At 37.8% G+C, this 60,948-nt stretch overlaps 1 long non-coding RNA gene across 1 annotated transcript; it reads left to right on the forward strand.

Moving 5' to 3' along the window:
• The first annotated feature begins 51,029 nt into the window (after positions 1-51,029).
• Positions 51,030-60,319, forward strand: LOC124963983 (uncharacterized). Its single transcript, XR_007104861.1, has 3 exons — positions 51,030-51,095; positions 56,321-56,513; positions 59,594-60,319. It is a non-coding gene; the product is annotated as an uncharacterized LOC124963983 (long non-coding RNA).
• The last annotated feature ends 629 nt before the right edge of the window (positions 60,320-60,948 follow it).

Below are 60,948 nucleotides of genomic sequence, written 5' to 3' on the forward strand. Positions count from 1 at the left end.
GACATTTTGCAATATGGTCTAACAACTGGTGAGTTTGGGAAGTGATGATGTAATGGAATTAGGTAGAACTGCTGAAATTCTTATTTTGGCCTGTGGAATTCTGCCAACATTTTGTTTTCTGTGACTCTGCAGAAATAATGTGAAACAAAATTGGACTTTTCCACCAATTGGAGAAGTTGATATTTATGTTTATCTAGTTGTTATTGCACACAGAATTTTTTCTCATGGTTTGGGATGAGAAGGAAGTCAGAAGAGATTTGGACTCTTCATGGAATTCTTGAAAAAGTTTTCAAATTGTAGGAAAATACAGTGGTAAGGAATCATGTAGAGGGATATTGCCAGAAAGTAAAGGATCTGGGGGAACCAAAGTGGTTATTAGTAACAGAGAGATCAGAGCCCACATGCCAATGGTGATAATAAAGCCATAAGTCTTAATGCTGCCCCTGACACTCTCCCACATCTTAGAAGATATGGATTGATCTAAGCACTGATAACATTTAAGTGTGAGCAACGCTTATTCTGGCTGTAACCTCTTAGTTCAAACCTCTTAGTTCCATGTGTTCCACTCAACCCAACTGCCAAGTACAAAGCCCGTAAAAGCCTCTGTTGTCTTAATGGGACCAATTAATTCTTCCCTCCTCCTGGGCACCCATTTCTGACTCAAATCTCTGGCCAAGTCAGACCAGTTTTTACTTGTCTATTCAGGAAAAGAGCATCTTGAACCATTCTACTCTCCATCCCACTGCCGTCCTGGTTTCTGAATCTGGCATCTCTTTAATAATTCCCCCAGGACCAAGTTGGAGAGGAAAACCCACAGGGACCCCAAAAATCTGGCTTTTCCCTCCTGGAACAGCCAGTCCTACAGCTGTGGGCATGGAGATAGGAGAGGGTCCAAGTTCTAAAGGCTTTGGTTGGTGAAACACTGGCTTAACCAAGGAATAGTATTTTGTGCTAAGCTGAGAGATAAACCCTAGGGAATTCTGTGGGAAGGATGCTCAGAGATGGAAAATCAACATGTTTGAAAGAATGGGTGATTTTGGTGGAAGGTACTGAGTGGGAATCTTATGTTTATCTGATGAAAAAAAAGTTTCAGTCACATTCAAATTTGTATCTCGTCAGTTCCCAGATATAAATGTGTGGGGTCCTTAAACCTGGATGCTTTAAATCCCAAAACTGTACATAATGCTTATGTTCAAGCATTTTCTAGAAAAAAAGAATCTATGTCTTCCATTGTGTTCTCAAATGAGTCTGAAATACCTCTCTAGCCACTACCACCAAAGTTAAAAAATGAATTAAAGATATCAAATCTTGGATGGTATTTACTTCTGTTTTGCTTCCCCTCTTTTTCTTGATATAAAAATGGAGTTTAATTAACACAAAATGCTTCATTAATATTGAAGTCCTACAGCCTTTTCTTTCCGAAACACCTCCCAGATGGGTCTTGGAAATGCATGACACTTACAAGGGCCGTAATCATGGGAGGGTCATCCATCCACATGTGCCTGAAGACTGGTGAGGGGTTGTGTGGCAGGTACACACCTGTGCTCTGGTTTATCTTAATGTCTCACTTGGAACATAAAGATAGGACTTTGTGGTTCAGAACCCCAAATTCCTTCACTTTACTGGGAAGATTCACTCATTGGAAGAACCTGGCAGGGTCTCACAAATGACTTCACTGTGAGGATTTTATAGCCCAAACTTTCCCTGAATATTTGCATGTTTATTTCTTTTACTTTTCTGATAAAGTAGCACAGTGATGCGTAATTAAAGATGATTATGGTTTGCAAAGCCCCAGTTGTTCAACACAAATATTGAAAAAAATAAATCAATTTGACATTTGGTACCCTTCACTGCAGCTGGGTCCTTTCCTCCCAAGTCTAACGTTTTGTTGAATGAATGGAAGTTATATCTGAAGAGCAGAATGAGAAAAATCACAGCATTCCAATTTCCACATATGATTTCTCTAGGGTAAGATGGGAAGCAGAAGGACAGACAATTGATTCTTTGAGTAAGTAACTCAGAAGGGAAGCCTTCTTAAGAAGTAGAGTAGAAAGAACTTAGTTGTTAGGACAGAGGTGAGGGGAGAAGTTAAGGGTAAGTCCAAGGCTTCTGACTTGGTGAATGGGGCGCACAGAAGGAAGAACTGAAGGGAGAAATCAAAGAGACCCATTTTGGATATGCTGCAGTTTGATCCAGGTGGAGAAGTTGATACATAGTACAGTATGAGGGTCTGGAGCTCTGAGGAGAGGATTGAGCAGGAGATATGATTTGAGAGTCAGCCTGAAAATTAGAGGAGAGTTTCAAAAAGCTGAATGGACAATAATGCCAAATATCTCAGGAGTCAAGTAAGAGAGAACCAACTGTTCACTAGCTTAAACAAGGAAGTCACTGATGGCTTTAGGACAAGTAGTTTCTATGGATTTGAAGGGACAGAGGCCAAATCACATTTGGTGGAAGATTGGATGGATAGCAGAGAATTGTGGCAAAGTCAAATGGTGATATCTCTAGAAAGAGCAAGAGAAGAAAAACAGAGTGGTAGCTATACAAGCATGCAGGATGGTGGGAGTTTTGTTTATTGTGTTTTAGATTTGAAGAGACTTGGACATGATTAAATGATGATGAGAAGAAACCAGAAGTGGGGAGAAGTTGAAGAAACAAGAGAGTAAATGAATCGCTAATGGAACAATTTCTTGGGTAGACATAGGGAAGAGCAAATTCAAGAGCACTTGGCAATACTGACTTTATGTGTCCATCCTCCAAGGAAGGAGGGATGTGGATATGGATACACTTATGAGGAGGGGTAGGGAACTGAGGAAGCTCAGCCTGGTCATCTCAATTTTATTGGTTAAAGAAAGCAGGTGTGATTTGACCCAGCTATCCCACTCCTTGGCTTATACCCAAAGGACTTAAAATCAGCATATTACAGAGATACAGCCACATCAATGTTCATAGCTGCTCAGTTCACAATAGCCAGATTGTGGAACCAACCTAGATGTCCTTCAATTGATGAATGGATAAAGAAACTGTGGTATATATATACAATGGAATATTACTCAGCCATAAAGAATGATAAAATTATGGCATTTGCAGGCAAATGGATGAAACTGGAGAATATCATGCTAAGTGAGATAAGCCAATCTCAAAAAACCAATGGACGAATGATCTCACTAATAAGTGGATGATGACACATAATGGGGGGTGGGAGGGGTTAGTGTTAGGGTTAGAGTTAGGGTTAGGGAGAGGGGCAAGAATGGAGGAAGGAAGGACTGTATAGAGGGAAAAGAGGGGTGGGAGGGGTGGGGGGGAAGGGAAAAAATAACAGAATGAATCAAACAACATTACCCTATGTAAATTTATGATTACACAAATGGTATGCCTTTACACCATGTACAAACAGAGAAACAACATGTATCCCATTTGTTTACAATAAAAAACAAACAAACAAACAAAAAAACAAATAAAATTATTGTTACCTATCAAAAAAAAAAAAAAAAGAAAGAAAGCAGGTGTGGGCTGGGGAGCATGAGAAGGGTGGCAAATGTTCGGGCCTACTATGGAGAATAAAGGGAGAAGGAAACTGTCCAGGGACAAGATGAGATGGAAGTCCCAAGTGTACAGTAGAACCAATCCACCCAGCCATGTGTATTCCCTAACACTTGGCTCCTAGTGTATAGAGTTGGAGAAGATAGATATGTTTGGTCTAATCCAGGTTCTGGGATTTGTAATCCAGGTTCTGGGATGAACAGGGATAAGGAAGCTGGATTATCTAGGCAGAGAGTGATGGAAATGATAGATGATGGGACCTGGAGAAGAAAGAGAAGAAACTGAAGCAGGAAAGGATTGGTACAAAATAAAAACTGAGGAAAATGGATTACACAATTTGCTAGAGATCTTAAGATCAAAGAACAGGTAGGGTCAGTGTAGGGCTGAAAAATTATGGAGGACAGGATAGTGTGGTCAGAGAGTGCCTTGATGAAAATTTGTTTTCCAGAACACTTTTCCTCTATTTCCTTAAGGTATTATAAATTTAAACATGCATTACAAGTGAAAATATAAATATTTGGTAAATTATTTGTTACTTTGATTTAACTATGTCTTTGACTTTCTTCCATATGATAATCCCATTTTCTTTTCATTGAAATTAGACAATATGGATCAGGTCTTAAAAGTAGTTGATCTCAAATGCTTTGATCATTTTATATGTACAATGATGATATTATTATTATTATTATTATTATTATTGTTATCATCATCATCATTTTATTTAAATATAAGCTCTTGGGAAAGAAACCAGTGTTTTCTTTCTGTCTTTCTTTCTCTCTCTTTTTCTTTTTCTTTTTTTTTTTTTGGTACCAGGAATTTAACAGCACCATTGAAATACACTCCAGCCCTTTTATTTTTTTATTTTGAGACAGGGTCTCACTAATTTGTTTAGGGTATTGCTAAGTTGCTGAGACTGGCTTACAACTTATGATTCTCCTGGTTCAGCCTCCTGGGTCACTGGGATTACAAGAATGTGGCACCATATCCAGCTCTGAAACCAGTGTTTTCTATTCCAGAAGTTGCTATAAGCAAAAGCAAGCCTTCGGTACAACTATTTTCTCTGACTTTGTCCTTTCCCCTAAATTTAAGTTGATTATAGGAAAAATGTAACCTATAAAACACAAGAGGACAGATCACATCAATAAAACCCACATGACAGATGACTAATGGTAACAAAGTGGACCCGTGGGATGATGGGGAATGTCAGAGAGACTGTGCATGCTATTGTGACCTAGATTGGAAGCTAAGCCTGAAACCCAGTTGGATGTGTATCTGTTAGAGGCACATTGCACATAATGAAGTACAGGTTGCCTCCATTCCAATAAGGTTGGTTCAGCTGTATTTTTGGAAGAGATGTTAAGAATCAAGTGTGTACCTGATTTGAACACAGTTCAGGACAAAACCAAATATTTTATTTGTTATGCCTCATTTTGCTACAATATGTGTTTAGCGAGTGTGCAGATTCGATAAAAATGGAACTGCAGATAATTAGAATCCCATTTGCAGCTAAGAGATTTTAGTGAGCCAGGTTGCTTTTCAAATATTCTATTCAATTGTCTTATAACTGGACAGAATAAAAATTGAGTTGACACTTATGAAGTGACATCAGGGCCTATGGAAAAAAGATAGTTAAAAGAAACAAACAGAAAAGAAGTGAAGATTTATCATGGGGTTTCCAGACATAGAGTGCTTAAACCAACTAGTAAAAAGATTCTTTTTCTTTTGTTAAATATATTCCTAAAAGATTAAAGCAAGGATGGTGTCTGATCTGTGGGAAGTGTTTATTTAAAGGTCAGGTCGGTTCTTATCTCCTTTCCTTTGATAGAGATTGTGTTGCTGGTTGGTACCTCTCCTGAGTTAAACACCATCTTATTCCTACACTCTTAGTCCATGCCCATCAAACCACCTGCTAACGGCAATTTGCCTTCCTATGTAGACGCTTCCAAAAAAAAGAGCAACTCCCTGACATGCTGACATGAATATTCTATTTTGATTAGCAGTTTTGTCTTTCTTTGTAATTAATGAAATAACATTGTAGTTTATTTACCAGTCTCTTGTGAGAGGGCTAATTAGGAGAAATTGCTGCCCTTGCTTCTGATGAATTGGGGAAGGAAAATGGAAATTTCTCTTTAAAGAAAATGAGCAGGACTTGATTCTACAAAAGTACTGCCACTAGGAGAAGCCCCATGTGATCTACCACCAACCTCTCTCTGACATTTTTTCCATTACAACAAATGCCACATGTGTCTTCTCAAAATCTCACGTTGTTGCACCTTATTCGAGTTTTAGTTTTAAGAATTCTACTAAATGCCTGTAACTCCAATAACCTTGTCCTGGATGTGGGGCTGCTATCTTGTGAGGCAAGGGAACTCAAACTTCAGTCTCATCCAGAAGGCTTGTGAAAGCACATTCTAGACTTCCCCTAGAGATCCTGCCTCAGCAGATCCAGGTAAGACCCAGAATCTGCATTTTTACCACAATTAAGTCTGATACATGTAATCGATAGTCCACATTTTGAATGTTTTAGATTGAGTCCTAACTCATTTGTGATTAGGGGCTCTAGCAAGGGATTTCTCTATTCCTGAGTGCCATGACTTTCTCCCCTGGTTGGAGTGAAGTCTGATGTGCTTAGAGGAAGGGAAGTAGGAGAAGATGAAGCCAATGTGGAGTACTGAAGAAGAAAAAGAAATGATACTGGCTCTCGAAAGAGCCGGGAGACTTTATGCAGGATCACGAACTATTTGGCTCAGGGACTAGCTCTGGCCATGGGGTGAGATGACTTAGTCTGCCTGACAAGTTGGACCTATTACCATGCTCCTTTGAACAAAGAGCAGATTTCAGCTTAATTTGGCCAAAGGCTGAGACTCCCTCAAGGTGTCTCAAATCATGGCAGCAGCATGTTGGTTGTAAATGTCCATGCGGCATGGGCTTCTTTCTCTTGTTTTAGAGGCCAACAGTATTGAACTTTCTCATCCAAATCCAGTGCTTAGAATCTTTATTAACTTAAACTTGGCAGTCCAATCCAGAGAATCATTGAATGCTAGGACTAGGGCTAATGCACAGAGTCTGGTTGAGCTCCTCCTTATTATAAAGACTCAGAAACTGAGGCAGAAGAAGGTACAGATGATTTACCAAAGTCAAACAGCCTCTTGGAAGAGCTGGGACTGGAAGTAGGTCTCCTGGCGCCAGTGCAGAGCACTTACTGCCTGCTCCCAAACCACAGTCCTGGGATTCCTTCAGATTCCCAAGTGCCTTCTGACAGAGCCTGTTAGAAAAGTTGGCTAAATACCTGTTTAAGTGTATTTTATCACCCAGGTAGCTGGCACTCTCAGCTGCTTTGCATTTCAGTTTTGTCCAATTTAACTCTACATATTTCCTGCTTTATGCAATCCATTTGTGTGTGTGTTTGTGTGTTCTTACCAGTGATCCTTTAAGGCAGTATTCCTCCTAAACTACATAAAATTGCCATCTAGTGGCTCAAAGATAGCAATAAAATTTTCTGCAGAAGTTTTGTATGTTGGCCAGATAAAATTGGAGAATTTTTATAACCTGGAAGAGAAACGTCTGGATCATCATGCCCGACACCTTCATGCTACAGGTGAAGGAAAAGAGGTTCCATAGGGTAAAGCAACTTGCTGAAAGCCTCAAAGTATGCCAGTGCAAACAGAAGGAGCCCTTGTTCACACTGAGTACACACAAGTGTTGCCTTCTTGCACTCTCTTGCAATAGAACATGTGCGCCTGGAAGGCAGGAGGTGTGGGGACCAGAGTGCCTGGAGTGTTCAGAACATACATAGTGCTTAAGGCATAAGTGATTAGTGAGTAGGTCCTTTGCATCCATCCTCGCCTCACTAGCCTCCTCTGTTTCTCTCCCAGGCTAGAGTGGTTCTCTACACAAAGGAGGTTTCATCCATGTGATGTTGGTGACTGGTCAGACTCCTGCTTCAGTCAATCCACTGAACAGCATGCTGTGGCTTCCAGCTCATGGGGGATGCTTTCTGCCCCACCTTCAACCCCACACATCTATCTTACCCTCTCTGGTTGAGCATCTCTTGCCCAGGATACTTTTGTGTTCAGAGTGAATTTCTGACAGGCAGCAAATCTAAGCATCCTTTGCCAGAAGTGGGGTGAGTACACCGGGCCTCATCCCCTTCTATTTATAGCGTGTGTCGGTGTCAGACAGTCCCAAAGAGGCAGAGCTCAGAAAGCTCCAGGCCTGCAGCAGGATAGCTCCGTAGGGAGGGGAATGGGTGGGAGAGGGCTTTGGAGGCTGCAGATGGTGAGGGTGCCAGGGTGACAGACTGTGGGTGGCAGTTCTCTTTGTATTCTAAATAGGCTGGGGATTTTCTTTCTTTCTTCTTCTTATTATTTTTTTTCCTACTGAAATCCCCTGTGAGAAAATGGGGACAGGAAGAGTGGCAGATGGAGCCAGGTTCCTTTACTGGGGTCAGTGGATGGACTTTCAAGGGGGGTTGGGTTCTGAAGGCCCTGGAATTTGTACAAAAGTGTACAAATTTTGTGACTATGCATGTTTTCGGAACAGAAGGTCGCTTTTATCAAATTCTCGTAGAAACCCATGACCCCAACATGTCAAGAACAACCAGTGTAAAGATCAAACTCTTTGGAATGAACCAATTTTCCTTTTCATTTTAAAAGAGAAGATACAGCCACAACAGTTGTTTTCTCTTACCAATCTTATCGCTTACATCTGATGTTATTTTTAGAGGGATATGTGCACTTAGGAAACAAGTGTATAAATAAAATCCGACCTTCTTTGATAATGGGTACATATCAACAACCCACATTAAGGCCTGAAGAAAATATACCTTTCTTTAACTTTTCAAGATTCAAGTTAGTTTCTTTTGTGAGCCCCTATTCCATTAATGTGACAGAGACTTATATCAACTTCAAAGATTTTCCATTCCTCTCTCTACCCTAAAGGACATGTCTCAATTTTGAGGCACTTGCCTAATACTGGGGTACCTATCTAGGACCAAGGAGAAGAGTGTAATAGGAGACAACCTGTCTTCTATGCCATTTGTCCACAAAGCCATCTACTGAGGTCCACCCTTTGTCCACATGTCACCACTGAGTGTGTGTCTGCTGGTCCTGTCCTGGATAGACCTCCCACGTGCTCATGATGAGTCTCTGGAAGGGCGTAGGGTTCTGGCCTGCCCAACCTAAGGCTTTATAGTCTCGCTTTTTTTCCAAGACCCAGGAAAAGGAGTCCAGGGTTTTCTCTTTTGAGGTCCAAAGTTGACGAACTTTCCAATTTATTTCCTACCCCCAATTTATTTTTTAAGAAGAAGCAGAAAATTTTTAGTTTATGGAAACCTTTCTGGTTTGAAATGTTGAAAATTAATTCATTTTGGAAAAAAAATCACTGCAGGTCAAAAAGCAAAAACAAACAAACAAATCTGTGGCCCAGTTTTGTCCTAAGGATCATTTTGCAACCTGTGCCCTAAAGGCTTAAACTTGTGGGAACCAAATTAAGGAAGACACTCTTTTTTTCTGCTTTTGGATAGGTCATGTCTCTCCCTGAGGCAATCAGTACAAAATTGATTTCCTACTTGAACAGGAAAAAGGGACATGGGGGAGACTTCTGGGGACAAAACATTAATAAAATATTGTTCTTCTATACCTTGATAGTGAACTTGTAGGGACAGATTCTTTTTTTTTTTTTTAAGCTTCTTCTATATCCAGAAAAAGGGACTTGTGATTGCACAATACATTTTCAATAAAAGAAAGCTACCAGCAAATGCTTTCTATGGAACTATAGAGTTTTATGTTAGGTTTCTTCGATGATTGTTAATCCCATTCCTCATATTGGGTTACTGAGACAACTGAGGCCCAGAAAGGTAAGTGAATTGATCTTGGACACCTAACACATCACTGCTGGTTCTTTCTGTCTAGGGCCTCCTCCCAGACAAGCCCTTCGAAGCCAAAGCACTGTGCTGTGTTTAGGTGAGAGTGGAGTGTGTCATGGGAATAGGGGTGATGGTGGAATGCAGTGCTGGACGCTAAGTTGGGGAAACCTGAGAGACATGGCCTCAGGAGAAGACATGTCAAAGAGGACCAAAGGCAGTAATCCTCAGAGAGTATTCAGGAGTGAGGGAGAATCCTTGGGTGTGCAGTTTGTCAGAAACCAGGAAGTCAAGCCAGCCAGAAATGTGCAAGTTTTAGGCAGGACCCAGAGCCTTCATGAGACACTGGGCTTTCTGTGGGGGGCCTGGAGCCTTGGGTAGTTAGATGGAAAGACCCATCAATGGAACCAATGCAAATGGAATGCTGGGGAATGCTGTAAAGGCATTCTATCTTCTATCCAACAGATCTTTTGTAAAACACAGCTTTAAATTAAATTACTCCCCTTTTAAAGACTGTCCAAGAACTCCCTGTTGCCTGTACAATAAAGGTCTAACTCTTTATAGACCGAATTCTTTGTGAATTTGCCATGTCCATTTCTATTATCTTTTAAAACCACTTCTATGCTCCATCCCAGTGGTTTTCCAACACTACTGTGACTCTGTGGTTCATCAGAACCACCTAGAGGGCTTGAAAACACAGACTGCGGAGTTTCTAATTCAGTAGATCTGGGGTGGGAACTAAAATATGAATTTCTTCTATGTACTCATGTGATACTGATGATACTTTGAGAATCACTGTTCCAACCACCCACTAGTGTATTCTGTGGATCAGTGGCACCAGCACCGCCTAGGAGCTTGTTGGAAATGCAAGTTCTCAGGTTGAACCCAGACCTGTTGAATGAGAATTTTATTAAGTCCTCGGATGATTCATATGACCTTAAAGTTAAAAATTATGATTCTGGCCCAGTTGTTTTCAACCCTGGTTATACCTTATAGTTGCCTAAAGAGTCTTGAAGTTTCATGCAGGCTTGATCTCTAAAGATTTTGACCCGATTGAGCTGGTGACAGAGTCAAGGTATCTGTTTGTGGTTTTAGAAACTGTGCTGGTGATCTTACTGTGTAGCAAGGAGGACGATGACTGCTCAAGCCACAGAACAGCCACCACTCTCAAACATAATGCAGCCCTTCTCCCTGTTGTCATTCTGCAAAACTTCTCATTCTTCAAAACCCAGTCATGCAACTTTCTCTAGGAAGGTGTCCCTGGAATTTGGGTTCCTGCTTTGGAGTCCACTCTGTGTGTGTCCTTTGCTGCAGCATAGATCATATTCGAATTGTAATTATGTATGTTTACATCTTTTCCCCCTTCACTGTGGAAAAGTAGGCTGTGAATGTCTTTGGGACAGGGAATCTAGCTTGTTTTAAACTATAGAGCCTGGCTTTTTAATGGTTAGTTCTGTTTAAATAATTGATGATTGAACAAATGAATCAATTTAGTTAAGCTTGGAGAATCAAGGAAGTATCCTTCAGGTGGTCCCAGAGAATTTCCTCAACCTTGCCCACTCTATGCTGTGCACTCAAAGAAAACAACATCCAAAGCCCCTGAGACTGATGTGTGCTTGTCCTGGTTATCTCGGAAGGAACAATTAGATTTTTTTTTTTTTTTGTGGTGCTGGAAATCAAACCCAGGGCCTCATGCTTGCAAGGCAAGCACTCTACCGACTGAGCTATCTCCCCAACCCTTAGATATTTTCAATGGTTTTGTTCCCTGCTGTATTTTCAGCACCTAGATTCAATATTGAATAAACAGATGATTATAAGACCATTTTCTTTTTTCCTCTTTCTTTCTTGTTTACCATTCATCCCATTGATGCTGATCTCTGTTTTGAATACTGTGCCTTATGCCTAAAGAGGATCACCAGGAGCTCCCTTTAACAATGGTCTGGCTTTGGAAATTTGCCCATCCTGACCTTAGTATTTGTAGGCAAAGTGTGATTCTATCTCCAGTAACATCATTAATGTTTCTTAGAGATATGGTAATCTTTTAGACTTACTGAATATGATATGGTCTGAAAACTAACTTTATTTTTTCACTTTTCCACCCTTGCCCAAATTCTCTCTCTCTCCCTCTTTCCCTCCCTTCTTCCCTCTTTCTTTCTCTGAAGGAAGAGCCCAAATTACATCCAGTCATTGTACATTAAGCATCACTCAGGTTTGATAGACTGGGGTTCCACACTGTTCCGCCCTTAAGAACTCAGAAGTACCTCTGCCTGGTGGGCTGAATCAGTGCTGAACTTGATGATCTTGATGACTGCTTGTCTTGCTGGGTTGCTGACAGGGAGTGACAGTCTTTGAGCTGGAAGAGATCTTGGAGATCATCTTATTTAACCCCACACAATTGGTGGGTGAGGAGGCTGAGATCCAGAGACATGTCGCTTTCCCAAAGTAATACAGTTCATTAGTTGCTGAATAAGAGTGTCAGTTGGTACCCCTGGTTTTGGTGACCTGCATTTTCTGTTTACCTTGTTAGTAGCTCTAGAATCTGCCTTGTGCTATATCTGAATTATTTAATATAGGAATGGCATATCATTCTCTGTTCCTTATGACCAAAAAAAAAAAAAAAAGGATTTTTAAAGAGTCTTAAGGTCCCTTGAAAATCCATTCCTTTTGGTAAAAAGTGAGGCTAGAAATTCATTGGTCTCTGCTCAAAAGAACAAATGGTGATTATATATTTTTTTAGCTGTTCAACTGAAAGCATTAACCTCCACGTACGTTTTTCTAAAAACTAAATTCTTTTTTCCAGACTTAGAACTTCACAAAGAAACAAAGCCAAACACTTATGTCTTAGTCAAGCTGATTTACTCGCTATCACCCCAATACACTTTGTAGAATAATCCTCTCCTCCTTAGCCCAGTGTCCCTGTCCTAGCTGATCTCTGTACAGGTACATCCTATATGTTTCTCCAAACTTACCTAAATTTCCTCTGCTCTCTAAACATCTGCTCTGTAAATATTCTCTTGTCCATCTCCCTTACCAGGAATAATAGTTTCCTTTTTTTTTTTTTTTTTTTTTTTTTACTTCTTTAACACTGGTTAGAGAATTTGATAGTTAAATATTCATTTTATTGTATATTAGCATATCAGACATGTGATTTCAGTAATTTAAAAAAAAATTTATTTGAAGGTTGTGATTCATTTATTGCTGTAAAACACACAACCCTAAAACTCAATGGCTTAATCTAAGAATACTTTTTAGCTCATGGTTGTGTGGTTTGGTAACTTAGGCTGGGTTCAGTTGGGTGGGTCTTTTGGTTTCAGCTGGGCTCCTGTGTGTGTCTTTGGTGGGCTGCAGGTGAGTCAGGTGGTTCTGCCCCTGGGGTTTGGCTGTCAGTAGGAGCCCCTACCTACTTCTCTGCACCCTGCTTTAGACTTGCCATGCTTTTCCTATGGCAGAGTCAAGAGTTAGAGCAAAAGTATGCAAGGCCTCTGAGGTTACACAGCCCACACCATCACTTCTGTTGCGTTCTATTGGCCTAAGCAAGTCATAAGGCCAGTTCCTCTTTCTACACAGGAGGAGTTCCAAAGTGACACTACTAAGAGACCTGAATGAGGGGAGGGGAGGGGACCCATCATAATCAGTCTAGGACATAAGTCCTTTTAAAGAAAAATATAGGCAGTAGGAGAATGTTGTAAACACTGTGAGGTTGTTACCAAAATGACTGAATACAGGACAATACAATACACCATCTGACATTTTTATCATTTACTTCCTTGTAATAATTCTGGGGTGACCACCCAGTAGCACCAGCCTGACATGCAGTGTGAGTAGGCAATTTCCTGTGTCTTGATCTTTACTGTATGGATTTCTACAACTCTAGCTCCTAAAGCCTCCTTCAGATCTCAGGAAGGAAGTTGGGAGGGAATGTGTGAGGAAAGAGGAAGATGTTGAGGGGCTCTCCCTCCCTAGCTTCAGGTGGCTGATTTCACTGAGGTGACCAAGGCTCACTCTCAAGGTGTCTGGACTCTGGCATTGCTGTCTTGCTGATGATCTAGTTTGGGGCAGGGGTTCTGGTTTAGCTCTTCTGACTTATCCATTGTGACATGGCCACTTTGAAATCAGGAATATTTTGCTGGGGGTTTAAATGACAATGATTAAAACTTTCAGAAAAAAATTAATGATGCAAGAATTGGTATTTTCACCCTCTTCCAGAGGTAAAATGAGAGGTGAGGGCACACCAAGTCATAGCAAGAGGTTGGCAGTGAGCCAGCAGGCTAACCTGGGCTCAGGCTGAGATGCTAACATTAAATTCAAATAGATTAGAAATACAGTTCTTATTAACTCAAGTTTCCAAAGCAACACTTATATAACTGGAAAAGTACAAATTGACCCACTCTTGCTGAGGTAGACAGCATAATCAAGTTGGAAAAAAAAAGGAAGGAGGGGAGGAGGAAAGAAGAGGAGGAGGTAGGGAAGGGGAAGGGAGGAGAAAATGAGGAAGGAAGGGAAAAAGCAAATTTCCCTGTACGGAACACAGTAACGGGTCAAGTACTTTTATAAATCATGATTTAAATTCACCTGGTATGATGAGAGAACACAGGAACCCTGAGAACATCCCACCAATGGGTCTCTTTATATATTTATATACATATGTATATACATTTATATATATATTTTTAGTTGTAGATGAACCTAATACCTTTTTTATTTCTTTTTTTATTTTTATTTTAACAGACTTATTTTTTTTCATTGTACACAAATGGGGTACAACTTTTCATTTCTATGGTTGTACACAATGTAGATTCAAGCCATTCATGTAATCATACATGTACATAGGGTAATACTGTCTCAGTCTACCATCTTTCCTTCCCCCACCCCCTCCCACCCCATTTTCCTCTACACCATCCAAAGTTCCTTCATTCTTCTCTCCCCCGCCCCAGCATCCCCTCTCATTATATATCATCATCCACCTATCAGAGAAAACATTTGGCCTTTGGTTTTTTGGGCTTGACCTATTTCACTTAGCATGATATTCTCTAATTTCATTCATTTATCAGCAAATAACATAATTTTATTCTTCTTTATGGCTGAGTAAAATTCCATTGTGTATATATACTACAGTTTCTTTATCCATTCATCAGTTGAAGGGCATCTTGGTTGTTCCACAATCTAGCTATTGTGAATTGAGCACAATACCTTTATTTGTTTGTTTATTTTTATGCAGTGCTGAGGATTGAGCCCAGGGCCTCATGCATGCTAGGCAAGCACTCTACCACTGAGCTCCAACCCCACCCCCTACAGTCCTCTCAAGAGTCCTCTCTTGACAGCAATTTTGGTCAGCCAGAGTGCTGAGCCTCTGTACTACTTGGAATTTTTGTTTTCTAGGATGGCCTGAACCAGGCACTACAAAGTGGGTGCCTTTAGACAACAAAAGCACCTTCTCTCACAGTTCTGGAGGCTGGAAGTCTGAAATCAAGGTGTGGACAAGCTCCCTCTGAAACCTGTGTGGGGAGGATCCTCTCTGGCCTCTTCTAGCTCCTGGTTGCCCCCGACATTCCTTGGCCTGTGACAGCATCACTCCAACCCTCTGTCTTCACGAGGCATTGGCCCCCCCTATGAATGTCTGTCTCTATGTCTGAGTTTCTCTTTTTTATAAGGACACCAGTCCTTAGATAAGGGCCAACTGTAATTTGATTACCACTATAAAAACCTTAAAAGGTCACATCATAAGGTACTAGAGGTCAGGACTTTGACATATCATTTTGGAAGGATAAAATTCAATCTGTCATGCATGGCATGGGGTGCTTTGTATCTGGAGTAGGTAATTTATTTTATCTAAATTGTGAGCCCTTTAATATGCCTCCCCAAAAGTCATCCAGTTACCAATAAAAAAAATCACTAAAGAAATCTATAGAGAACACAAGATTAACCAAAAAAATAACAAATGTTTTACCATCATAAATGTATCTCTATATACTTAAGTTATCACCAATAAATATTACTGGTGAATAGCTGTCTAATCACAAAAGATGAAAAACCAGTAAAATGATGGCCGTTACAAGAATATAAAATAGATTTTTGTTGTCAGTATATTTTATAAATGCTTAAGCTTTACAACCCACATATATCTGGAGCCCCACCTGGAACCCTCATGCTCAAGTGTTACGTGAATGAAAACATAGTCCCAGGATTATGGCAGAAAAACATAATTAGAAGTTCTTTGTAACTTTTCAGTATGTTTTGACACAATGCTGAGGTGGGCATTGACTCTTAATGAATAGTGAAAGTTTGAGGGAGAACTGTCTCCTACCTCCTGTCTCCTCATGTGGACAGGTGCCCACACAGCACAAAGATATGGTAGTGGTTCCCAAAGTAAATGATCCCTTCTGTCCCCTCTCTCAGATTCTTTCAGTGCCCAGTCATGAGATTGGTCTTCTTCTCTCCCTTCACTTACTACTGGAGAGCAACCAAGCATAACTTGGAGAATAACCAAATCTCTCTGGTTTCTTTAGTTTTCTTTCCACTGTGTCTATTTCCCAGATGGTGCAGAGCAAAGGAAAGTCTGGGAACCAACCCAGCAAGCCAAATCCATCCTTCTCAGAAGGAAAAGTGGAAGAGGCCATGATCCTTATAGATTGATATTTTGCCAAAGGCTATGCTTTAATAATTTTTGACTGTGTTGCATTTTTAATATAAGGTGAGTGGGATAGTATTTATTTATAGAAGCCAGTTTCTTCCTGCTGCCCTTCAATAAATGTTGAATCAATATTTTAAAATATCCATTTGACTGAGCACCAAGTTACTAGCCTCCTGAGTGCACCCACATGTGTTTGAAGTCTTGGGAAGAAGAGTTTTCATAATCAAAAGCAATGAGATGTGGGTGAAGGGGAGCAAGGCTGAAAGCTTGGGATTCAGTGTGGAAGATGATGACGGAGAAAAGACATGGAGAAAAGAAATCCATGAAACATCAGAGACATGGAGAGTACCTGGAGATGAGCCTTGACCCCTGACCCCAAGGTATATTAGGACTAAGGCCAAGATGTATATTTATAATCAGAAGAAAGAATCAGAAAGAAACACCAATTTTAAAGTTCATTTCATGTCATTTAAAGTTGTAGCCTGAAGAAAAGGGTTTAAAATGAAGTCATAATTCTCCATGGCTCCATGTTAGTAATACTTAATATGGGCTCCCAAAGCTGCCCAATAAAATGCCTAAGGCACAAAAATGACACTCACGGAGGTGGTGTGGCTGAATGGGAGTGTCTACTCAAGGAAATTTCCACTGAAAGAAACACTGTTAAATGTGCTGAGAACCAACATCTGCCCCAGTGAAGACGTTAGGGAAAGTCTTTATCTATCACCCATTATTCTTTGCCCCTTAACTCTAGGGTGTCTTTACTAGAAAAACAGCTGGTCGCCTTCTCATCAGGAAGCTGTTTTATGTGACAGGCAAAGTTGTGTAATCCGTCCCACACCGACCGTCTCCTTTTGTACCATTTTGGAAATGAAAACTCTATGCAACACAGCTAGGAGTAGAAATGATTTGGGTTCATGTCATATCCTTGGATATGTATTAAGCCCAGAAGAGACATTCTGGGGAAGGGCAGAGAAAGGAAGGGCCTTTGAGAATAGTTCTTCCTGGGATGAAGAAGGTGGTACAGAGGAGGCGTCTTGCTCCTTGGCATCTGTTCCTCCCTGACTTAAGGAGGAATTCTCACCTTTTTTGTGCAGACCTCTGGTATTTTGATGCCTCAGTACACATGGAAGTGGTATTCTCAAATTCAGTTTATATTTTTGATAACCATAAGAAGGTCCATGATAAGTATAAGAGGCCTGGGAACTGAGGCAAAGTTCCTCCTTCAGCAGTTGCTGAAGCTTAAGGGTGTTTGTGAAGGAACAGCTGCACACTGTCTTCCTCCATCCCTTCTTCCTGAATAATTGAGAATACCTACTGCTCCTAAACAAAATTGTCTCCAGTTGGTGGGTTCACTTATAGTATCTCATAAACAAGTGAGCAACAACTGCTTTCCAGGATTTGCTATGCAATTCTAAGAAATGCTTGGGATTTGTGTAGGACATAAAGAAATGTGTGAAAGTCCAAGTTCTTCAGTGGATTCAGAATAGTTTAAAATGTTATGATAACACACAAAAAAGTGGTTCAACTAACTACAACAAAGAGTACAGTTTACAATTTATGACTAGTCACCTTCCTAATATCTATTCTACATTCTTAGTTTCTAATAGAACTCTTCATTTTTTATTTCGGGATTGTTATGGTTTAGATGTGAGGTGTCTCCTGATAAGCATGTGTTAGTCATTGCAGGAATGTTCAGAGGTGAAATGATTAGATTATGACAGCTGTAACTTCATTAGTAGATTAATCCATTTGGTGGATTAATAATTTTAATGGATTACTGGGTAATAACTGTAGGTAGGTGTGGGATTGTTGGAGAAAGCAGGTCACTGGGGGATTATGTGTTGTCCCTGGGTCCTCTCTCTGTCCTGCCTGTCATGAGCTGAACAGTTTTCCTCTACCATGCCTTCATCCTATGATGTTCTGCCTCACTACAGGCCCAGAGCAGTGGAGTCAGCCAACCATGGACTGAACCTCTGAAACCCTGAGCCTAAAATAAGCTTTTCCTTCTTTAAGTTGTTCTTTTTGAGTATTTTAAAATTTATTCTTAATTTATTTTTTATCTTTTATAGACTGCATTTTGATTCATTGTACATAAATGGGGTACATCTTTTTGTTTCTATGGTTGTGCATGATGTAGATTCATACCATTCGTTAATCACACATGTACACAGGGTAATGATGTCTGTCTCATTCCACCATTTTTCACATGCCCTCTCCCTCTCATTTCTCTCTGCATAATTCAAATTCATCCATCTTCTCTCGCCCCCCAACCCCCACCCCCCATTATATATCATCATCCACTTATCAGGGAAAACATTTGGCCTTTGGTTTTTTGGGATTGGCTTATTTCACATAGCATGATATTCTCCAGTTCTATCCATTTATCTGCAAATGCCATAATATTATTCTTTTTGAGTATTTTGATCACAACAATGAAAAGTTGACTAACACAGAAATGTTAATGGGCCTAATTAAAATTAAAAGAAAAAAAAGATAACCACTTTTTCAGACTCCTTTGAAGCTTAAAGTGGCCATGTGACCTCCTGGTCATTGAGAGTTAAATGGAAGCCATTGGAAGGAGTTCCTGAAAGTCTTTGAAAAAAGACACTCTTATGTGCCTGATGTTTCCCTTGGCTTTGTTTTCTTGTCTTTTATAATTTCCCCTCTTCCTGTCTGGGATGCAGAGGTTATAGGCATTTCTCCTACAGCTGAATGCATCCCTAACTGAAACATAATGCCTCACCTCACTTCTGCTCCTTCTCACATCAGTGGTTAAGGTGATGGTTTAGAGGTTTGGTGGGGATGAAGTTCACAAAATAGGATTAGGAAGTTAAATTTTGCAGCATGTTCCAACCTTTGTGAAATTGTTCTTCAGTGTTAGACAGGGATTGGGACACTCCTTGGCTCCTATCATTGAATGAGATGGAATGAGATGGGAACAATTAACTTTCCTAAGATCCAATAGTGCCTTTCTTTGTTTATGTCACTTGAGGGTCTTGGAGAGTGAGGGTGATGGGACTTGGAAGCTGTAAAATCAATAATATAGGAAGGTCTGTCCTCTGAGAAGAAGGAACAAAGCACTACAAGAAAGTAGAGGTATTTAAAAAAAAAAGAGTAAATCTTGCTGTCTAAAATAATTTTTTAAAATGCTAGGAAATCCAAAGTACAATAGGCAGAATTAAAATCTGCATTGGAGGTTCTGAAGAGATTTGACACTGTAGAAAATTAAATCCATAATTGGAATACATTTGTTCTAAGTAATATTAGAATGTTTTAAAGGACAAAAAGATGAGAAAAAACAAGAAAGAATAAAATGGTTATGAAGTACTAAAATCAGAGATGAAGAGATAAAATTATGTAATGAACACTGAAACCAAAATTGCTATAGTAAATAGTTCTTGAGCTAAAAATGGTATCTGCATGTGGAAGGAGCTTGTCCTAGTACAAAAATGACCAAGGATAGGGGAATTAAGTGAATTATGTTTTATTCATGAGGGACTATGTTTTTGATTTAAAGTAATACTTATGAAGTATTTTAATGCTTTGGGAAAGTGTTTATACTAAAATAGAAAGTGAAAAAAGCCTAAAGCAAAATCACCTACATAGTATTGTATTTTATTTAGATTGTGCTGGCTACAAATAATCTCCCAATTCTTAGTGACTTAACATGATAAAAGTACATTTCTCATTCACAAAACAATCCTATGTGGGTGTTCAGTGGGTAGCCCTCCATACAGTGATTTAGAAACCCAGGTTCCTTACATTTTGTGGCTCTGATTTCTACTAGATACTCTCCATTCAGCTGATAGATAGGGAAAAATTTGAGGGGGGCACACTTACTTCTCAGCTTCAGTCATGCACTGCACAATGACATCTCGGTCAACAACAGCTTACCATGGTGGTCCTCCAAGATCATAATGGAGCTGAGCAATTCCTGTTATCTAATGATGTCCCACCTGAGGTAAAGTCCTAAGCACAACACATTACTCACATGCTTATGTTGGTGCTAGTGGTAAACCAACTGTGCTGTCATTCTTACACAAGTACAGCACATACTATTCTGTGCAGTACCTAATACTTGATGCAATAAGTACTATACTATTGTTGTTGTTTTAATGTTACTGTAAAACAGGGAGCCTTGGTGTGCTGGTAGTAGCCTCACACATCTTGCATTTTCCTTGTCTCTTGATTGTATCAGCAGGCCACATGGAGTGACTGACCTAGGCTCGTGTGAGTAGTCTTGATGCTAACACCATGACAAAATCACCTAACAATACATTTCTCAGATTGTGTCCCTATCATTAAGTGACATGACTGAACAAGGGCCTGTAAGTGCCACTCATTGTTTCTACTTACATTCCACCAGCCAGAACAGTCATACAGCCACACTTAACTGGAAAGGAGGCTGTGATATGTGCCCAGAAGGAAAATGAAATGGCTTTGTAGAAGTCATTGTTCATATGGTTTCAGTTGTGTAAAAAATCCATAGAAATAAAACTGGAAGGAAATAAACCCAAAATGTTTTAAATGATCTTTTCTAGGCAGCAAAATCAAAGCTATATTATCCTCTGCTTCTTCATCGTTTCTGCACTTTTTTCAATTTTTTTAGGAGTGTATATTATTTATATTAACAGTTTCCTTGACATAAATTGGAATTAATGATAGTACTTTACCACTTAAGTTGTTATTAGGAGTAAATCAAATCATGATACAAAATGTGTAACATAGTACCTGGTTCTTAGTGATATTTTTACTGTTATTAGGTGGAAAGGGTGAACATGGTCCACACTTTAAATCTTTGTAGTAACCCAAAAGTCGGAATGGACTAACATGAATCATAGATCTTAATCTACACTAAATTTTCCTAATTAAATGATATAGAAAGACACTGACATCAAGACAGTCTTTACCTGGAAGAGGCTGAAGCCATCAGAAACTTGCAAACTCTTGAGTTTGCAAGACTGTACCTTCTTTTAGTGCATTGGATTGGGTTTTGGTTTTGGATTAATCCATGAATTTTGAACATTGTGTGTGAAAATTCTAATTCATAAAGAGAGCCATTTTCATTCCGAAGTGCTTTCATTTTTACTCCATTATTTACATGCAGATAGGAAAATACTTTCATGACTTCCCCTTATTCTCTAGCCAGCTACACTACTTCATTGTACACATTCTGGGTCTTTTTTATAACTTGATCTTGGACTTCCCAGCTTCCAGAACTGTGAGGAATAAATGTCTGCTATATAAGCCACACAGTCTATGGCAATTTGTTAGAGCAGTCCAGCTAACTAAGACAGTCACTCTCTTGAAAACTACATGCAGTGATGTAGTCTGTGAACATGGGTTCTGGAAGCAGGAAAACCCAGATTCAGAGTCTGTCTCTGCCATTTACTAGCTGTGTCACCATGTGCAAGGTACTTAAACTTTTGTGCCTCAATTTCTTCATCTGTAATTCAGGAATGATAATATCTATCTCCTGGGGTTATGAGTTGTCAATGAAAGCATCCACATAAAATTGCATCTCACTGGCTTTATAAATTATAAGCACCCAATGAATGTAAATTTATAATGATAATGACAATAATAATTATTAGCACTAAAAAGCAGAATTTTAAGAAGGAAATAAACTCTGTGGCATAAAACTCAAGCTTGATAAAGACTGAAAGGTACCCAGTAGACACAGCAACTGGAAGGCCATTGATAGGGCCAGTGGACGGGAGTGAGGCTGAGGCTGGAGTACAGTGGGGTGCAGAGGGAATGGAAGGTTGGGAAGAGAAGGCAGAAGGGAGGGATGTTAGTTCTGGCAGGAGACACTTTGAAAGAGGGACAGTGAGACAATATCTACCATATGCCCTTTGCCCCCAAGTATGAGTAGCAGTGCAGCAACTTATAAGGACAGTATATCAGCAACTCCCTAAACCCCTGTAGGAGAATTAGTCTTTTGTCTCTCTGGGTTAGTACACTTCTAATCCTTTTTTATTAAAAAAAAAAAAATTTAAACCCAAACTTCTATTTCTGGCTTCTCTGTCGTTCTCTAAATTACAACTTTAAATATTTAGAGATTTCTAGTATGCATAGCAACCCGATGCAATAAATATAAAAAGAGAGAGAGGCTGATCTGTCAGAGGCAGAGGAGATTTTGCCAAAGAGCTACAAATTTACAGCTAGCATGGGAATGAACTAGGGAGCCTTCTGTCATTTGGGAGAATCAGATGTAAACCAAAGATGGTGGATCCAAAGGTTTTAACATCACATACTAAATTGCAAACTCATATGGCATGTGACTAACTATCAATACTGGTAAAATGCTGAAGCTGGTATTGATATTTTTCTGTGCTATTTGGAGAATTTATCTGTGTAACAGTAAGTTTTCCAAGCTGAAGCAATACAGAAGATGCTTGAGTTGTAATTTATTATTATTCCACTTAGCACCATATTTTGTGGCAGCAGTCATGCTTTACCCCAGATCCTCCAAATAATTTCAGTTCATCAGTCAGAAGGAAGATTAATTCCTCAAGGGTAAGGATTGTAGTTCCTGCTTCTCTTCAGCCGAGTCAAATGCTGTGCCTTTACCTAAAAGGGGCACTGGGTATATTGCATAATGAAGTATCTGGAACATTTACAGAGCCAAGGAGATCTTTAGTTCTCTCCCTTGGGGGCACATTTGGAAGTTTTAATGAACTGTTACTGTGGGGAACTAGAAAGTGCCTGGACTGGAACACGAAGTCTATTATCAAATCCTAACTCTCTTACATATGACTGGGTCACCTCGTGCCCTCTCTAAACCTCAGTTACTCTTCTGTAGAACAGGGCAATATATTCAACTGATGGATGGTTTGCAGGTGATATGAGAGGCCAGCTGTCGGAATGTCTAAGTTTCAATACATTTCTACCAAATGTGGAATTCCTAGCACATCTCTACTTTTAAACCTATAACATTTTGAATTCTACAAACTATATGATAACCTCTAAGTTCTACCCCAAAGATAGAGGGAGTTGTGAATAATCTGCTGACCATGACTGCCACAGCTGTACAGCAGAACATGAATGTGAAATGATATGACTTGGCAGCCCTGGAAGTCAGGACTCCTGGCTATGCCTCCAACCCACTGAGTGACCTTGAAAATGACATTGACTCTCTGAGCCTGCTTTCTGATTTGTAAATCATGTGCCTGGGGGCTCATGGTCACATGGAATAGATGCATTCTAGTTTTCTTTTGTCTTCAATATTCTTAATCTAGATCAGAAATTTCTTTTCATACTGAGCTATTGAGCCATACTTATTGCTCATGGTAATTCATTAAGAAGCATTATTATCATCAGTAACCCTAAATGATTCCCCTGGAAGAATTTAGCAGCTAATGAAATCAGTCACAACAAATGAATTTGCTAACTAAAATGTGGTATGGTCATCTCAAGAAAATAATTTGTTTTGTTATAATCAAAATTTATCAAAAAGTTATTATTATCAGTTCCTGAATTGTGTGTGCTTGGATAGTTGTTGATATACAGATAAATAGATACCTGCACTCTGTAAAGTCAATCTAAAACAGGGTCAAACATGAGCACAAGCTATTTGAACATTGGAGGAAACGTGGAAGAGGCTGTGATCGGATCGCTTGCTGTTTGGTGATGCTGTTCAGCATTACTGTCCTAAAATATAACTTTGCCTACAAGGATCCTGCAGGCTAAATTTCAGCAGCTGGGAGCCTGCCCAGACTTTCATGGACTTTTTGATAAGCTTTTGCAGGCAGTGACCAGCAGGCACCTGTCTCCAGAACCAGGGGAAGCTTGCAGTGATTATGATCCCCAGCCCAATAGGAACCTAATGGAAAGTGATAAGTCATAGGTACAGATCCAAACAGTTGTGACACAAAAATGTGGGATTCATTTAAAAGTTGTATATACACAAAAAAGAATCACCTTGACCCCTCAGGGATCAATGCTGTTATTACTCTGGGCTATTGACACAGACTAGCAGAGAAGTTACAAGTAATGTCCCTAGGGAGTACTGTATCTGCCATCTCATGGGGACCTTTTATATAGTGATTGAACTCTCTGGCCTTTGCAGTTGTCTAAGCCTGGACTCAGTTCTTACTTTTTGTTCTTACTAGCTGTGCAATTTGAGACTTATTTTCTCATCTGTAGAATGAGGATAATAATAGTACGTACTTCATACAGTGAATATGAAAATTAAATGAAATAATGCATATTACATACTCTGTAATGTTCTTTCAACATTGTAAGCCCTGGGGTATTACGCTTTATTACTATTTTGTATTGCTCTTATTAATAATAAAAACCAGGGCTCAGTAAGGTTAAACAAATTTCCCAAGGTCACCCTACTAGCAACCGGCAGGGCCCAGGTTAAAACTCAGGGCTATCTGTTGTGAATCAGTCAATTTGGGGCAGAACCTTGTCAGGGGCCAGAAAGCAGGACCCTGGGCAATGGGGCTTCTTAAAGTATTCTCGCCAAGCAACCCAGGAGGATGAACAATATTATTTCCAGAACAAGCTAATGATGTAAAGATGTAACTTAAAGGAGTGTAGGTACAATGAACACCATTTTCTGACAAGATTCCTAAATGTGGGTTGCTGAGAAGAGATGGTCAATAAACCTTGTTCTCCTGCTGCTTCTGTTTTTCATTTCCACTTTAAGAAATAATCTTCAGGGTTGGTTGTGGCTCAGTGGTAGAGTGCTTGCCTGACATGTGTGAGGCACTGGGTTTGATTCTCAGTACCACGTATAAATAAATAAATAAAATAAAGGTCCATTGACTCTATATATATACATATATATGTATATATATGTACATATATATACATGCACACACACACATATATATATGAAAAATCTTAATGAGTGTACATTTATTAGAAAACCTCTCCTATGTTTTTGGTGAATAAGAGAAAATGATTTGAAATGATAATGCCTCTCAGTCCCCACTGGTCCTCCTGAAGGTAGTCATAACTTCCTTGTTGCCAGAAAGTCTTTCAAAACAGGCAGGACTTTGGAACTGTTTTTCTTCCCTCTTTAGGCTTTTAGTCACACAGTTAGAACTTACAATTGTATTGGAGCTGGAGCACACTGTAGGATAGTCTGCAAGACTCTGTGGGGAGCCCCCTGGCAAGGAATGTGTCTGGTCCTTGGTTCTTAGTTCACACTGATGCTGCTATGGACTAGAAAAGAGGACACCAGATTTTGAAGACAGTACAAAAAAGAGAATTAACATGTCTCATGAATAAGGTTTTATATTGCATGTTGAAATAATATTTTGGATAGATTGGTTTAATGCACCTTATTAAACTAGTTTCACCTATTTCTATTTTGTTGTTGTTGTTGTTGTTGTTTTTATGGTGCTGGGGATTGAAACCAGGCCCTTGTTCTTGACAGGCAAGCACTCTGTGAACTGAGTTATATCCCCAGCCCTATTTCTATAATTTTAAGGTCACTATTAGACACTCTAAAATGACATGTGGCTGACATTATATTTCTATTAGATAGTGTTAGACAAAAGCATAGATAGATTAAATAATAAAAGAGATGTAAGTAGAAAAGTTTATTAAATCCCAAGCTTGGAATATCTTGAAAGAACATTTATGAATCACTCTGAGTTGCCAAATTATTGCCTACAGCTTACAGAAATACATAATATCTTCATTTGAGTTTCATGACTTTATATTGTATAGTCAGTATAATTTTAACATGTCAATTAATTATTTGAACCAGTTACCCTTTCCAGGTCTTTGCTTGTTGTGTTTCATGAAATAGTTAAATAGTTAGAAAAAGGTCCCAAGAATGGAGGTGAGAAATGAAGAGGGCACAGTCCTGTAAGGTAATCAGGTAACATTGTGTAATCTCCATCCAAGAGGGATTAAAACAAAGGCTATAGACCATTAGCTCTCTGGCAGGTCTTTGGCAAGAGACATAAGATCTACTTAAGTGGGTCACAGACTGTTAATTTCCCTTCATAGGGTCTGTTTCATCTTCTGGTGTCTCAGCTCTAAGGTGATGCTTTATATAGTAGTGAAGGCATCTGTGGAAGGAGTCAAAGTTTCCAGAGTGGTCATTATTAACTTCCTTTGTCAGTATTTCTCCACCTTCTGATGAGTCTTCAGCAGAATCTGAGCTACTCCCCTGGAATCCAACCAGCAAGCTGTTATCAGAATTCTCCAGCCACTCCTAGATGCCATTGCCAACGAACTGGAAAGAATTGTGTAGGAAGCAAGGCCAGTCTTGCTGAGTCAGTCAACTTCTTCAGCCCAAGGTTGACTGGTAATTAGTGTGACTGCAGATATGGGACTACAGGAGGTAAAGTCAGCCCAGACCTGGCTCCATCCAATTTGCCTACCAAGAAAGACCTTGTCTAGGGTACAATGTTCCAGCTCCATGCAGAGAAGAGTCAGAAGTCAGGCTACATGCAGGCAGCCAGTGTGGTTACTAGTCCTCTAGATCCTAGGGTTCTTTGGGTGCATTTAGATTTTGGATGAGAGAAAGAATAAAATCCAAGGGGTATTAATGCCTATTCTACCCACAACTCATGATTTCTATTCAAAACTGGGCTAGATGAGAGTGGGTACTCCAGGTTGAATACTCCCCAAAGCAACTGTAATTTAATATGAACCACATATGTTATTTTAAAGATTCTAATAGTGATCTTAAAAACAAATAGGCAAAATTAATTTAATGATATGCATTAATTTAATCTACTCAAAATATTATTTCAAGTGTAAACAATATAAAAATTTATTAATGAGATATGTTACATTCCCTTTTTGTACTAAATCTTCAAAATCTATTGTGTATTTATGCTTATAGCACCTATCCATTGGGACTAGCCATGTTTCAAGGACTCAAAATATCATGTAGCCAGTGGTTGCCTTATTGAATAGGACAGATTTATTCAAATAAGTTGCAAGTCAAAATAAATGAGCAAGTAATATTATTAAATGTTTAAGTCTCAAAAAATGAAAACAAAAAATACCATGAGCCTTGGAGTCCAAAGAAGAGGGGTCAAGTGGTGATTCTTCAAGTTAACAACTATGTGATCTTGGCCAAATCAGGTAGCCCTTCTGAGTATCAATTTCCATCTGTAAAATGTGCGTATACTACTTCCCTTCTGGAGTTAACAGGCTTAACTGAAAGTTATGTAAAACTACTTGGCACCCAGTGCAAGGAATGCAATGAATCCTCCTTCTTTTCCCCCTTAGTGTGCTTTATTGTGAAAGAACTAATAAGCATCTTTCTTGTGACACCAAATTCCAACTTGCATGATAGTGCTTACTTGTGTTATTTTTTAAAGCTATTTCCCTTGAAGATTATTGAATTATGATGATGATGGAGAAGAAGGAAGAGGAGGTGGAGAAGACTTATTTTATTCAGCACCTACCCAATGCTTGGCCTTGTAAATCATCATGATAACCCCATGAGGCACAGAGTATTATCTCCACTTTACAGATAAGGAATGAGATTCAGAAAGATTAAGTCTATCCTTGTCATATCCATGAGATTCAGAAAGATTAGTCATATCCTTGTCTAGGGATATGAAACCAGATAGTAATAGACCTGGGATTTAAACCCAGGTGTGATTAACTTCAACATTATCGCTGTATCACTAAGTTATATTGTATGAATGCTATTAGTTTTCCTAAAATCAAAAGATTTCTCCATGTCCATAAAAGATACCAAAATGTGCTTTAAAAAGGAACCATTCCCAATTTTACATATCTTGATTTTAAAAGCTTAGTTGTATTTAACATCCCATTTAAGCAAAAATTGTTATTGAAAGATAATTGGGAAGTCATTTTGAGAGAAAACTGAATTTCTTATTCTTTGTGGAAATTAGAGAATAAGTGCAATCTGTGGAGAAAAGAAAATAAATTATACTAAACCAAAGACTGAAAGAATTAATTGCAGGTTTATGTGTTTAATTTAGAAATAATTATATTATTCAAGGTTTTATTATGAGTGGTTTATTACTTTTGAAAATGTTTAAGACATGCAAACTTGTTTGTATTCTTTTAAGATTTTGAATGTTACTTTTGGTTTGTATAAGAGCTCAAAGTTATGTAATAGTCACCTTGCTCCCATATCACAAAGTATGAGACTAATAAAATTTGAGAATACGAAAAATAAAAAATAACCGAGAAATTATGCAAAGTGATTTCCCAGATTAAAGAAATAATGCTACAAATAAAGGGACAAGTCTTTGAGCATTTTTAATGGGAAGGGTGGAGAGGTACTTCTATCAATTGAGTCAATAGGGTCCCATTAGAATTCTTTTTCTTTGCTTTACTCAAAAGAACAAAAGTCACCCTAATTCCAATATTATAAACAGTTGTTTGTTCCTTGGATTTACTTTTCTAAAATTTGCCCCTGATATTTCTCAATCCATGGTTTTACTGTACCAGTCAGCAACTGTTTTCTTTCTTTCTTTCTTTTTTTTAATTGTAAACAAATGGTGTACAACTTGTTTCTCTCGTTGTACATGAAGTAGAGTCTCACCATTTGTGTAATTATACATGTACATAGGGTGATGATGTTTGATTCATTCTGTTATTCTTTCTTTCTCTTGTTTGCTTCCTTACTTTTATTTTTTACATAAAGGAATTTATTTTGGTTTTTTACTCCTTCTAGGTGAACATTTAGTGTTTACTTTATTTCCTTCTGTTGGATAAGATGACTTGAACTATAAGGGGTCAATATTTTTTTTTAATTTATTTTTATTGTAAACAAATGGGATACATACTGTTTCTCTGTTTGTACATGAAGTAGAGGCATACCATTTGTGTAGTCATACATTTACGTAGAATAATAGTGCTTGATTCATTCCATTATTTTTTCCTTCCCCCCCACCCCTCCCACTCCTCTTTTTCTTCTATATAATCCCTCTTTCCTCCATTCTTACCTCCTTCCCACCCCCCACTGTGTGTCATCATCCTCCTATCAGCGAGATCATTACTCCTTTGTTTTTTTGAGATTGGATTATCTCACTTAGCATGATATTCTCCAATTTCATCCATTTGCCTGCAAATGCCATAATTTTATTATTCTTTATGGCTGAGTAATATTCCATTGTATATATATGCCACAGTTTCTTTATCCATTCATCAATTGAAGGACATCTAGGTTGGTTCCACAATCTGGCTATTATGAATTGAGCAGCTATGAACATTGATGTGGCTGCATCTCTGGAATATACTGATTTTAAGTCCTTTGATAGGCCAAGGAGTGGGATAGCTGGGTCAAATGGTGGTTCCATTCCAAGCTTTCTGAGGAATTTCCACACTGTTTTCCAGAGTGACTGCACTAATTTGCAACCTCACCAGCAATGTATGAGTACCTTTTTCTCCACATCCTCACCAACACCTATTGTTGCTTGTATTCTTAATAATCACCATTCTAATTGGGGTGAGATGGAATCTTAGTGTAGTTTTGATTTGCATTTCTATTATTACTAGAGATGTTGAACATTTTTTCATTTATCTGTTGATTGCTTGTACTTACTTCTTCTTCTGTGAAGTGTCTGTTCATTTCCTTAGCCCATTTGTTGATTGGGTTATTTGTATTCTTGGTGTAGAGTTTTTTGAGTTCTTTATATATTCCGGAAATTAGTGCTCTATCTGAAGTATGAGTGGCAAAGACTTTCTCCCACTCTGTAGGTTCTCTCTTCACATTGCTGATAGTTTCCTTTGCTGAGAGAAAGCTAAATAGTTTGAATCTATCCCAGTTATTAATTCTTGCTTTTATTTCTTGTTCTATGGGAGTCCTGTTAAGGAAGTCTGATCCTAAGCCAACGTGTTGAAGATTTGGACCTACTTTTTCTTCTATAAGATGAAGGCTCTGTGGTCTGATTCCAAGGTACTTGATCCATTTTGAGGTGAGTTTTGTGCAGGGTGAGAGATAGGGTTTAGTTTCATTCTGCTGCATATGGATTTCCAGTTTTCCCAGCACTCTTTGTTGAAGAGGCTATCTTTTCTCCGTTGCATATTTTTGACCCCTTTGTCTAGTATGAGAAAATTGTATTTCTTTGGGTTTGTGTCCGTGTCCTCTATACTGTACCATTGATCTACCTGTATATTTTGGTACCAGTACCATGCTGTTTTTGTTACTATTGCTTTGTAGTATAGTTGAAGTTCTAGTATTGCGATACCCCCTGCTTTGCTCTTCCTGCTAAGGATTGCTTTAGCTATTCTGGATTTCTTATTCTTCCAGATGAATTAATTTCATGATTGCTTGCTCTATTTCTGTAAGGTACATCATTGGGATTTTAATTGGAATTGCATTGAATCTGTATAGCACTTTTGGTAGTATGGCCATTTTGACAATATTAATTCTGTCTATCCAAGAACATGGGAGATCTTTCCGTCTTCTAAGGTCTTCCTCAATTTCTTTCTTCAATGTTTTGTAGTTTTCATTGTAGAGATCTTTTACCTCTTTGGTTAGATTGCTTCCCAAGTATTTTATTTTTTTGAGGCTATTGCAAATGGAGTTGTTTTCCTCATTTCCCTTTCAGCTGTTTCGTCGCTTGCGTATAAAAAATGTTTTAGATTTATGTGTGTTGATTTTGTAGCCTGCTATTTTGCTGAATTCATTAATGAGGTCTAGAAGTTTTCTGGAAAAGTTTTTGGATCTTATATATAGAATCATGTCATCAGCAAGTAGTGACAGCTTAAGTCCCTTTAATTTCTTTGGTCTGCCTAATTGCTCTGGCTAGAGTTTCGAGGACAATGTTGAATAGAAGTGGTGAAAGAGGACATCCCTATCTTGTTCCCGTTTAAAGGGAATGGTTTCAGTTTTTCTCCATTGAGAATGATGTTGGCTATGGGCTTAGCATAAATAGCCTTTACAATGTTCAGGTATGTTCCTACTATCCCTATTTTTTCTAGTGTTCTGAGCATGAAGGGGTGTTGTATTTTGTCGAATGCTTTTTCTGCATCAATTGAAATAACCATATGATTCTTATCCTTAAGTCTATTGACATGATGGATTACATTTGTTGATTTACGGATGTTAAACCATCCTTGCATTCCAGGGATGAACCCCACTTGATCATGGTGCACAATTTTCTTAATATGTTTTTGGATACAGTTTGCCAATATTTTGTTAAGGATCTTTGCATCTATATTCATCAAGGATATTGGTCTAAAATTTTCTTTCCTTGATGTGTCTTTGCCTGGTTTGGGTATGAGGGTGATATTAGCTTCATAGAATGAGTTTGGTAGGGTACTCTCCTTTTCTATTTCCTGGAATACTTTGAGTAGTATTGGAATGAGATCTTCTTTGAAGGTCTTGTAGAACTTGGCTGAGAATCCATCTGGTCCTGGGCTTTTCTTGGATGGTAGGTTTTTAATGGCTTCTTCTATTTCATTGCTTGATATTGATCTGTATAATTGTGTATGTCCTCCTGGTTCAGTTTGGGAGGAACATATGTCTCTAGAAATTTGTCAATGTCTTTGGTAGTTTCTATTTTGTTGGAATACTGATTTTCAAAGTAGTTTCTCATTACGTTATGTATCTCAGTGGTGTCTGTCGTGATATTTCCTTTTTCTCACAAATTTTAGTAATTTGAGTTTTCTCTCTCCTCTTTGTTAGTGTGGCTAAAGGTTTGTCTGTTTTGGTTACTTTTTCAAAGAACCAACTTTTTGTTTTGTCAATTTTTGAATTGTTTCTTTTGTTTCAATTTCATTGATTTCAGCTCTGATTTTAATGATTTCCTGTCTTCTACTACTTTTGCTGTTATTCTGTTCTTCTTTTTCTAAGGGCTTTGAGCTGTAATGTTAGGTCATTTAGTTGTTGACTTTTCATTCTCTTCTTGAATGTGCTCCATGCAATGAATTTTCCTCTTAATACCACTTTCATATGTCCCAGAGATTTTGATATGTTGCATCATTGTTCTCATTGACCTCTAAGAATTTTTTTATCTTCTCCCTGATGTTTTCTGTTATCCATGTTTCATTCAATAGCATATTATTTAGTCTCCAGGTGTTGGAGTAATTTCTGTTTTTTATTTTGTCATTGATTTCTACTCTCAGTTCATTATGATCTGATAGAACACAAGGCAGTATCTCTATTTTTTTGCATTTCCTGAGGGCTGCTTTGTGGCATAACATATGGTCTGTTTTCAAGAAGGTTCCATGTGCTGCTGAGAAGAAAGTGAATTCACTTGTTGATGGATGGAATATTCCATACATGTCTATTAAGTCTAGTTTATCAATTGTGTTATTGAGTTCTATGATTTCTTTGTTTGGTTTTTGTTTTGAAGATCTATCTAGTGGTGACAGCGTTGTGTTAAAGTCACCCAGAATTATTGTGTTGTGGTCTATTTGATTCCTGAAATTGAGAAGGATTTGTTTGATGTATAGGGATGCACCATTGTTTGGGGCATAAATATTTATGATTGTTATGTCTTCCTGATTTATGGTTCCCTTAAGCAGTATGAAATGTCCTTCTTTATCCCTTCTGACTAACTTTGGCTTGAAGTTCACTTTATCTGATATAAGGATGGAAACCCCTGCTTGTTTAGTGAGTCCATGTGCATGGTAGGTTTTTTCCCATCCTTTCATCTTTAGTCTGTGGATGTCTTTTTCTATGAGATGAGTCTCTTGCAGGCAGCATATTGTTGGGTCTTTCTTTTTAATCCATTCTGCCAGTCTATGTCTTTTGATTGCTGAGTTTAGACCATTAACGTTCAGGGTTATTATTGAGATATGATTTGTATTCCCAGTCATTTGGGCTTATTTTTGGTTTTTAACTTGACTTGGTTTCTCCTTTGAGTGGTTTTTCTCTAAGGTAGTTCCTCCCTTTGATGACCTCCATTGTTGTTTTTCATTTCTTCCTCATGGAATATTTTGTTGAGAACATTCTGTAGTGCAGGCTTTCTATTTGTAAATTCTTTTAACTTTTGTTTATCATGAAAGGATTTTATTTCATCTTCAAATCTGAAGGTTAGTTTTGCTGGTTATAAGATTCTTGGTTGGTAACCATGTTCTTTCAGAGCTTGAAATATGTTGTTCCAGGCCCTTCTAGCTTTTAGAGTCTGGGTTGAGAAGTCTGCTGCTATCCATATTGGTTTCCTCCTATATGTAATCTGATGCTTTTCTCTCACAGCCTTCAAAATCCTATCTTTATTTTGAATGTTAGGTATTTTCATTATAATGTGCCTTGGTGTGGATCTGTTGTGATTTGTGCATTTGGTGTTCTGTAAGCCTCTTGTAATTGATTTTCCATTTCATTCTTCAGGCTTGGGAAATTTTCTGATATTATTTCATTGAATAGGTTGTTCATTCCTTTGGTTTGTATCTCTGTGCCTTCCTCAATCCGATAATCCTTAAATTTGGTCTTTTCATGATGTCCCATAGTTCTTGGAGAGTCTATTCATGATTTCTTACCATCTTCTCTGTTTGGTCAACTTTATTTTCAAGATTAAATATTTTGTCTTCATTGTCTAGGGTTCTGTCTTCCAAGTGGTCTAGTCTTTTGGTGATGCTTTCCATTGAGTTTTTTTATTTGGTTTATTGTTTCCTTCATTTCAAGGATTTCCATTTGGTTGTTTTGAGAATCTCTATCTCTTTGTTGAAATGATCTTTTGCTTCCTGCCTGTGCTCTTTCAACTGCTTATTGGTATTATCATTCATTGCTTGCATTTGCTCTCTTGTCTCATCCTTTGCTTCGCGAATCATCTTAATCATGTATAATCTGAAGTCTTTTTCTGACATTTCTTCTAACATACTGTCATCGGATTCTATTAATATAGAATCTATATTTGTTTGGATCATTTTCTTCCCTTGTTTTTTCATGCTGTTCATGTATCTTCCCCTCTAGCAGTGCAGATCTGGGGTATTGAAGATTCCCCCCTATAGGCTTATAGTGACCCTATCGCTTTCCTAAACCTTTTCTCTAAGGGGGAGATCAATATTAGCAGTGCCCAATTCAGACAGTATGCAATCCTAGACCACATAGCTCCTATGAGGACATTAACAATATTGTCATAATAAACAGAATGAGTTCAATTATTATCTTCAGTATAACAAACAGATTTGCAATAAGGTCTGCAGTTTCTAATGGAGGACAAAGAGGATGCAGAGGGATGTAGGATGTAGGTGTTAATGGGATAAGAAAAGAATATACAGAAGTTCTAGATAATAGAAAGGGTGAGAGTATAATCAAAAGAAATTGGTTGTTAGCATGCAAAAAGGGAGAAAGAGACTCTGAGGGAACAGGTAAACAAAAGGAAAAGAGAGCAAGAAAAGTAAAGAAATAAAAACTTAAAATTGTTCAATACAGAGAAAAAGGAAAATCTACACTATAACAGTCATATAGTCTTCAAACCTCCCAGTCTTTAGTAGCCTGATGTATGAGAGGTACCTGACAATGAGCTTCAAGCCTCCAGCAGGCGTCTCAGGATGGGATTTGCCCCACTAAAGATGTGAGGTACAGCTTCCAGGATTATCCAAGATGGCCACTCTGGCTTCCAAATGTGTTGGCAAATGGGGAGCTGCTGCTCAGGGTGTGGATGTGGTCAGCTGGAGGTCCTGGAGGCGGGGTGCGGTTGGTTAGGCAGGGGTCCTGGAGGTCGGGTGCAATCAGTCAGTCTGGGGTCCCGGTGATAGGGCGCAGTCAGTTGGTCTGAGGGTCCTGGCGGCAGGGAGCAGTCAGTCGATGTGCAGGCCCCGGAGGCGGGAGTGATGGGTCGGGCTGAGGGATCCTGGAGGTGGGGCTCAGTCAGTCCGGCCAGGGGTCCTACAGGGCCTGGCTGTTGTCTCAAAATGGCGGCAGCCACGTGTAATCAAACCTGCAGGTACTGTAACAGTGAACTTCCAGGCAATAGCAGGCGACTGATGCTCCACTGGTGGTCGAAGATCAGTTTGCTGACTGTTGTCCAACAATTCGGGAGGTGAACCTCGGGCAGTGGCTGATGGATAGGTGTAAGGCAGGCAATGGATAGGGAAGAGGCAGGCAAATGGCGAATGATAGGCGCCTGACAGTGAGTAATCTGCATTCAAAAAGGCGTCATATGCTGGCAGACTGCAGGTGGTCACAGTAGACAAATGGGGTAAACAGCAGGGGATCGATAAGCAGCAAAAACTGCCTTACCAAGAAACAGACATCCTTTTTTTTAAAAAAAAAAAAAAAATGCAGTCTGTAAAATATATATATATATACATATATATAAATAGTATTTGCATATAATCCACACATATCCTCCCATAAACTTTAAATCATCTCTAGATTACTTATAATACCTAACAGAATAAATGTTATATAAATAGTTGTTATACTGTATTATTTAGGAAGTAATGACAATAAAAGCATTTGTACATATTTAAAAAAAATAACATGAATAGACTTTCTCTAGATCCTGATTTGAATAAACTATAAAAACAATCCTAAAAAAAAAAAAAAAGAAAAGATACAGAAATCCTCTGCTCAAAACCAGAGTTACGGAGCTTACAGAGCGACAAGGAACGCAGCCTTCCTCTAGTCCGCCATCTTGGATCCCTTGCTTGCTTTTTTGTACTGAAGATTGAACCTAGTGACCTTAAACACCGAGTCACATCCCCAGCCCTTTTTATTTTTATTTATTTTGAGACTGGGTCTCATTAAGTTGCTTAGGGCCTTACTAAGTTTCTGAGACTGGCTTCAAACTTGCAATCCTCCTGCCTCAACCTTCTGAGTTACTGGGAATACAGGCATGTGCCACCACAACCAGCCTGTGAACACCTGTCGATCATACTTCTCTCTTGAAACACTTTCTTTTGGCTTATTCCACTGGTTGGTCAGGTCCTCCTCTAATTGCTAACCATTGGAACACTCCAGGGGTTACCTCTAAACCCTTTTTATTTCTTTGTCTTTACCTATTTTCTAGGTAATACCTTTTCCAGCCCCTTAGCTTTGAAAGCATCCATACCCTAATAACTTTCAGATTTATACTTCTAGCCCTGACTTCTTTTCTAACTTTCTATTCTATTTCTATTCTATTTGGAACCTCACTGAATAACTGATTGGACTCTCAGACTTAACCAACCCCAAATCAAACTCCTGATTCAATCTCCACATACAGTCTTCTATATCTCAGTAAATGTTTTTGTTCTCTGTCTGGTTGCCCAGGCAAAAATCTTTCCTCAGTTTTCTGTGACACTACCCTGCTTCACATCCAATTCATCAGTAAATCCTGTTGACTTTACCGCCAAAATACTAAATGTCCACTTTGGACACCTCCACTGCTATTGTTCTGGTCCAAGCTTTCATCATATCTCCACCTCTTATCTGAATTATTTCAGTAACTTCTCAGCTGGACTCTCTTCTTCCTTTACTATAGTAGGTTCTTGTCGTAGAGCCAGAGTAACTTATTTAAAATTCAGGTAAGATGAATTCACTCTTTTGCGCACAAAATTTTCAGTGGTTCCTCACCTCATTCAGACTGATATCTGAAGACAATATAATGGCCTGCAAGGCCCTACCTACATGGTTTTTCCCTTAGCTACCTCTTGCCTCACCGTTTTATCCCTTGCTACTTGCCCCTCTTGGACACACTCCATACTTAGAACAATTACCTATTTCACTTTTTATGGTTATTTACTCAAGTGTCATTATTTTGAAAAGTTCTTCCCTGGCAACTCTTTCCACCATCCCTGGTATTCTTATCTCCCTTATATTGCCTTATTTTTTCAAAACACAGCAGCTGATACAATATATACTTATATACTTATTTATTTATTTTTTATCTTCCCTATTAAAATATTAGTCCATATTTTAAGTTCCAAGATGGGAAGACTAGATAATTTCAATGAAATCTCCCACTTGAAGACAATTTAAAAAACTAAAACACAGAGGGAGGGGATGTGGGGGAGACAAGTTATCAGAGGTCTAACAATATAGGAAGGAATTGGAAGAAGGGAATCATTAGAGACCAGAGACATAAAGCAGAGCCTTTTTGGAAAGGAAGATATGCTAACTGGTAAAAGGAAGCTGAGAAGCAGGGCTTCACTGAGACCTTTGGAAAGCAGCACTCTATGTCCTGGAACCACATGATTCTGCAGCTCTTTGGCAACTTGCTTTATGCAGCTCAGACACAGAGCTAAGCTTTGAGGACTCAGCTGCATGAAGGTTTGGGAACTGGCATTCATTCCCCTCAAAGACAGAGATGCCCTAATACAATATCTTTTCCTCTGGCTTGGAATCATGGGATATGGATTTTATTCCAGCCTGCAATATCCTCGAATTGTGGTCCCACACTGAGAACGTATTCAGGTGTACACAGGGCAAAAAGGAGAAGACCTTCTGGAGGAGAATGACATCATCCTGGAGCTCAAATGAGTACCAAACATAATTTCAACTTGTTCAACAAACTATGAAAGATTAAAAGCAAATGAACATTTCAAGCCAGGACCAAAAAAAAAAAAAAAAAATGTGGGCAACAAAAACAGGAATACAGATATTAGAATTATCAGGCAGATGTTGTAAAATACCAGTGCTAATCTGATCATGTTAAATGCTTTGCTTAATCCATAAGAGGTGACATTGTAAAACAGGACAAGAGCCAACCAGAAATTATAGAATTGAAAATGTAGTTAAGTAAATTTAAAAACTATTTGGATGGGTTTAACAGCAAAAACACATGACTGAAGAGAGAATTTATAAACCAGAACCTGTGACAGAGGAAAATATATAGAATGAAGACTAAAGATATTTTTTTTAAAAGAGGAAAATACAGTAAGAAATATAGAGGATAAAAGTGAAGAAGGTCTGACATTCACCTAACTGAAGTTTACAAAGGGTAAGAGAGAGAAAAAGGAGTGAAGATAATATTTGAAAAGATAATTTCAAGGAATTTCAGAAAACTAATGAAAAGACATCGATGTGTTATTCAGTAACACCAAAGAGGTCAAAGGGAGATAAATTGGATTAAAACTCAGGTAAATCATAGTCAAACTGCAAAACATCAAATCCAAAGAGAAAACCTTAAACACAGGCAGAGGAAGAGAACCAATGTCAACAAAGTAGGAACAACTTGACCAATAGCTGCCATCTCAACAACCAAAATGGAAACCCACAGTCAGTAGAAAGATATCTTCCAGGTCCTGAAAACTGCCAACTCGCAGTTCTTTACCCAGATAACAACTTTAAATAATAAAGATGAAATGTACAAACAATATAAAAATATAGTGACAAACTGGCAAAATATTTCCAATTTATATTACAGCAAAATATAAATACCTTAATATATTAAAGTTTTTAAAAATAGAGGAAATAAAGGTTAACAGTCTTAGAAAATGAACAATAAATATAAAAAGTTCGAAGGAAAAATAAACGCAAAAGATTGTTGATTGAAAAGATACTCCATCTCATCCATGATAAAATAAAGACAAACTAAGTCTATAGTGAAGGACTATTTCATACCTATGAGACTGGCAAAATATTCAAAAATATGACAAAACACTGTATTGGTGAGATTTTGGAGAAACAGTCCTTTTCATATACTGCTGTTAGAAATGCAAAATTGTACAAGATTTGGCAAAAACTGGTAAGATTCTATCTACATTACTCTTTGATCTAGTAATTTCTCTTGTAGAAATTTATCCCAAAGAGGCACTGACCAAAAGTTCACAAAATTTTCAAAGTGATTACTTAGGGGTGGGGGTTGACATAAACAACAACCAAAGATAATCTGCAAATTATTAAAATCATTGAGTAGTTCAACAAGGGTTAATGAATGTAAGATAAATATAACAAAAAATAATGAATTCCTACATTAACATGAAGTTATACATATATGTATTATATATATTTATACACACACACACACACACACCCATTAAAATAATATTTACAACATCCCCAGAAATACAAAGGAATAAATCAACAAAAGATATACAAGGTATTTATGGGAAAAGAATTAAATTTCATTGACTAATATTAAAGGAAGCTTAAATGGAGAGGGATACCATAGTCATCATGTTTGTGACTAGGAAGACTCATGTTACAGAAATTCAGGTCTCTCCAAACTCATCTACAAATGTAATTCAATTCTAATATATAAACCCAAGGATTTTTAAAAAGTGGAAATTAACAAGTTAATTCTGAAATATATGGAAAAGCAAAGGTACCAAAACTATCCAGGATAGTTGTAAAAAAATCAAGGTTTGGGATGGGACCTATGTCTATCAGATGTCCAGGTGTATTATAAATGTAGGAATTAAGTGCAGTGAGTCACCAGAATACAAATAGACTAGTGAAACAGAACAGAAATTCAACAGGATCCATTCTTACATTGTAATCTGTCTGATGAAAAGAGTCATCTATGGTGTCTGAACAATTGATTACGAGAGGAAGAGAGAGATGGAGACTGGATTTAAAATTTACATCAAAAACAATCTATTATATATGGATTTAAAAGCTATATAAGAAGCAAAACTTTAAAACTTTTAGGAAGACTGTAAAGTAATATCTTTGTGAATTTTAGTAGAAAAAACTTCTTAGATTGAGAAAAAAATAAAGGAAAAATTTGATAAATTTGATCAGACTGAATTTTAAATTTTATATTAATCAAAGACACCATTAAAATCAGTGGAAAGACATGACACAGATTGGGAAAATTATTTGCAAGAGAATCCATAATATATGAAGAACTGCTACACATCACGAAAACAATATCCCAAATAATACTGTAAAAATTTTAGATGCAACATACAAAAAGGCAATTGTCAGAAAAAGAAGAACAAGTAACCAATAAATATCAAAGCTACCCCTCACTAGGAACCAGATAAATACAAATTAAAATCACATTATCATTATACATTCATTAGATTAGGAAAAATTAAGACATCTAATAATGCCAGGTGTTAGAAGGGGTTCATAGGAATGTGAACTATTTCTCCCTGCTGTTGGGCATGTAAACTGCTTTGGGGAGCAACTTTACAACAGTGAGCGCAGCTCGTGGTTGAAAAAAAAATATTGTAAATTTTAGTAATTACATTTCTAAGTGCATATCCTAGAGAAGGTGTCCTATGTATGCACATGAAGTAATGGAATCATTTCCATATAGTAGGAAAAAATTTGAAACAATTTAAATGAACATGGATAGGAAAATAGATAAATTATGAAAAAAAATACTGTAGAACATTGTAGAGCCATTAAAAGATGAATGAATTAGAGTTGAGTGGGTCAACATGGCTGAATATTACAAACATGTTATTCACCCAAGAAAAACAACATGATTTTCATACATGTATACATGTATGCATACATGTATAGTTACATGTATAAAGAGATCATGGGAATGATATATCAGATTCAGAGACTGGTGAATAGGGAGATTTAACTGGTTTGGTAATGTTTTAATTCTTCTTTATTTGTGGTGCTAAGGAGTAATGTTTTAACTCTTAAGCTGAATGTTCATTTTCTTTTTCTCTATATCTTTTGGCATGCCTTAATATTTCATAATAAAGTATTTCCAATGAATTTCATGATATATAATATTAAATAACTCTAGAAGCATATATACCAAACTATTCATTGTATTTATCTCTGGATGGTGGCAATATTTATATTCTCTGTATGGAGGATAGTTTTTATTTTCTTTGTTTTGTATGCTTTTATTTTCTAGTTTTTATTACTTCATTTTAAAAAACATAGAAAAATGCTATAAAGACCTAGAACTTCCAAAATGTCTTTTCACATGTTACCTTTGGTATTTTGTAAGATACCCCTAAACTGTAGTACTAACAGTCAGTGATATTTTATTATTACTGGTCTGTTTAGGTTTAGTGTTGTCTGTTTTAATTGGTACCTAGATATCTCTTGGCACATGTGCATACACACACACCACCCACCCCCCCACACACACAGAAAACCCCTGCTCAATGATTGCTTGTTAAATCTTTAATGCATGAATTGGAATAGGTATGTGGGTGACTAACGCCCAGTCTTTGGCATGTTACATAACACCCTCCAGCTATGTAAAATCCAGTCTGGAGTCACTTGCTCATTTCAAACCTCTTCAACTTTTACAAGAAGATACCATTACTTCCTTCTCCAAACAAGTTCTCTGACTTCTAGACCTTTATGCATGTACTTCCCAATTCCTGGAACACACATCCCCCATTCGTCTGTGTGACAATCATCTATTAATCTGTCAAAACTCATCTTAAACATTTCTTCCTCTCTGAAACATCCCTGGTCCTCTCCCCTCACTCATTAATTTGCTCAACAGTTACTGTGGTAAGACTGAAAAATGGTCCCCCAAAGTCTCTTATATCCAAAAATTGTGAATTAATTCTCTCATATGGACAAAAAAAAAAAAAGGCTCCAAATTAAAAAAAAAAGTGACTTAGTTAAGGATCTTAGTGAGGAGGAAGAGACAGAGTAAGAGAGAAGGTGATGTAGAGACAGAAGTAGAGAGAGACTTGAAGATGTTCTAGTGCTGGCTTTGAAGACGGAGGAAGAGGCCATTGCCCAAGAATACATGATGCAGGTCTGTCAGCTCGAGAAGCAAGGAATGGATTTTCTCCTGGAAATGCCAGAAGTTATCAATTCTTATAATGCTGATTTTTGCCCTGTATAACTTATTTAGAACTTATGACATCCAGAGCTGAAAGTGAATAAGTCTGTGTTGTTTTAAGGCCCTAAGTTTACATTAATGTTGTACAGCAGTAATAGAAAACTAATTCACTCATGTAACTATTTGCCAGACATAAAACTAGGCATTAGAGGCAGGAAAATAAGACAGATACAATCCCTACATTTAAAGAAGTTTCAGTTTTATGGGGAATATGGATATTAAACAACTAAACAGAATATACACTCACACACACACACACACACACACACACATAAACACATACATATTCATTATAATAATACACTTAGATTAATGGCAATACTTTAGATTGATGGGGACAAGAAAAGTCTGCTTAAGCAAATTACATTTAAGCTGAAACCTGAGAAATAAATAGGGGTTGGCCATGTGAAGGGTGGGAAATAGGTATTCTAAGGAGCATGTGCCAAGGCCCCGAGGCACGACAGTGTTTGAGCTGGGTCATGTGAGAAGAGGCTGGAGAGATGGGAAGGATCCCAATTATGGTCAGTCCTTGTCAAATGCCTGAGAATATGAACTTTATCTCAAGTGTGATGGGAAGCATTGTAATGTTTAAAATAAACGAGTGATTATCAAAGTTACATTTTAAAAAATGACTGTGACTTCTTGGTTGGGGTTAGATTAGAAGCAGGCAGCTACAGTAAAGAGGAGACCACTAGAAGGCTAAGCAAGAAGTAATGTGGTGTGGACAGGGAGAGATTTAGTGGATCCAACATTCAGTTTTGAGGCAGTGGCTGTAGGAAAAGTGAATCTAGGCATGAGGGGTTAAGGACATTTACTGTGTTTCTAACATGAGCATATAGGCAGATATTTTCTACACTTTTCTGAAATTAGGATCCCTGAAAGAATACATGCAATGGGGGTGGTCAAGAGCAAATGTTTAGCTGTCAAAATGTTAAATTTGAGGATCCTATGGAACCACTGAACTCAAAAAACTCTACACAAGAATACAAATAGCCCAATCAACAAATAGGCTAAGGATATGAACAGATGCTTCACAGAAGAAGATCTACAAGCAATCAACAAACATGAAAAAAATGTTCACCATCTTTAGTAATAAGAGAAATGCAAATCAAAACTACCCTAAGATTCCATCTCACCCCAATTAGAATGGCGATTATCAAGAATACAAGCAACAATAGGTGTTGGCGAGAATGTTGGGAAAAAGGTACACTCATACATTGCTGGTGGGGCTGCAAATTAGTGCAGCCACTCTGGAAAGCAGTGTGGAGACTCCTTAGAAAACTTGGAATGGAACCACCATTTGACCCAGTTATCCCACTCCTTGGCCTATACCCAAAGGACTTAAAATCAGCATACTACAGAGATATAGCCACATCAATGTTCATAGCTGCTCAATTCACCATAGCCAGATTGTGGAACCAACCTAGATGTCCTTCAATTGATGAATGGATAAAGAAACTGTGGCATATATATACAATGGAATATTACTCCACCATGAATAATGATAAAATCATGGCATTTGCAGGCAAATGGATGAAATTGGAGAATATCATGCTAAATGAGATAAGCCAATCTCAAAAAACTAAAGGACGAATGATCTCGCTGATAAGCAGATGAGGACATATAATGGGGGGTGGGAGGGGGGCAAGAATGGAGGAAGGAAGGACTGTATAGAGGGAAAAGAGGGATGGGAGGGGTGGGGGGGAGGAAAAAATAACAGAATGAATCAAACATCATTACCCTATGTAAATGTATGATTATGCAAATGGTATGCTGTTACTCCATGTACAATCAGAAACAACATGTATCCCATTTGTTTACAATAAAAATAAATTTTAAAAAAAGAATACCAATTTAAAAAAAAAAAGGAAATTGGAAAAGAAATTCATAGACTGGTAGAAAATACTTCCAAAACACAAAATTCTGTAAGCATTCTCATAACTCAAGAAAACAAACAGCCAAGTCAGAAAATGGGGAAAAAAATCTGAACAGGCTCTTCAGTAAAGGTGAGTTACAATTGACAAATAAATATATGAGGAGATGCTCAATGTCACCAGTGATATGTCAATTAAAGCCACAGCTAACTTTGCTTGAATGTGCCACTGCTCTGTCTTTCTGTTACACATGCTGTTGTTTTGACCTATGTACAATATCTGCCTTGCCATTTTGATTTTGATTTTGTTTGGTTGGTTGAATAAATTTGCAACACTCAAACACTTGAGGCGATAGTCAAAAATGATACCAGTATTTGATCCTTCTTCATCTCAGCTGTGTTGCTGGTGGGAATGCAAAATGATACAGCCACTTTAGCCACTTTAGAAACCGGTTATTAAAAAGTTTCTAAAAAGTTAAACATATGTTTATCATTGACCAGAAATCCCTCTTCTAGATATTTACCCAAGAGAAATTGTATTCGTGTTTTCTGTTGCTACAACGAAATACCCAAGGTTGGGTAATATGTCAAGAAAGAGTTTTGTTTAGCTCACCATTTTGGAGGCTGAAAGTCTAAACAGCATGGTGCTGACTCTAGCGAGTCCTTCCCTGTCTACGTCATCTCATGGCAAATGGCATCATGGTGGGTGGCATCACGCTAAGAGCACATGGAAGAGGGGAAGATTGAATGGCAAAGACAAGAAACCAGAAAACAGAGAGGAGCCAGGGTTACTCTTTATCATAACCTTTCTTGCAGGAACAAACTGAGGTTCCACAGGCACAGGGCAGTGTCTATGATGACTTCAGCACCCTTCGCTAGGACCCACCTTTTAAAGGTCTCACCATCTCTCAACATCATCGCCCTGAGGACCACACTTGCAACACATGAACCCTAGGGGAACAAACACATCCAAACCACAGCAGAAATGACACAAATACTTGTCCACAAATGTATATATAGTTTTATTCCCACTAGCAAAAAAGCAGGAAATGTTTTTCAATTGGTAAACGGATAAATAAACTTATAAACACACAATGGAATGCACTCAGTGATATTTGCTTAGAAGAATCACTGAAGAGTTCACATTGACCCTTTCAGAACTGCTCTGACATTTTGGCTGGCTCTGGGAATTGCTGACAGAACACTTGCCATGGAGAGCAGGGCAGGCAGCCCTGTCACTTCACTTTTCTCCCATGCACTTGGCTCACTTGGTTCCTCATCTGACTTGGTGCTCTTTCAGTCATTTCTGCTGTTCCCTGTGGTTTCAGTCAGGTTCCCTGTGACACAGACAGATAGCCAAGACACAGAGCAGCCTTTGCTGTGAAGCTCAGCTGCCTCACTGATTTTCCCAGTGTTTTATTTTACCCAGAGCAGGAGGGAGGAATATAGATTTGTAATTGGAGAGCAGCACCTTGTCTTGTGCTTCTGGTGGTGACCCATCATTTGCAAGCACAGAGTTTTATATAGTGTAAGTACCCGATACCCATTTGCTTTGGGTACCAATTTGGTTTCTTTTTAAGATGTTAGATTTAGTTCCTGTGTGTGGAGCAGGAGTATATGGAAGGCAAACAAAAAATGCAGCAGGAGTCATGCTGAGATCCCTGGAAGAGAAATAATGACCTTGAAGTCTTTGATTTAAGAATATCAGCTATATTTTTATTCACTTATGTATGCAACAAATATTTCTTAAATGCCTCTATTTCCTAGATTCTTTTCCAGATTGTTTAGGTCATGGGAATGTATATCTGAAACAAAATTTAATTGTTAAATTTTCAAAGATATATTCTGGTCTTCATATTCTTTGCTTCCTCATGAATTTATTTTATCTTTTCCTTTTTTTCTAATAAGAAAATAGAAATAATTATGTGTGAATCTTCTGGGAAACTGAATGACAACTGTCTTTTCTGTCCCAGAGTACTTAGAGGATTTGATTCACGAATAGTGTAGTGTAGACCAATGTATAAGAATTCAAAGGGTTTCAGGTATGTGTGGATTCCAAGTCACCTGTCCTGTCCCTTTTCTCCTCAATGTGACTACTGGTTGAATGTCTGTTTTGCCCAAAGGGAACAGTGTTCCCATATTTGCTTTCTCCTTCATAGGAAAGAGTCTACTGTTTGTCTTAGTTTTTTGCTACTTCAAGTTTTCATTAAACAATAATTGTATTCAAGATGTTAAACACATACAGTTAAACTAAGTTTTTTCTGCTAGTGTATTATTACCTAATAACAATATCTTGTTTCTTTCCTCCCTTTTCCCTTCTTTCCCCTCCTCCTGACCTCATTCTTTCTGTGCTTTCTTCTTAAGTTTTGTTGATTTGGGTTTTATTGGTTTGCTTAGTTTTGGATATTGCCTGGTATTACAAGTTATTGGTGGGAATAAACACAAATAAAGAATCTAATAATGCTTGGAGACTTGAACATGGACGACTGAATCATTTTATTTTTATTGATGCCAACGGGTGAATTTAAATTATTTAGGACAATGTTTTGTATTTGATACCTTTTAATTTTTCACTTGAAAAAATAGTAGACAGTGCAACATTATGAAAAACAAAAATTTATATATCCCCATTATAAAAGTCTCCCCCCAGACTTCCCATTTTGCACTGATAAATCACAACTCTAATTACGATGTGATTAGAGCACCATGGAAGAGAAGGGAATGGAGGGAACAGTCCAGATTGAACCTAAGTGATGTTCATTGCTGGAATTCATGTATGTCTGGCCACTTTTGTCTGCTGCAGGGGTCAGAGGAGAAATGGGTTTTCTGAGGCTCTCTAAATCAGGAATATGCAATCAGTGAAGCCACACATTTTCAATCTTTTGATAGCTATTTGCTGCTACTCAAGAGTTATCTTAAAAAAAAAAAAAAAGAGTTATCTTCAGGTGACTACACCCAAAAACCTGACCCAAGGTAATTATTCATTAAATAACAGATTTCCTTCTGTGGTCAGGGAGAAGGGACTGAGAATACCCTGGCCTTCTCTCACTGAGGAGCAGTGAGCTCCTCCTTTTTATTGGATCTTGTAAGCCAGATGCTCTTCTGTCATCCCTAAGTGACTAATAATGACCTCTCCCAGCCGTGGAGAATGAGGCTCTTGAGCTCAATTTATCTTGATTTGAAAAATAAAGCAATGTGACATTCGTGCTGGTTACATTTCTTGATCTGAAACTAGTGAATAATAAAGATTTTATACAGAAATTTAAACAATGAAAGGAATAACAGAGTCAGTTAGACTTTCTATATGACCCAGAAATGAACACAGGCACTCAAATAATCAATTAATAAATATCTGCATGTTATCCTGTGGAAATCTCAGTGCTCTCTGAAAACATCAGCATACAGAAGGGAAATGGACTGCATGCAACCAAATAAATAGAGAAGTGAGCATCTTATTGTTGAAAAAATTATTTATTAAAATTTTATTTGGAGATGTGTTGCTTTTTATTTTATTTAAGTGAAAAAGAAATTCTACCACTCAAGTTTTCTCTACCTGACAAGTTGATTTGCCTGCCTCAAGGATGAGCCATCTCCATTCCTCAAACTTGGAGATTTCTTCTTTTGAGTATCTCATGTTTGATTTTTTGAACTATTTTAGGAGTTCTGGCTTTCTCTGAGTTTCTTTTTTATTGTCTTTTTTATTCTTTTTAAAATAATACTTGCAATTATTTGTCATTCAGTAATTAGTTCCATATCTACCCAGAGTTCTGCACTTCCAGAAGAAATTTATTTCCTAAATGGTGAAAAATGCATTAATTCTAAAAACTATTTAGCAGCCTGCAGTCAGTTGCTATTGATAATTTTTATTGTATTTTTATTGTGTTTTTTTTAAAGAATGTCTCTTCAGTAATACACCTGGGTTTCATCTTCTGCTTATGCCACGTCCAATAGCCAAGACAGCTTTTTCTGAGTTTTAAATCTCAATATGACTCATTTCATTCATTTTTTAGCTTATTGTGATTGCTGTTATTAATAATAAATCCTTCTTGTGTATGAACAAAGTGACAGATACTGGTGAAGCATAAAATTAGGTTGAGTTTTTGCTTGCCAATTTAAAATAGAAATTGCTTGCATTATACGTACATCACTTAGCCATTCCAAAATATTTTCTCATGGGATACAAATTAACACCAATAATGCAGATATATGCTCCAGAAGATAAGCCCCTGAATAATCTGAAAATTCTCCAATTCATTAAGATATTAGTGTGGTTTTCCACGTAGTTTTGAGTTGAATTGAATGAAAATAATTTTAAAAATAAGTTATTCTCCATACATAGAAAAGAAACATACCTTATAAATGTACATTTCATCTACATATGAGTATGTATAAATCATGAGAGATCTAGAGAATAAATTATAGTTATAAATTAATGGATAATCCTCTAGCTGGCAATATTTACATTTTAAAATAGAATTTTGCAGTAAAGAAAAATTGTGAGGAATAAAAATACTTGGAATAACAGAATTATTTCGGAAAGAGTTCTCTATGAATTCCCACTTGCATGGTATATATATATACTCACATACATAAAACAACAAAAAACTGGATAACTCCTTTGCCTAATGAGCATTCTCATGATTAACTATTGCAAACACATGATTATAAAACTGATCTGTATATCTTTTAGTTTTAACACATTTTTAGTTTCCTAAGGACATAAGGAAAGAGAAGCAATTTTTAATATGATTGTTAAAGCACAATAGACTGAGAAACAAGGAAATCAGGAAAAACTGGGAACCATATTTCTTCAAGAAAAGACTAAAAAGGCACAGAACCCTAAGTCGCCAACCTATATAGATTCTAATTTTCAACAAATACCTTTGAATTGCCAAGCTACATGTTCTGTCTGTGTTCTTCCTGAGTTATTCCAATATGCAGTATTGCTCATACATTCTGTCACGTACAGTTTCTACTGTCTGGTGACCACAAAGACAGTGGCTAGTCTTTTGGTGTCATTCTGAAATGACTGTCTAGGGACTCATGATAGTGGAATACTTTCTAAAAGTTTAATTTCCAATTCTCTGTGCCTTTTAGACATGCCCAGGAATCAAGTTAAGACTTCTGGTTTCCCATATTGCCCTGGTTCTTGATGTCCAGTAGGAAGTGGAGATTTTACTGGCAAGTTTGGGACATGACTAACTTTTGGACGAAGGCATTTGAATCAATAAATGTTCCCATTACTTTATTTTGTGAGGTCATTTGATGTCCTTTCTATATCAGTTGCCATCCTAGAAGTTTGAGATCCTCCAATTAAGACCTCTGAAGTCTTTTTGTCAATGTCTTCGTTGCTATCTTGGGGCAACCTGACTCCCTCAGAGGTAGCTCTTTAATAGGCATACTGTATTTTTTTTTCTTTCTTATGACGAATAAAGTGGTTGCAAACATAACCCATGCATTCATGTCCAATGTTCCTTCTGGTTTTTCTAATTTTATTATTATTTTTTAAACCCAACATTACTTATGTTAAGAAAACAGCACGGTATGGAATAAATATGAACACATGAAACAAACCCCTGTGTTAAAGTGCCCAGGTGTCTTAGTGATGGGCTCCTATACACCCTTGGTTCAGCTCAGGCCCTGGAGCTCAGAGAGGGCATGGAAAGTGGGAGTGGAGTGGAGTTGTGTTGGTGGGGAAAGCAATGTGTAAATGCTGGCTAATTGGGTATAGTCAAAAGTTACCTTAAAAAGGAGAGGGTTAGCTGGGGTGCAGTAGCACATGCCTGTAATCCCAGTGACTCAGGAGTCTGAGGCAGGAGGATACCAGGTTCAAAGCCAGACTCAGTAACTTAGGGAGTCCCTCAGCAACTTAGCCTACTAGAAATCTAGATGCAATGACAGAAATGCTTATTTTTCATTTGGGAGAGAGAAGTAAACATTAATTTTGTTCAGGTCATATTTTTAGTCTCTATATTTGCAGCCAAATCTAATCCTGATGCAGACCTCATTTGTGTTTAAGAATTAAATATGTACACACACACCATAAGATGTACATGCTTAAACTATATATGTGTTCATAAAATACCTGAAGGTTAACAGCATATAACAAATAGGTTAACAATGCTTATCTCTGGAGGCTTGGGATTATAAACAAGAATGGGGACAGGTCAGCTAATTCCTTTGTATTCTTTAAATTTTGTCGATATGTGTTTTCAGGAAAAATTAAGATATTTCTATTTTTATAAAGAAAAGAGATTGCTTGATAGTTCCTTAAAATAAAAATACTGAGTAACTCCCTTAATCAGCTAGTCTTCTCCAGAAGAAATGCCATCAAAGGGTATCAGCCTCTCACTCACCTATTTTTCAAAGCTTCTGGTTCATCTGAGAGTATTGCTTTCCCCTCCCATTGTTAATATTCCAGGTCTTATAAAAACAGACATCATGCAGTTTGAGAGGAAGCTCCATTTAATAATGCAGTGAATAATTGATTCAAATAGATAAGAAGGCACACACTACCTTGACCATAAAATTGTTTTCTTTCAAATAAGACTTCTACTTATTACCAACAGTCAGTTGTTACCATGACTACACTTTCATTTCTAAGTAAGAATGATCTGGAGTGGATTTAAGCAAGATTTGGAAAAGAGCTTTGACATGCTTGGAGGCCCTGGAAGCCCAGGAACTTCTGATATGAACATTTCTTGACCATGCTGAGTCTCTCTCCAAATTGTGTTCAATTTCATGGGTAACACAAACGAGTTCACAAGACATGGCTGTAAGACAGGAGAACTGGTATCCTAAGAGAAGCCAACTCAAGGAATTAGAGGTAAGATGTAGGAAATATTGATTAAGAATGTGATACATATTCAAAATTTAGGTTTAAAACAGGTTGGTTGTGGGACTGGGGAGATAGCTCAGTTTGTTAGAGTGCTTGCCTTGCAAGCACAAGGCCCTGGGTTCAATACTCAGCACACCCCCCCCCAAAAAAAAAAAAAGGTTGGTTGTATTATGTTGTTAATTCCAAGGCTGCCTAAGAGGTGTGAAATTATTCTGTTTGCAAATTCTAACTATAAGGGTGTACATACACACAAAGTTACATCTCTGGGGTCAATAGGTATTTATAAATTACCTATTTAGGTAATTTATGAACATGTGGATTCTAGCTGCTACCACATACCTGTCCCTGCATGGTCCCAAGAAGAAATAACATATGTACACAGAGGAGAAGCCAGACAAATGGCAAGTTTTTACTGCTTTGAGTATGGGTACTAAGCCACAATGTGGAACTTCTATTAAGCTGAAGGATTCCTCTTAAATACTGCATCTTTATTTTTTCAAATTTAAATACTTGGTTTTTATTCTTTTACAAAATTAACATCTGACAAGAGGAGAAGAACATGTAAAGCAGAAAGCAAAAGTCTGCCATAATTCTAGACCTCAGAGATAAACACTGTAGCTGCAATGTCGTTGGAGAGATGCATGTATTTTATTTACTCAGTCCTATGCTGATGAACATTTAGATTGCTATCGATTTTCTCTCTTTTATGTACTCTACAGGAAATATCTTGACACACAGATCATTGTGACTTTAGTGGAGCAACTCCTTCAAAGGAATGCCTAGAGGTAAAATTTCTGAATCATGAATCTGCATATTTTATATTTTAATATATATTGCCAAATTACCTTCCAGAAAGTTGTACAAACTCTGCATCCAACAATAACATGAGGATGTCAGTTTCTTTCTGCCGTACTAGCAAGATTGAAGATTTGTGTTAGATATTAGATATTTTCTTTTCTAAGTGACTTATCAGGTCACATGTTGTTGATAACAGTTCACGGGTACCTATTGTAAAAAAAAAAAAAAAAAAAAAAAAAAAAACTGCCACAAATAAAACAACACCATTTTACTATATCTTATGAATTTTGTGAGTTAGGAATTTGGAAAGGACTCATCCAGGTGATTCTTCTCTCCACATGATATTGGATGGCATCTTGGGATGGTGTGGAGTTGGCATCTGGAATTATCTGTGGGATCCACAGTGGCCTTGCTCACCTGCTTGGCACCTTGGTGGGATAGCTACAAGGGTGCACTGAGGTGTCCTACTCCTTCTCAATGTAGTTTCAGAGCCTCTCTCTCTGGACTCCCTAGCAGCATAGTTCAACTTTTGAGAGGTGGCTCAGGGCTTCAAGAACCTAAAGTGAAAACTGCCAGTCATCCTAAAGGGTAAACTCAGAACAGGCATAGTGTAACGTCCATCATCCTAAATTAGTCAAAGCGGTTATAGGTCATCTCTATTGAAGGTGAGGGTTAATAGGCCTGACTCTCAATGGGAGGTCTCAATGTTGAGACTATCTTTAGTCTGTCAAAAAAGTTGATATTAATATATTTCTTAGTATCAAAAAAATCTTCCCAATTCTTGAGGAACTCCTACTTGGATATGGTGTAAAGTCCCTAAATATGTTCTTAAGGTTTCTGCATCTATATTAATAAATAAGATTGGTTTAATGTTTAATGTTGTTTTAAGTTTTGGTGACAAGGTTATCTTATGTTTCTGGTTTTGGTTTTTAATAATTAACTAAGTTTCTCATCTTTAACTTTGAAACTGTTTACACAAGATGACAATCATTTTTTTAATAGTTGAAAAGGTTTGCCCACAATGCAATGTTTTTCCATATTTAGTCTAAAGTTGTATGTTGTGGCTATGTATATGACCTTGGTAAAGGCCTTTGTTAAGAAAAGAAAACATAATCAAAAAAGAAAAAGAAAAAGAAAGAAGAAAAAGGTAATACTTCTGAAAAGATTGGTGGTAGGCACAAGAAGAAAACTTTAGACCTAATCTTAATTTTTTTTCATAAAATTCAAGAAAACATAGTTTCTTTGAAATAAAAACAAAACGAAAGGAAAAACATATAAGATAATGGGGCCAGGGTTTGAACAAGTAATCAAGACAAAGCAAGGTGCCAAGTTTGGGCTCATTGGAGTATCCTTAATCCTGGCATTAGGAGTGCTCAAGAAATATTTGTTGTGTTGATGAAGATGTGAAGAATAGGAATATCAGTTCTCATGGTGTGGTTTGGTCTCATGGAAACTACAAGAGGTTGAATTGGGCCTCAGGGGCCTTGGGAACACATTCACAGTGCTGCCTCTGTTATGTGCTTGGCTCACCCCCCTCCACACCTCTTAAGTCATTGCATGTTGACTCAATGCAGGGGTTCAGTCTGATGGACTCTCCTCTTGTTTTATCTCTTCCCATTGCTTCCTGCTATTCTCTTGGTTCAACTTTTCCCACCTCTGAGCATTGTACAGGTCATGGTTTTTTAAATTAGTCTATGTCCACAGCAACTAATCATGGCATGTCCTCAGATTTCAGATGTTCTCAGTTTGCAAGGCAAAGGAAAAGCAAACTTAGACTCATAAAAGTTTACATCTAGAAGAAGCTTTGGACATCTGGTGATGCCCGTCCCATTTATTTTGTAGGCTAAAGGAACTACTGAGCTGATGGCAGGAGCAAGGTTCATTTAAAAGTACATTCAAGAGACTTGGATGTGGTTATCAGAAAACAAAAGACACTCTTTGAGGAAAACTTATTAGATGAAAAACCAGTCAGACTATGGGAATGGATACCCAAGAAGTAAAAAATCATGAAGGAGAATAAATAACAGTGGGATATATGTTGAGCATCTGAAGTCATGAGAACTTAAATGTTCTATTTATCTAATTGACTACCTGGATCCAAAAAATTCTTCAGTGAAATTTTCCTTGATGACTTCTAAGATGTGAGCTCTTTGCAAGCAGATAACAAACATATTCATCTCTCGTATTTCCAGTACCTGTACTATCCCCATCCCTGCAGAGTTAGGATATATGTGCTGCTCCCATTAACCCTTTAATGTGTAAATTCAATAATTTTTAGTAAGTTTACAGATTTTTTGTAACAATTATCACAATCAATTTTTAAACATTTCCATCACCCCCAAAGGAAACTTTGTGCTCATTTTTAGTCACTCCCCATCCTCAGCCCCATTCCTGAGCAACCACTGACCTACTTTCTGTCTCTGACTCCTGCTATCAGTTCAGCTGTTACTTCAATCTACAAAGTTAATAGGATGGGTGTCACCAGATGTTCCAAAGTTTCTCCTAGATCTAGCCATCTGTGATTAGTTTCCTAGGATGGGTATTTCATATAAATGGAATTACATGGTATATAGCCTTTTGTCTCTATCTTCTTTCACTTAACAATATTTTTAAGAGGCAATCATATTGAAACACATATCATTGCTGGAAAAATACTCCATTGTATGGATATACCACATTTTTGTTTATCCATTCACCAGTTAATGAACATTTGACTTATTTCCACTTTGAGGATATTATGGATAATGTTCTGTGAACATTTATGTAAAAGTCTTTATGTGAATATAGGCTTTCATTGTTCTTGGGTAGATAAGTAGGATTGGAATTGGTTGGCTATGATAACTCTAATGATTAAGAAGCTCCAAATATTTCACAAAATGGCTGCATCATTTTGTGTTCCCACCATCAGAGTACAAGAATTAGTTTTTCCACATCTTGGCCAACACTTGTTATCATCTTCTTATCCACTAGTTTTTAAATATTGTACAGACTATGTAGAACTCCACACTGCCTTTGTAAATCAATACATATGTATCCTAAACCACATATCAAGAAGCAGATTAATTATCCTTTTAGAAGCTTAGAACTTGCACACACCATTTGGCTGCTATATTAAAATCTAATACTCTACTACTTTTGTAACAATATCATTCATTCTACTTGAAGCTTAGTGTGTGTGTCAGCAAATATTAATTATACCCCAACATCCAGTCTCCCCTTCTTACACAGAAATAGAATTTTTAGGTGGGCAGAGTCAACAAGAATGTTTCCCAGCATCCCTTGCAGCTAGATGTAACTATATGACCACTGTTCAAATGAGTGGGATGTGAATAATGTGCCATAAAGCAGAAGACATGAGCCAGCCTTTGACTTCTCTCCACACCCTTACTGACTGGAAAGTGAAATGATGGTAAAAGTTAGAGTTATCTTAGACCAAAGATAGATGCCAAGTGTTGAGATATACAAGGCATCAAGAGAGAGGAGGCCTGGGCCTTTGGTGATTGTTGGGTCTCCCTATCAGCCCTGGATGAGTAACCTGCACTTTAACATAAGAAATAAATACCTTGTTTAACCCAGAGTTATTTTGAGGTGCTCTGTTGTAACATTCAAATTGTAAAATTACTAACATCTAGAACCACTCTATAGGAAGATGGTTACAATATGAGTCTCCAGTGTTGAACCTGATCATACCATGAAAGGCAGGGCAAGGGAACAGAAAGACCCCTGAATACAGATACTGAAGTTTTAGTATTGTTACCTCTAGTCAGCTTTGTGACTTTGGACAAATCTCTTGTCTATTACTCTGTATCCTCAGTCATAAAATGAGGTGATTTTCTATAGTAAAAGATACTTTTTAAACTTACAAGTAAATAACACATGGTTGTGGAAGTACTTCATTATATTCATATTCATTGGTAAAGCAACTGGATAAAAAATTCAAAGTATATAAAATTTATAAAAGCGAAGCTTTGGTATCGACCTTCTTAGATAAATAAGATGCTAATCGTCTTCAGCAGCTTCTTCATTGAGAACATTTGCATGGGGCTAAGAATTCTCCATATATTAGATTTTTAAATCCTCCCGGTGGATTCCAGTATTATCTCCATTTTACAAATAAGAAATCTGAGGTTTCATGAGGTTAAGTACCTTGCCCTGTCATGCACATAGTAGGAGAACCTGAATTTTAATTCCTGAGCCCAGAGTATGGGAGCTTAAACACGGCTACCCGATTCTGCCTCCATAACTAGTCACAACTCATCATTGTGAAGTCTACCACAGAATCAAAAGTAATGGATATTGACCATATAGTCTCTTCAGCCATTGTAACTAAGAGAGAGTACTATGCTTTAAAATGAATGGACAACTCTTTGTAATTTGCTTGCTGGGTTAAGGTGACATGTGGAGCAATCATTGTGAATCATTCAAGGAACACAGGCAGAATTAAACTAATGGTGAAGCACACCTGTCAAGTGCTGAAAAGAAGATAAGCAGGCTTCAAGAACCTGTGACCCAGCAACACTGCACAGCATGATCACTGGACTCCAGGGACCAAGCCTTCTGAGCTTGGCAGGCCACTGTGGTTCTCAGGGTCTCAGGCTCCAAAATGTGTGGTTTCCTGCCCATTGCTCTTTGCAGTAGCACATCAGAGAAGCTGAGCCAGATGAACTCTGAACACTGGCTGGGTTTTTCTTTTTCTGGCAACAAAATTAAACCTGCACCTAGGGATTTATCCACCCTTTTGCTGATCTCAATGTGAACCATATAGTTAAATCCCCATTCATAGTACTGACTTTGTCTCCCAGGGTGTTGCTCAAAATGTGGCTAAGTACTAGTGGAAAACACCAAGTTTTGTTGAAGTCAGTACATAGAAGGAAAGGATATTATATACTTGGAATACATTTTAATGCCACTCTGATATCTTGTGTGATTATGAGGATGGTTTGGTTGTTCTTCTTTCTAAAGTCTGATATATAATATTTTCAACCTGCAACTATCTATTGTTAGTGTTTTTCAATATTGGGAAAGGCAAAAACTTCTAAGTGTTTTGGTCCTTTTTAAAAAAACTCTTGGAAACAAATATATGATTTAAGTAAATACAAAAAAGAAACCATCTTAATCATTTAAGTCAATTAGAAGGGTCTCTAATTTTTCAATCCATAATTAATTTTGTTTTTACCCTGACACTGAATTTCATGCTGTGTTTTTTCCTAAGTGTGACTCAGGAACCACCTACTTGGAGTTGCCAGAGTGCTCAATAAACACTGTCCTGAAAGTTTGAGGTAAAGGAAATCAGATCAGAGAGCATTTCTCCTTCAGTATCTAATGAAATGGACCCAAAATATTGTGTTTTAAGAGACCAAAAATTCATCAGTAGAAATCAAGACTGAAAAAAGAGAAAACTCCAGGTAAGAAAGTTTGAAAGGTAGCTCTTAACCTTGTATTACCACTCCTGCTTTCCAGAAGAGAACCCACGAAAACTGTCAACAAAATTCCAGTACATTTCTCGAACTCACCCTGATATGAATTCTCAGTTAGGGAAACCAGCTAAAGTCCTTGAATTAGGAAAAAACCTGCCCCACACTGGGAAGAGTGGCCCTTGTAAAGAACATTGCTCAGAAGAAAGTGTATAGTCAGGATACCAGCAAGAATTGAAGGTAACTCCAGAAGAGCTCCCCTTTTTCCCTCTCTCTAAGTCCTTAGGTAACAGAAAAGTAAATAAAAATAATATCCATATCTAAGATTATTTTCTACAGGGGCAATAAATAGTTTCTAGGGAAGAGGATCAAGAAGAACTATAGCAGAACAGGGAAACTAAAGAGTAATATAGAACTGCCCAAGTTCAGCCCAAGAAAAATGAAAATAAATATTATGTCAACCTTATAAATATGCCATGGGATGGGGGGACACCAGACAGCCAGAAAACAATCTGAGCAGAAGGGAGATCACTAAGGTAGAGGAAGAGGATCAGGGGAAGGGAGAAGGAAGGGTAAGGGGAGTTTACTAGGGGGTGAAATTGATCAGTTATGCTTTATGCACGTACAAATGTCTACATTGAAACCTACCATTCAGTATAATTATGTACCAATAAAAAAGAGCTTATATTTAAGAGGAGAAAACAGCTGTATATCAAGAAAACAAAAAGTAAGTAAATAATATAAGTAAGTAAATAAAAAGAAAACAGTTGGGAAGGAAAGAAAATCCAAGACAGAACACAACTCCCTCAGATTGCAGTGTGTGAAAGGAAAACTTAATAAAAATATGATATCAATAAAATTAGAGCTTAAAGACAAAATGCCAAAACAACAGAAAGTGAAGAAAGAAAAATTGCAAGCCTGAGGAACCAATCAGAACCAAAATTAAATTATTTATCAGCAAATAAATTAGATGCCAAAGAAGAGCCTAGACACAGCTGAAGAGTTACTGGCAATCAGGAAAGGCTGAAAAAAAAAAAATCACTGTGAACACAGCAGAAAATTACAAAGAAATTAAAACAATTAGAGAACAAATATGGTGTTCAGATCCAGGTGATACAAAATACAATTATTGCCCATGAACTAGCATCTCAACAACAGAAGAGTAAAAAATATTCAGAAATGTAATGAAGGAGAATTTCCATGAAGTAAAGAACAAAATCTGTCACTGAAAAAATATACTATATGCCCAGAACATGTTTGATATGAAACAATAGACATTGACTACTGTATTTAGGGATAAAGAAAGATTTTCTGAATCATCTAAGCAGATAAAGCTAGCCACCTACATGGGAAAAAGATGAAGCTGCCATCCTACCTTCCACAGAAGATGGATGAGCAGTATCTACAAGTCTCTGTGGAAAAAAAGTGGGACCTAGTGATATTATACAAGCCATGTTGATTGTCAGGTTGGAAGGCAAAAGACAGACATATTAAAGCACACAAAAGATAACAAAAATAAGGGAAATAGACAAAGAAGGGAAGGAAGGAGGGAGAAAAAAGGAAAATAGTAAACACACACCCACACACACCCACACACAGACACATACCCACACACACACACACACACACACCACTTCTTTAACAATAAAATAAAGCCAATGGAAAGTTAAAATTAAACCACCTAATATTTTTATCAACTTTTCCTCTTGAGATTGTCAAGGAAAGATTTTGATGGTCAAAAATTAGATTTTCAAATTTCAAAAGCAACCTGAAAACAGTAAGAAGCAGAAGACATGCTAATTAAGAGACCAGGATGGGAATGGACAAAACCAAAAGTAACAAATTCTATTAAGTTCACAGTGTTGCACAGTTTAAACCTCCCTGAACTCCATCTACCTCACTGGTAACATGAAAATACTAATTCCTACTCCAGGGCAAATGAGAAGGTAAAAGAGAAAAATTATATAAACACTGGACCAGGAACCTGACACATTCAAGTACTTGGGAATTGTAGTCTCTCCTCCATCCCCCTCTCTCGCTCACAGCCCTGGGCATGGTGGTTTGTTTTATTTTGCTCAACCCAGACTCATTTTATGTTCTTATGCCACTGTGGTTTTTCAGGTTGAGTACTCTGTGGCTTAAAGCTAAACACTTCCTAGTCAGCTGTTCTTTAAAATATATAGCAGCATGATAAAAACCATGGGCTTTGGCATTAACAATAGGCTTCAATCCTGGTCCACTCTCCAAGTTTGTGATTTTAGATAGACTATATTTAATATTTCTGGGCTTGATTTTCTTCTTTATTGATTGTTACTAATAATTCTAAATTAAGGTACTCTTTGGGGTAAGATAGCTAAGACCTTTTTGCTTTGGGGGATTGTCATATTTACATGAAATAGCAACAAATCTTTTAATATTTGCAATACCAATTACTTCCTTAAAGGGTGTCTTGTTAACTGTTGGTCACCTTGTTTTGTGGAGTTCCATGATGTATTTGGGTCTGTAGGTTTAAAAGAGTTGGATTTGGAGCTAAATTGCTTGCATAAGCAAGGGAAGTAAAAATTGAAAGAAGGGGTTTGGGGGGTTAAGAATCTAGGAGAGAAAAGTAAGCGGTGGAGGTTAAGGACATTTGGGGAGAGAAACCCATGGAGATAGCACAATCAGGAAGGGATTTTGAAGGTCCAAAAGTGGAATGTGAATTTTTACCTTGTTTTCTTCAGATTGTATGATATAATTACCCTTCCTCACCCTCCTCAGGATACACAGAACCTTCAGTAAAATTGTCATTGCTTGCTAATGTGTGTGTGTGTGTGTGTGTGTGTGTGTGTGTGTGTGTGTATGTGTGTTTGTTCTGGGAATTGAACCTAGGAGCACGTTACCATTGAGCTACATCTCCAGTCTTTTTTTATTTTTCATTTTGAGATAGTGTCTTGATAAGTTGCTGAGGGTTTCGACAAGTTACTGAAGCTGCCCTTGAACTTGTGATCTTCCTACCTCAGCCTCCCAAGTTGCTGGGGTTACAAGTGTGTGCCACCATGCCCAGCTCACTAATGCTTTTGTCTTTGGATTAGGTGGTTAACAACTAGAAGATGTGTTGAATTCTGCAATCAAATTGGTATAGTGATAACGAGCAGTGTGAGATGCGGAATCAAAGGACATGTGGGAAAAGACATCTGGCTTCTTTGTAGATTTCCAGAGATCTGATTGTGCCATGTATTTGCCAACTGCTTTATTTAGTAAATATTAAGGTCTAAGTAAATATGAAATCTTTCAGTTTGTAGAATTTCCAATGGCTGTTTCTGTAGGAGCATAAAAGTGGAAGTTAGTGTGCAGAGGAATGTACCAGGACCATGTACTTTGTAGTAAATAATGTAACCCTGTCCCTATTCCACCTCAATGTCAGACATGGGCTGTGACTACTTTGCTCATTGGTTCAAGGTCTACTGGTGTATATTCTTTGCATCCCCTTTCTACCAATACTAGGCTCAATCCTCCCAAAGGACACACTGTTCTATTTCCCAGGATATCCACCATGTAACTAACTCTCTGTGACCCAGGGCAATTTTCTCTTTTGCTTGTTTCTGAAATCTTAGTTACACCTATCTCCCTTAATGGCAATGTCCTTATAGAGTAGCCCTCATACCTTGGGCTGCTAAAAAGTGTTAGGTTTTACAGGTGCACAAAGCCCTGTTTTGTTATTCCTTGTTTCAGTTGACGGTATCACCATCTACCTGGTCATTCAGGCTACAATCCAACATTGTTGCTTTGACTATTTGTGATTTTAGCATCCAAGAACTTTGGAGGCCAAATGCACCTCACAGGACCAGAGTGTGATCTTCTTATAGCATAAATTCAGGGAGAACCTCATCCCATTAAGAGTTGATGGTTCTGCTGTGATTCTCTTGTTCACAAATGATACTTATGGTGGGGTATGTGCACCTGGCTCTCTAGGGGCCTGGATTCCCTCTTAATGCCTGTCCTTCACACTCACACCATCACCACATCTTGCCAATGCTACTTCTGAAATATCTCACACACATGTCCCCTGCCACTGCCTTAGAGGGGTCCCTACCTCTTTGTGGCTAGATCATTGTAGTAGCTTCTTGACTGATTCTTTTTGTCTCCAGTTTCTTTTCTAGATTGATCTCTGCATTGTCAGGCAAGTTTTAACCCTACGATTCTGATGATGAAACTTATAGACTGCTTATTAAAAAGTCTAAACTCCTTGGTAAACGAAACCATTCATGGTCAACCCCAGCACCCATCTCTCTCTCATGCATCCTCCCGCTACACTGAGAGGCTCACTTTTTGCAGAATAGTTCACGTTGGATCAGGTGTCTCCTGCTGCTCACTGTTCGACATGCCCATGCCCATTCCTTCTCCACTTAGATGACTACTTACAGCTTCAAATCTCTCATCATGAAAT

This window comes from Sciurus carolinensis, chromosome 14 (genome assembly GCF_902686445.1).
Source record: "Sciurus carolinensis chromosome 14, mSciCar1.2, whole genome shotgun sequence".
In the NCBI taxonomy this organism is placed as follows: Eukaryota; Metazoa; Chordata; class Mammalia; order Rodentia; family Sciuridae; genus Sciurus; species Sciurus carolinensis.